Here is a 60,948-nt window from a genome sequence, read left to right as displayed (position 1 = left end):
CGCAGACCTTTGCATTTTCGTTTAACAGTGCGGTTTGCACAGCACCCCCATGGTGAGGGAGGGGCAAAGAAGGGCCACGTAGGGTGGCTCGCTGAGTGGGCAGGGCGACAAATGGTGTCCAACCGCCCCAGCGGAAGGATCTGAAGCTGGGAGCATCCATGACCAAACTTCACATGCAGCTCATTCAAGTAAGTGTTTCACCTCCTTATAGGTAACAGAGAAACTCCTTTCAGACATTTATTTTCAGTAGACAATAGATTCATATTCCGAAAATGTTCCGTTACCAAACCTCAACCCGGAGACACCCACAGAACCCTAAAATACCCCGAAGCAGGACTCTGGAGGCTGTAACCTTCGTCCTGGCTTGCTTCTTTGTGTAATGAATTTTGCTTCGACATTATAGTGTAAACTAGTGTTCAACTGGTCACAAAATACAGGCCTCCTCCCCCTTTTACAACCATTTCTGCAAAAACAATATTAACAAGCTGGTAAGTTTGGTGCTTTTCAGCTCAGAGCAAAAACAAGCTATGGACAGAGCCTTTATAACAATAACAGTATTAGTACAGCAGAGCAGCACGTTCGTATATAACACAAAAAGTGTAAAAATCCTAGTTTTGGCAGCAAGGAGCATTAAGCAAACAGCAGATCAGCGTGAGGTTCAGTGCCATCACGTTAGACTCCAGGGGTGTGTGGATTTCAAAACTCTAAAGGCTGTTTGCTTAAATGACATGTCTTCTGTGACTTTGATTGTCTTGAAGAGAAAAACACAGTCAGTCAGTCTTGAATCTCCACAGATTTTATGAGGAGATGATTCAACAGCTCAGACTGGCACATCAGGACATGCGATGGGCTTAAAATAGTTGGGTCCACACGAAAGCAGTGACCGTCCCCCGGCCGGGTCTCGTACTGTCCACACGAAAGCAGTGACCGTCCCCCGGCCCGGTCTCGTGCTGTCCACACGAAAGCAGTGACCGTCCCCCGGCCCGGTCTCGTGCTGTCCACACGAAAGCAGTGACCGTCCCCCGGCCAGGTCTCGTGCTGTCCACACGAAAGCAGTGACCGTCCCCCGGCCCGGTCTCGTGCTGTCCACACGAAAGCAGTGACCGTCCCCCGGCCCGGTCTCGTGCTGTCCACACGAAAGCAGGGACCGTCCCCTGGCCGGGTCTCGTACTGTCCCCACGAAAGCAGCGACCGTCCCCCGGCCGGGTCTCGTACTGTCCACACGAAAGCAGTGACCGTCCCCCGGCCGGGTCTCGTACTGTCCACACGAAAGCAGTGACCGTCCCCCGCCGGGTCTTTACCCAGCACACCACAGAACGCGTGTCAGTGAGAAGAAAAGATAGCCCAAAAAAGCACTACAACAATGAAACAAGTTTTTACAAATAATGACTTAGACCTTTTGACCATTTATGGGTTTAAAACGCATATCACAGATTTAGAGATGAAATTCTTACGTTTATATAATGGGATTATTTTATGAAACAAATATAAATGTGTTTAAATATCTTTCACCAATGCATTTATGCGGAAAAGCTAATGGCGCAGGAGCTGGACCTGACCCTTTGGGTGATGTACCGCTGGGCAGGATTCTGGCTCTGAACCCCAAACTGCTTCTGTTAAAGTCCGGGTCTGACGGTCATAAAGAGATCATAAGATTTATTAAGTAGCAGAAAGAACCTCATGGAAAGTTTCAGTCAATCGGGCCCCCAAAGCAAAACAACAGAACTTGATGAATTTCAGTGTCAGCTGCAGCACGGGTCCAAAAAACAACAAACAAAAAGATTTCTGTCAAAGAAAAGTTTAATGCATCAGCAGAAACTGCAGTGAAAATCACAACATTAAAAATTCACCCTTATTGTCAAAAAAAATAAAATAATCAAAATTGAAGGTAAATAGAAAAATATATTACGAAAATGCACTAAAAGTTGAGAAAATATTTTACACCCAAACTTCACTGTGAACGTGCCTAGCTTGCGCTAACACCTCTGGTCTGCATGGTTGTAAGTGTCTCCACCTACAGCAATGATGAGGGTGGGTCTCTCTCAGGAGCCAGGCACCTCTCCTCTCCACTCCACTCCACTCCACTCCTCTCCTCTCCTCTCCTCTCCTCTCCTCTCCTCTCCTCTCCTCTCCTCTCCTCTCCCGCTGGGGGCTCGGGGATGCTCATGTCCATTCGGTAACTTGACAGACAGACCGCATTGCAAAATACCAACCTGATCCGCATTTGTTGGGATATTTCAGGTAAGTGTAGCCACTCACTGGACTGAGAACAAGCAATCAAAATGAACACGATTAACAAACAAGTGTACAGGTGGAGTCTGTGATGAAAAGCTTGTGTGCTGCCTGAAAGATTACCAGTTCCAGTCCACTGCAATAATGCGAAAAAATCACAGGGAATGTTACTCTAGGTACACAGAGAAACCCCACCCCACAAAGTGCCCATGAATCTGTGAGCATTAAAAACTATTAATAAATTATTAATAAATCATTTTTATGGAAATTAACACAGACCGTTATAGCCGACAATTTACTTTGATCACAATCCCTCAATTCGTGCTCCAGGTTTTAACATGAAGGTGCAGCCCGAATGTTTATTTTCTTACGCGGGTGGAAGGGGTGGGCTAAAGAAAGCAGAGTGAATGGAAGCCCCCCCCCCTCCAAACTAAACATCACACCAGCCTGCTTTACATTAAGCAGCTCTGGGAAAAGATGGAAATGGGCTTTACTAACTGTTGGGGCGGATCCCTGACTGCGGCTTCTGCTAGCCTGCTTGGTTCTGCTACAGCACCCAGTTCCGCTAGCCCACTTGGTTCTGCTACATCAGTACCCAGTTCCGCTAGCCCACTTGGTTCTGCTACATCAGTACCCAGTTCCGCTAGCCCACTTGGTTCTGCTACATCAGCACCCAGTTCCGCTAGCCTGCTTGGTTCAGCTACAGTACCCGGTTCTGCAAGCTTGACTAGCTCTACTACAGCACCCGGTTCCACTAGTCCATTTGGTTCTGCTACAGCACCCAGTTCCGCTAGCCTACTTGGTTCTGTTACAGCATCTGGTTCCGCTAGCCTACTTGGGCTGTTTTAGTTGTGCTGCAGATACGTCGTTATCAATGCGGGCAGAAACCGGCAAGTGTATAAACAGCCAGCTCACCCTTCCACAGATGAGCACAGGGAAATGACTGGAAAGAAAACGTGATTCAAAGGGCTGTGGGACCCGTGCAGCTGGGGTTGGAGCCGGTGTGGAGAGGAATAACTGACCAGGACACGCAGTACCGGTCCATTTGCCATCCAGCAAGAACATGCATCAGCAGCCTGTCTGACACTCTCTCAGGTTTAGGGAACAAAAACAGTACTGGGAAAATATGCCAGACAGCAAAACATATTAAAAAGAGATTCCGGAAACATTCATTTAGCAATACATTGCAGAAATACACTGAGATCAGACTCCTTCTTGCAGGTTAAAATACTGCCCCCTGGTGTTCCTCTGTGAACAGGGTCCCACATAATGGTTCTGTGATATCATGCAATGACGTAACCGCCTAACAGAGTGTGATGTGTGCTCTCTCAAAACAAAATCAACACATTATAGACAAGCAGCTTGAAATGAGTTCACTGGATCACTGGAACGGATACAGGCTTGGTTCCGGACGGGTCCAGCTCCTGCGGCTGGAGCATTAAGGGAATGGTAAGGTTTTCCAATGAGCTGTGCACGTTCTGCCGTGCATGATGAAAACAAACCGAAATAAACAGACCAACAGGCTTGAATGACATTAACCAGACAGACATTTGATCTTACCCCAAAACCAGATTCAGGGTATTCCAGTGTCAGCCTGGCCGTCAGTGTGGGCATTGAGGCTTCACAAAGAAAGTTTGTACAGTGTAATGGCAGAACTGTATTCCAGATTTGTACAGAACCATGGTCATCTTGTTAATGAGGCAGAACATTCCTCTTGCACCAGGACAGCATGTCTTCTTGGTGGACACACTTTGTCTGATTCTGTAAACACTCTTTACACACTGCCGTCCTTCCATGTGAGTCCAGGCCATTGTGCTGCGTCTCTTATCATTTTAGCTTCAGTTCACGTGAGAGTGAGAGGAAAAGCACTTATTGCACAGGAGTTTAAACACAACCTGGATAACAAGACCCACTGCAAAATAGGTATGAAAGGGTCCTTCCAACAGCAGGGGGCGCCACAGTGTTACCTAATGGTTCTAGTGCTGGTGACATCCAGAGCAAGACTCTGCTCAGGTCATGTTGGTTCTCAGGTGGCTTCCGGTTCAAGCAGTAAGGTCATTATACAATAGATAGAGAAGGTCATGCGTTCTAAAACCCCAGTGAAATAGAGGCAGTACACTTCAAAAGAACAAAATTAAAATGTATCTTGTTTTAAAAACTGCTAAAAAACATATGGAGTGAACCACTGTGACCAGGACAGATAGGATCTCATCCTGAGCACGTTCTGGGGACCAAACCTCTGATAGTCCAGGTGATACATTCATGCTGCAGGTGACCGAAAGCGCTCAACATGACCGGCTGACCAGTCACCCCTAAACACACCTGGAATATGGGCGGGGGCTCACATCACCTGACCCAGGATGGCACCAGGCATCGTCACACCTCGGTGTGTGCCAGCTTGTTTCCTTGGCGATGGTTCCCATGGTTTCTGGAAGCTGAGACTCGCATGCCTGTAGAGCAGCCCAGACCAGGCGGAGTGCAGATGCTGGGCCGAGCTGCAGCAGTGCGTCACCCAGATGTGGCTTTTTAACGTGAGACGCAAGAGCCTACTGCACTGAGGAGGAGGACGTGCTACGAGTGCTCTGCACCTCCTTCAGGGGGTGAGCGCGTCTCACCCTACCATTCCTCCTCCGTAAACATAGTACGCTTCTGTGTCGGTGATGGTCGGGACACACGCACACACGCACGCACGCACGCACGCACGCACGCGCGCACACACACACACACACACACACACACACACACACACACACACACACACACACACACACACACACACACACACACACACACACACACACACACACACACACACACACACACACACACACACACACACACACACACACACACAGTGTCTGTTCTCCCTCCAGTGAGCAGCTCCCCAAGGGCCACTGGATCAGCACTCAGAGCTTGGCAGGCCTGCCAAGGTGACGTCTTCAGTGTGGAAACTGTACTCATACTGGAGAGGACAGAAAAAGACAAGGAAAAGGCAGAAGCGTGTTAAAGGGACGTGACCCGCCCTCAGGGCTCAGGACAGACAGGCTCTTAGAGGTACGGCAAGCCTCAGAGCCGAAGCGTGTGAGAGATTACACCGCACCATCAGGTCCACTCCCACAGTCGCCTCACCCTTAGAAGATGAAGCTTTTTATTTGCCGCTTATGAAATTACGAGAGCACCGGCGTGCACTGTTTGCATATGCCATCATGCTCTCCTTTTCTTTAAGACACACACACACACACACCTACCAGTGAGAGCGGACCATGGGGTTTGAGTGCTGGGTTAGCAGATCATCCCGTGACCCTGGAACATTTTTCGATGAGCTAAGGGCCTTTCTCTTACTCTGCCAAACAGGAGATTCGAACCAGCAACCTTCCGTTCACAGGCACAGACGTTAATTCCGCTCATTCACAACACTGAGGCGCACTGATGGTACATGATCATGCTCCTTGAGCACTAATTTAACACACCTGATACAGATAATCCTGCCCTGCCATAGCATCTCAGTATTAGAGCCAACTAAGCTTCAAAATAGCTGCTCCTTATCTGTACCTTATCGGTGTGTTAAATTAGGGCTGCACCTGAAATCTGCAGGGTGGTAGATCGCCAGAGGCAGGGCTGGTGACCACTGACATAGAGATTCCTCTGGATTTCTCAGTCTGGCGAATGATGCTTCCTCTATGGGAAGGGGAGGGATACAAGCAGCCAGCTAGTCCCCCTAGTGGACACATCTGAGTAAGCAGGAGAGGAAATGCGTGCCAGCGATAAACCGCGAGGATGGGGCCCGGTCCCCTGAAACGGCCTGCCTCTTAGCAAAAAGCATGAACTCCCCTCAACCTCCAACAACAGACCGATAAGCTGCGCATCTGCATGCGTTTCACGCCAACCTCCCTCTAGATCCCTCACGCAGCGCTGCCAAAAGAACATGCTTCGGCTGTTTACATGAGAAACTGCATTTGGCTACAGTAATGTATGAGCATTTCTTAAACACTGTGGTAACAACATTCATGCACATACAAAATGACAAAAGATTTCACAAAGCAGCGATTGCTTTGTAGTCTCGCAGGGCCCTGAATGGAAAGCCCTGCGTGTCAGTGGACAAGCAATCAAACTGTCACAGCATCCCTCAGACGGCCATATCGTGTAGGAGCCAATCTGTACCAAAAAAGCCCACAGCGGCAGCAGCCGCATGCCGAACTGCAGCTGTAAGCCAGGAACCAATCAAACACGCCCCAGACCCCAATGCAGAGCAGAGCTGCTCCTCCCACAGCAGCACGGAGGGCACGGGGGAGGGCGTGGGACCATGAGAAGAACCTGCAATACGATCCAGAGACACTAGGTGCTGCTGCGAGATCACGAACGGCTCCCCCCCCCCCCCACCCCCGAGGCAGCAGCCAGCCGAGGAGGACGGCGCAGGAAAAGTGTCCTGCTCGCACCACAGCCCGTCTTGTGTCTACCAGAAAGTAACGAGTGCTACAAACGGCAGACGTGCCACTCTGCGGTTAGTTATAATAAAAGTCTGCGAGGGCTTCCCATGGAAGGGGGGAAAAAACGAGGAAATAAACAAATAAGCAAGCGGGGGGAGTGGGTGGCGGGGGGATGATGGATGGGGGGTGGGCCGTTATCGGGGGGAATGTATCACTGTCTGCCACTTTTTACACGCCGGCTGACAGGACAGTGACACCTGAGGAGGCGAGCGGCAGCTTGGGCGACGCGCAGGACTTCATTTCCGCTCCCCGCTCAGCGGGAGCACGGCAAATAAATAAAGAACAGTGACATGTTGTCTTCATTAATGCAGGCTGTATCTGAATCACTCCATCCTGCTTCCTTACACACACACACACACACACACACACACTCCAAATACAGACTACACACAAACACACACACTTACACGCTACACACACATACATACAGACAACACACTCCATATACACAGACACACACATACACTTGCACTCACATTCACACTAACGCTAACACACACTATTGCTAAAATACACACAGACACACTCATACTACACACACACACACACACACACACACACACACACACAAGTCATTAAGCAGCCGACAACAACAGGATCCTTCAGCAGTGTGAACTACATAGAGACATCAGCTCAAATTGCTTACTAATTAACACTTAAAAAGACACAAATTAGATATGCGTGGCTAAAAGCAATTATAATCTCCACAAGTTTCTTGAGTCATTTGGGAAATTAAAAGAATGCCTAATTGCTGGATCCAGCATCTCTTAAGGAATGGAAGAAATCGTGTAAGTGATGTGCGATCCCCATGCCACACGTGCCCGCGGCGTGGTCGTCCTCAGGAGTGCACGGTGTGCTCAGGAGTGCACGGTGTGCTCAGGAGTGCACGGTGTGCTCAGGAGTGCACACACACCGACCCCAATGCACGCATTTCCCATACCGCCAAGTACCTGTCAGTCACCATGCGCATTGCCGCCTGATACGTCCCACTTGAGCTGCCCAGCAGCTCAACACTGACCTCTGCTGGACAACACAAACTTCCTACTTGTGCAGCCCTGAGATTAAGTTTCCTGAAGCAGAATTTTTGAATTTCTTTCGTATGAAATAATAATCAGTGACCTGCTAATCAAGGTGCACTGAGAGTACTGGCTTAAACAGAAATAGCATGGAATAATATTAGCCAAAATATTATTATAATATTATAAAAACAAACACCAAAGACCGTCACTTGATCAGACCATGCTATGATTATCCGATTGTTCTTTGAATTATATTTACTATACTTGTTCAATAATTTATATAAAAATTTTTAAGCAGTTGACATTTTGTAGATCACTAATCAATATTTCCAAATCCGCTTTTCCCAGCTTTTATATATTTATAAAGTATCTCCAAAGAGATTAAAAATTTTGTGAAAACTGCAGGTAGACAGATGTTCCCTTCACTAATTTTACCAGTAAAAAAACAGTTAATTACATTTCAAAACAAGATTCGCAGTTAAAATATCACAGATGTTTCTTCATACGCCACACAGAACCAAAATGGCAGGTAGACTCCCTCCCCATCTAAAAACAGGAGTATAAATGCAGTACTAGCCCGAGTGAGAGTGGGCAGTAAGAAAGCTGCCCCAGGTCTCCGCAGGCCCTGATCACCTGACAAGGCAGGACTTCACCTCCATCTGCTTGCTGCCAGCATCAACCTCGCGCTGTCATCCCGCACAACACACAATCCCGTATTCACTTCATTCACACCGGCATGGTAAATAACAAGTCCTGTACCCTGCTAATCACACCCCTCCCCCTGGGGGCAGTTTGGCTTCACTGGCCCAGTTGGGTCTCACCAAGTTTCCGAGTCTGAAAGTTAGAAGGAGCAAGTGTGAATGGCCATCTTCAGGGCCCCCTGAAGGACACCTTAGGTGTCCGGCAGACGCCCCACGTCCCGGTACACCCAACACGACAATGGAGTGGCCGCAAACTCTCCAAACAGCGATCAGCGGGCTCCCACATGCGAGACGAGGCAGCTGCCGAAGAGGGAGAGCAAGGTGTATAGATCAGCGCACTGGGGCCGAAAAAGGCCACGGACTTCACTTCTTAACAGAGGGCAGAACTGCCCACTTTTACTGATGGGGGGAATCAGGGATCAGTCCACACTTCAAGTTTATTTTATTCCCTCCTGGGACATGGCTTGAAACGGAGAGAATAATCAGGGCTAACAGTTGAGTGTTACTCAAAGCTTGCTGGAGGTGCAGCAGCCCCTGCTCTCACCTTGTACTCCTGCCTGGTGGCTCTCCTCTGGGGGCAGTGAATATCTTGGCAGCCGTTAGTGCCGGGGTTACGGTGCGATGCTAATGACCGCGGAACCGGTCACGCATTCAAACCCACTGCTGTACTCACGAGGCGGGGTGCTTAACCTCACACCGACCCCCGTGCAACAGAGCATGTGCGAAACGGAAACAGACTGGAAGCAGATCCCCGCCTGGATGAAGACACCCCTTCATTAGCCATTAAGCACCTAAACTGCGCACGGCCAAAGCCCTATAGGGTTCAAAGTCCTTACTCTAGTCCACCCTAGACGGTAGTGTCTAACAAGGCCATGCGAGTCTCACCCGACCTGCAGGAGGTGCTATCTCACCCCGGAATGTGTCCATCTGAGGAACCTCTTAAATCGGGACTGTCCAAGTTTGAAGGTCCAACGTATGGGGTACATCTGGAAAGTGAGCTGAATCGTAAGGGCACAGACCTACCTGGGGTGTTTCTGAGTGACCACGGGCAGCACAAAACGAGCTGCCTCCCTACAGCTCTGTGGAAAAGCTCTCCACTCACAGTAGGGATTATTTGATGTTTCACTGTGATTCATAGATGAGATTTTAAAAACCCATGAAAGCGATGGCAGTGGATTGCCCACATCCACAGGAGCTTTACCGGACGTGACACTTTAACAACAAGGGAGCCTCGCTTTCTAGGATTAAAAGCCACAGACTTTAAAGGGAAAATGTTCCAGATTGAAAACATAAAAGCAAAACTGGATTTCCCTCCTAAATGAATACATTAAAATTTAACGCCGCGCACCCGCATGGATTAATACTCCTTAAAATAGGATATTAAGCTCTTTTTGGCCGAGCTGCTGATTGAAAAGCTGTTCGCTCGTTAACATGGACAAAGGCAAAATTCTATCTGATGTCGGTCTTCCTGAGACGGATTAGACGCCATCACCCCCCAACGGGCTTCTCAGGAGGGCCTCTCTGGCCTCGGATCTCTGACCAGGGCCTTTTCAGGAGGGGGTCTCTGGATGGGGGTCATTGGCAGGGGCCTGTCTGGAAGGGGGTCTCTGGCTGGAGCTATGGGCTGGAGCCACTTCGAATATAAAGAACGGGGAGGGGCGAATGCGCGTCGCTGCCAGCCGAACGAGAGGCATCTCTGACACCTGAACGCGAAGGCGCCCTCATTCAGTCTGGGTTTAGCAGGGGTGCTGTCACAGCACAGACATTTAATTACACCCTCCCCCCAAAATCGTCCCCCCTGTGCTGCTATCGTTACTCACTTCTTGCTCGATCTCTGCCAGGGACTTGATCGCGGTTCCCAGGATATCAGCTGGCTGCAGCTGGAATACAGATGGGACAAGAACATGGTCGTCAGGCACATGCTGAAGCAAGCGCCCCCCCATACCGATCCAGATGGGGTGTCCCATGAGGACAGGGCAGGAACATGTCTGACAGACACACGCAGAAGCCAGCGCCCCCCCATACCGATCCAGATGGGGCGTCCCATGAGGACAGGGCAGGAACATATCTGACAGGCACACGCAGAAGCCAGCGCCCCCCCATACCGATCCAGATGGGGCGTCCCATGAGGACAGGGCAGGAACATGTCTGACAGGCACTTGCAGAAGCCAGCGCCCCCCCCCATACCGATCCAGATGGGGTGTCCCATGAGGACAGGACAGGAACATGTCTGACAGGCACTTGCTGAAGCAAGCGCCCCCCTATACCGATCCAGATGGGGCGTCCCATGAGGACAGGGCAGGAACATGTCTGACAGGCACTTGCAGAAGCCAGCGCCCCCCCCATACCGATCCAGATGGGGCGTCCCATGAGGACAGGGCAGGAACATGTCTGACAGGCACTTGCAGAAGCCAGCGCCCCCCCATACCGATCCAGATGGGGCGTCCCATGAGGACAGGACAGGAACATGTCTGACAGGCACATGCTGAAGCAAGCGCCCCCCCATACCGATCCAGATGGGGCGTCCCATGAGGACAGGGCAGGAACATGTCTGACAGGCACATGCTGAAGCAAGTGCCCCCCCCATACCGATCCAGATGGGGCGCCCCATAAGGACAGGACAGGAACATGTCTGACAGGCACATGCTGAAGCAAGCGCCCCCCCATACCGATCCAGATGGGGCGTCCCATGAGGACAGGGCAGGAACATGTCTGACAGGCACATGCTGAAGCAAGCGCCCCCCCCCCCCCATACCGATCCAGATGGGGTGTCCCATGAGGACAGCTAGAACATGTCTGACAGGCACATGCTGAAGCAAGCGCCCCCCCCCAATCCGAACCAGATGGGGTGTCCCATAAGGACAGGGCAGGAACATGTCTGACAGGCACATGCTGAAGCAAGCGCCCCCCTATACCGATCCAGATGGGGCGCCCCATAAGGACAGGACAGGAACATGTCTGACAGGCACTTGCTGAAGCAAGCGCCCCCCCATACCGATCCAGATGGGGTGTCCCATGAGGACAGGGCAGGAACATGTCTGACAGGCACATGCTGAAGCAAGCGCCCCCCCATACCGATCCAGATGGGGTGTCCCATGAGGACAGGACAGGAACATGTCTGACAGGCACATGCTGAAGCAAGTGCCCCCCCCCATACCGATCCAGATGGGGTGTCCCATGAGGACAGGACAGGAACATGTCTGACAGGCACATGCTGAAGCAAGCGCCCCCCCATACCGATCCAGATGGGGCGCCCCATGAGGACAGGGCAGGAACATGTCTGACAGGCACATGCTGAAGTCAGCACCCTCCTCCCCCAGATAGGTATGCTCATAAGCATGCACAAACACATGAGTATGTACCTGCATGCAAAACGCACGCACGCACGCACGCATAGGCTTACACATGCCAGAAACATACACACACATTTACACCTTCACACATACACACATGAGAAATACACAGGGAGGAGCCCCTGCTTGCACATGTGTGGCCCCTGACAGGCCTGGCTGTAGCAGTCACACTGAGCCAGCAGTGCATCTCATGAACGTCCACCACTGGAGTTTCCCAGCTTCAGGTTGTTTTAAAAAAAAAAAAAAACCTTGGTCTGGATTTATACTTTCTGGACGTGAACTTTCCATCTCTGAAGCTGGGAAATTCCAGTGGTGGAAATTCATCTGGACCTGAACTTTCCAGTTCTGGTCAGGGGTCAGATTCCGAGACTGAGGTTGCGAGTATGAATCCCTGCTGGATCCTCTGCAAACAGGTACTCAAACTGAAATGCCACACGGGGCCTGAGATGGTCACCATCACCTGTGGGCCTGACCCACCTGCTACAATGTGAAGGAGAGAGGAGACAATTCTGAGCGAGACAGACAGGATGCGACAAAACCGAGACAGTGGGGACCGGGAGACCACATGGGCTTCGGCTCGACGGGCAACACAGGCATCCTGGTGCATAAACGGCACATCGGCGAGACTCACAGTGCTGGCGGCGACGTGCATGTACTTGTCAGAGATCAGGAACGGCACCCCGTCCATCGCTGAAAGACAGGGGGGGGGCACAAAAATGTCAAAGTAGGACAATCTGAAGGCAGCCCCCTGCAGACGGAAACACCACGCCTGCATTCAATACACTCCAACCCTCCCAAAGTCCATCCATCGTCTTGTAGAAAGTACCCCCCCCCCACCCAGCCTGAAGTGTCCCAGTTTCCGCTACCACCCCTCCAACCCCCCACCCCCACACCTTATTTTTGAACTGATTGCTCCTGATTGCTTCCCGTTTTGTCTTGTCTGCTGTAGGACCCTGAAACAAAAGCACACTCCAAAAAAAATGGGTGGGGGGGGGGGGGGGGGGTGCAAGGATATAAAAAAAGAAAAAAAAAAAAACACACCAGATATCAATTTGCATGAAAATAAGCCATTTTGTTCGATGGCAAAAAAAAGAGGATTGAAATGAGAAGTTGCCAAGAGCACGGTGGTATAATTAGCATTCTCCCAAACAAACGAGCTTCAACAGAGCTATAATTAAGCAGGCCTGTAATTAAGTGCATGCCCTTTATCATGATGATCACGGTTAAAAATGGTTTGATGGGTCCCGGTTGGTTATTAATGGCGTAACCCCAGACTGAACGGGGCAGGCGCGGGACTCGACGGTGTCAGACCTGTCAGGCTCGAGTGCTGCCCTTTGTTTATAAAATACGTTAAAAACTAAATTAAGATGGGCTGACGGGAGGCACAATGGGGCCTCTACGGGGGGGAGGGTTAGCCGGCATGCCGCCTCGCACTCAAACACTAGGGTGCGGCTCCTGTGCCACGCTGAGAGCAGGCTGGGGTCTCCAGGATCAAAGGTGACAGGTCCAGCTGGTGACCTGGAGGTAAAGCCTGCCACCTGTAGACGTCCCCTAGGCATGCATGCTGTACACCTGCCTTATGTCATGGTGGCTGTGAGTTTGGACCGTGTAGGTGAGCTTGTCAGGGTGGTATGGACCGATCCAGTCACTGTTTAATTCTCCAGGTCCCCCCCCCCCCCCCCATCTTGAGATGGTACCCTCTGAGACTGCTCTCTTCCACTGTTCCTGCAGAGCACAGATGTAGCATGTGAAAGGAATCACCCATGCGTGCTAGTGGTAGAGGACACCCTGCAAACTGGCACGTTTTACCCCCCTCTCACCGAAAAAGCCCCATGTCCCTGCTCAGGCCCCCCCCCCCCAAAGCCCATCACTGTGTGTGAGGAGGAATGTGGCTTATTTAAGGCCACGAGGATGTCCCTACGAGTGTGAAAAACGCCAGAGGAGGGACGCCTCAGATAGACCCAGGCACAAGACAAACCCAGAGTCCATGGCTTAACCCCTAATGCTGAACTCATCACCCTATTTGGTCGTCAAGGTGTATGGATACCCTGCTCAGGTAACAAATCCAGTATCCTTACTCCCTAAAAAACACTGACAGGTTCACTAACTGCGGACTGAAAAAATGCGAAACATCAACCATGCAATGTTACACCCAGCAAAGCTGCCAGTTCGACCTCGCGATGCAGCACGGAAGGACAGACGATGACCTAGTGCGGGGGGGGTGCCGCGGGTGACAGCGCAGGCTGGGGCGCAGAAAGACGGCGGCAGATGCGGGGGGGATACAGCAGGCGCCTACGTGCGGATCATCGGCTTATTAATGACGGCACCGGGTAGGGGTGATGAAAAATGCGCCCGCTGTCACCGGCAGCCCCTGGGCACAGACGGATGGCTGGTCTGGGGGCCGGGAGCCGGGGGGGGGGGGGGGGGGGGGGGGGGGCTCTCCGCAGCACAAACTGCCCGCCGCAAATCCCTCATGCCGCTCTTGTCAAACGTGGCATTACCGGAAGCTTCCACAGCTCCAGGAGCACACTCCCGTGCGTGCCAGCCTACGTAGGGGCACCTCCCAAAGAAGGATCAACAGAGGACTTGGCTCAGGTGCTGGGGCACGCGAGCAGAACACCAACCCCCCCCCATCACCGGAAACCACTACTTGAAAACAAACGGAGAAACCCCACCGCTGCCTTTGGCTCACGGGGAACCGTATGTAGGCCGAGAGCCTAAAATATCAGCAGGCTGCTGGTACCATCTCCAGGGTTACCCCCCCCCCCCCCAAAGCAAAAAGGCAGGTGGAGCCAAGGTGTGGGCCCAGCCGGGAGCAGACAGTCTGCTGTTAACCAACCCCCTCCCTATACGACCTCATGAAGGCCGCGCTGACCGCAGCCCACTCCACCGGGGGCCACAAACGCGAGACGACCCCCCCACGCCTCTCCCAGCGAGCACTAGAGGTGGCTGGACTTTGAGGAGGGGGGGGTAGGAGGGTGCTTTGTGGCCCCTTTCTGGTCCTGACGTGAAAAATAGAGCCAGGGCCCGACGAAGCCGCGGAGACATATTGTGGTTTATTCTGTCGCCTGGACCCGCCATCTGTGCCAGTCAGGGAGAGCGGCGGCGGGCGGCGGGCAGGCGGGCAGGCGGCAGGGAGCAGCCGCTCCCCCAGTAGCCGTGCAGCCGCGGCCGGTCATTAGTCAAATTGCCTAATGAGAGAGAATAAAAAATGCCCCCCTCCCCCGCCGCCCCACACCCTGACAGGAGGAATTTCAGAGGTGTCACAGCTCCTGACCCGTACCATGAGAACAGATGATTGTGAGTTGCTATTTTCAGATTATTTTAATGACTCCGGCTCCATGGCTCCATTCCTTATCCTTTTGTTGCCCCCCACGTACACCCCCCCAACCCCATCATGCTGCTACCCAGTAGCGGTCTGCAGCTCCTCCGCAAGAAAACCGTTACAGATCGATATAATTCCCATGTTACATTTGCAGATTTAATTGCGGTGACGATGAAGGCGGGGAGATTGTCAGTGTGGATATGAGTCATGCTCGTTGGAGATTTGTCTTCAGAGTGGAAAAGGTAACCCAAACATGAGCGCCCGAAATTGCATACTTGTTTGCTATATAGTAGCCAAAATGTAGTATACAGCGTGAGCAGTTTGCCCGAGTCCTAAGCATGGATGAGACAATAGACCCAGGTGACATTCTACATTCTGCGAAATTTCGAAGTATGCATCTGATGAACACAATGCTATCCCACAAGGCCACCGTTGTCTGCTCAAAAATTTGTGTCAAGATGGCGGAAGAAGTGCCTTCACTGTATAAAACAATGCCCAGTTACATTAGTCGACTTAAATATGTATTTTTTTCTTTTTTAAATAATTTTTAACTACGTCAAGCTACGTCATGGGAAAAATATCTTGGCCTGGTAATAGGCAATAATGGCAACTGCTATGTGCCTGAATGCATGCATACTGTTTTCAAACAGACATAGTGCATTAACGGTCGAGTAGTAGGTTACTGACCAAATTCAGTACCTGCTGTACCAGTATGCAATGTTGGACACACCCACATGACGACACTGGTCATGGAAATAACATCAACCATCTGATCTCGCTATTGGTGCGGAATGATGAGGTCCGTGTTTCTGTGACATCTGAGGGGGTGATTAGCCACACGACCACCCACGTACCAACAGCGAGGCCTCCGGCAGTGTGCCCATCCGCGGGCCGTTCCATCAGTCTTCAGGAAAACTCTATAAAACCCTATAAAACCCAGGAAGGGAAGAGGAGGGGGGGCCCCAAAGCTGGCTGCATTAATGGTGTGTCCTGAGCACCTCAGGAAGCACGTCTTTAGTGTCAAACAGAAATGATAATAACGACGGAAATGCTGCCGCATGGACTCCGCAGGGCGACTTACTCCTGCCTGCTTAATAGCTCAATAGTTTTATTTACCAGAGGTTAATGAGTCATCTGCCACTATGACATGTTATCACACTGAAGAGCGGCACACCAACTGGAAGCTGAACGGGACTTTGGGTATGGCACCTTCAGGAACATCGGGGTCATTAAGCAGACGGGCGTTGGGTGTCTCTTCGTTCACCAGGACCTCATTCTCGAGCACAGCTGCGGCGGAGGGCGAGTGCCAAGCCACCACCATGTATAAAGAAGGCGGTGCTCTCCGGACGGGTGCGCTGGCAGCGCACTGACAGTGAATCGTGCATCAGCAGCGGATGGGGCACGCAGTAAGTGTAATTACACAAATCCCCTCTTAATTAGCGGTTCTGAGGGTATGCTAACCCGTAATGATTTAGAGGGGAGGGGAAGCGTCATGCTCTGGCCCGCGGACGTAACAGGGAAGCGGTCGAGCGCGCGGGGCCCCCATCTTGGCTGGCCGCCGTCATACGCAGGAAGGACGGGAGCCAGATCCAACACAGAGGCTGTAAAATCGGGGGTGTTTATCTGGCTGAGCGGAGTGCCCTCCTCCCCCATGGGTGTTGCCGAGTCTTCCCGCCCTCACGGCACCACGTGGTGCAGGATAAGCAGTGGCAGGGCCGCGGATGACAGCCAGAGACGGCCTCCCCGGCAGGCCCTAACCCGAACCCAAACTCATTCATCATGCCGATAAGCCAATCCGCCGACACCTGGCCACCATTCCTCATTAATTATGCTAATCAGTGTGCCATTATTTTCCCGGTGACACGGGCACAGACTATTAGCTGGTTAAGGTGATCAGATGCGTGCCCCAGCCGGCCGTGGGGGCGACGGGATTATTGGGCCGGGTCTTCGCTGTCGCTCACACCATGTGAACCACTTCAAACAAAAACCTCATGCTGACCTTTAAATTTCACATGGCCTTTGATACCTGCCTAATGTGGTATTTAAAATGAAACAGCAGCCATGTCACTATTGGTGTTCAGTGCGGTCCCTGTACTCTAGGGGGAGCCCTCTTCGTGTCAGCCTGGCTGGGAGCGCGCTGGGAACCCGCTGGAGACCAGAAGCATCCTGCTCTTTCCTCTTCGCTTTCAGCTCCATGCACGGCCCGGACAGGCGAGGGAAGCCCGTTTCTTCCTGCGGTTGTGGCAGCACCAGACGCCCTGCGCGCTGACGAGACCTTCATTTACAGAGCCTCCATCACTGTGCTCTTAATTCACACTATGGATTAGGCTCCCATTAATAACAGACTTAACAAGTGAGCAGGGCCATTAAAAGATCTTTAAGGCATATTTGACCATTAATCTCCTTAAACTATATTTAATGACTGGAGTTCTAGAAATATTTTTATCAAGTTCTAATTAGCAGTGTGATAACAAACCCTGCTGTACAGGACCAAAATGAGGACCCTTTGACAGGCCCATATATTGAGGGAGCAGTTTGCGGGCCCCGGGAATAATGGGGCCCTGCTTTTATTCTAGGAAGACTGCCTTCTGGGGGGGTGGGGGCCGGTCAGCACGGTGTGAATCAAACCCGAAGGCACCAACAGGGGAATCGCAGCCGCCATTTCTCTGGCAAATTCTGTGGCTGTGGCTCCTAGTATGGATGGGGGGGGTTGGCTTCCTTTCAGATAATTGAAATGGTTTTACTGCAGAGAAATTTCGTGGTTTAGACCCTGCATAATGTGAAACAATGCTGTAAATCAGACGGACGACTCGGTCTGTAAAAATAAATAAATAAATACATTTAATCTGAGTTTAGCTGAAAGTAAGCAGATCTGAGGTGAGAGTCTTAATAGACCCTCAGTTCCGGGTGCGGGGGGGCCGGCAAGAGCCCACTGACGCGTACAGCTACTACTCAGTGTGGGGCCTGGCCAGACCAGGCCGGGGGGGGGGTCCTGCGTTATCCTTCATCCGGCTGACGTCGCACAGAAGAGGAAGATAAGATGAAGGTTTTGTTTGAAGCCCCGATGAGGGGTTTCTTAATAAAAGCTCTGTGCAAAAATAATCTTTTTTCTCCATGTTAGTCAATCAAAAAATGGTGTGGTGGTTGGGGGGGAGGGGGGTGTAAGGAGAAAGAAAGTAATTTTGCATAATCAGTGAGCACCATCTGGAACAATTAACCAAATTCCACAGGATGAGAAGGATCAGTCATATTAGCTTATTAAAGATCCAGAATTATACAAGTAATAAATCCTTAAAAAAATGAAGCATACCCGCGCCTGTCATCACTATTTTAACTTCAAATAGCGAGGAAGACTCGATAAGGCTGAAGAGAGGAGATTAATATATGCAAATTACGCCGAGCATTTAAACCCCCAACAACTGTGTCAGGTTTGGCGCTCTTATTATGGGCTTCATGTTTTATTCATATGCCGGCTCACCTGTCACTTCGTAAGCTATAATATTATGGGGTATCATTTAACGGCGCAGAGCAAGGCTTTAATTGGAGGCTCCGCTGCGTTTCCCAATCATGCCCGGCAAATTAAAAGCAGATGCATGCTCTCTAATAAGGAACCCTGATATCAGTTCCGCAAAATCAGAAATCATTGTCACCGCATTTTGCAAACGGAACTTCATTTTCATTCTTTTTTTTTCCCCCTAACGGCCGAGCATCTCGCCCGTCAATTAATTGTGCTTCTCTTAATGGGCACAAGAATGACAGAAGCTCCACACAGCAGATTAAGGGGGCCGGATGAGGGACACGGACAGATTACCGCTCATGTGACTGCTCCCGGAGGATGGAGGGCGGACCAAATGAGAGTGACCGACATCACAGGACCCCCCCTTTACAGAAGTCTACGGCCAGTTGCTCAAGCAAGAGTGAAATCGAGACCCAAACGATACAGGGTGGGGCAGACTGGTGAAGATCCCTGTCTGGGATCAAAGAGGGACAGGTGAGACAAGGAGGCGCTGTCGCGAGAAGCCCCCCCCCCGGAGCGGAGCGGCGGCTGTCAGGGGCACGACGGCCGCCACATCGATGCGAGCCGGTTTTTAATATTCTGTTAATAAACGTCAGAGCGTCTGTAGCTGCCCCCCCCCTCCCCATCTGCCAATGATAGACTTCCAAGCCGCGAACCTCGACTTCTTCAAGGCTTCCCCATTTTGTTTTTTGCAGGTGGGCAATGGAGCCGAGGGGGATGTTTTGTTTCGAAGTGACGACCCCCACGAAGCTGTCAGGCCCCAAACACGTCCGCTCTGATGACTGCACTGAACACGGCGTGATGATCGACGCAGAGGAAGGTTTTTACTAAATTACAGAGAGCAAGACAGGAAGGGAGGGGCAGGTGTCCGGACCCCTGGAGCGGATCGATAGAACCCCCCCCCCTTGGAGACAGTGTCACCTCCACACATGCCTGCCTGTCACTTAAAGCTCTGCTCCTACAGAGACGCCTCGCAGAACGACACTGGCCACCGCGCCCCCTTTTGGCCATGCTGAAAAAATCCGTGTGTAAAATATGGTGGTCCCTGTGCCGGGCTGAATCTTATGCGACAGCGCCTGAACACTGGGCCGGGGGGGGGGATCCAGAGGGGTGGGGGCCCGGCTGGCCGTGGGCCGGCACTTCCAGCAGAGCGTGCTCCTGGCCACTTGGTGTCTCTCTCCCGCTGGATAAGAGCCGCTGCTGCAGTCGCCGACTCCTTTCCTAGCGTCACCGAGGGCCAGTTTTCACCACGCAGCCCACTGCCCCCCACCCAGAAAGAATGCAGGGAAGACGCAGCTGCCACGACTCCACGAGGAAAAGCAGGCGCTTACATAGGCCTGCTCCAGTGTAGTGACATGAGATCACCAGAAAATAAACACGGTGAAACTCAGGGCCATTTTACGGCACAAAGGACCCCAGCCGCACATTCAGGGGCGTGGGGATGACGGGCTTCTGTGGGAAGACGACGCCCCCGGGGAGCCTGCTTCCCAGGAGGCCTCGGGACCAGCGGACCACGCCCGGGTACGGCTACGACCACAAGCCTTCGTGACAGAATTAGAATTTAGAGATCAGTGGTCATCGCACCACAGCACACAAAAACGTTTCCTCTGCATTTAACCCATATGCGACACCGTGACATAGCAGGGGGCAGCTAATTCAGTGCCCGGGGAGCAGTGCTGGGGGGCGGTACCTTGCTCAGGGTACCTCAGTGGTGCCTTGCTGGTCGAGGATTCGAACCTGCAATCTTCCCATCACAAGGGCGCTTCCCTAACCATTAAACCACCCCTACCCACCACTGACACAACGGGATTATTACCATGCTAAGCTAACAAACAACGTACAGTTTAAGGAACAGGACCAGCACATGCCGTGACACCTGAATATGTAATAAATGTAAAGATCACTTCTTTAGTATTTGTTAATTGTAACATTATCTGTATTTAAGAACTCTGAGGAAATTAGCATGGACTAAATGAGATTGTGATTATGGACCAAGGGCTCACCTGAGGTGGCATACAGGCTGATGCAGTGCTTCTGGGTGGGGGGTGAGGCCTCTGTCTTCCCACCAAAGCAGGCGGGGGGCGTTGTGAGGGAGTGCCTGGAAGACAGAAGCCAGCTGCGAGCTGTCAGGAACATACGAACTTATGGGGGATCCGACAGGAGAAGGAACAGACGCATGGAGGGCGTGGCCCAAGGAGGAGGAGGAGCTTAGTGGTCCATGACCTGCCTCCTCTTACACAGTGATCAAAGAATCTGCAGTGGGTAGTGCTGGAGAAAGGTAGTGCCCGCACACATACCGCAGCCAGCAGACTTTTAGGTAGCATGTCCACTTATACACACAAACTCCACCAAAAAGGCTGTACTCCACACGCCTAATCTCTGCTGCCAAGGGGTGAACGTCAGCCTAAGGCAGGGGTCTCCCACTTGCGTGCTGGAGGAAGCCAGGCTCATCAGAAGCCAGGTGGAATAGAAACCCTACTGCACAGTAGCCCTCCAGCACCCGAATTGGAGACGCCTGCCCTAAGGTCACCTCCATCATAGACACGGTCCCCGACGTAATCGCGCAACAAAACGTGGATCTCGACGTGAATGCCACACCGCTAGCTGTGACACCACTGTGTGTGTGGGAATAGCAGCTTTAACATTAAACATCTACCATAAAAAAGGATAACAAAGTTAGTACACTGGGGGCATTAGTTATGCAGTGATGCACTGCAGTCGTACACGCGAAATATTAGCATGTTGCGAACAAAATCGTTTTTAACAAAATTGTTTGTAGCAAATCTGTGAAAAAAAAGTACACATTTAAGGGTAAACTGGCTGTTTTATAAACACCGTTTTGCACGAAGCTGCTCTGAAAGCGATCTGTGGGCTGTCTGCATAGTCTCCCAGGCCATACAGAGAAAAATCAATGAAATTACCGCAACATCACTAAATAACCTGCGACTCTGCAGAGGGCTGCAGCCAATTCCGTGTAGCTGTTTTTCCCAGTGGGCCAGAAAGGGGAGGGCGGACATACTTACCAGGATCGAGATCGCAATGGGTCTCCTGAGTAAACAATCACGTCTGCTTGAAGCTTTTTTTTTTTTAAAAAAAAAAAGCGACTCGAAACGTATTAATGCTGTGAAGCCAGACTGAAGAATAAGCTGCGATATGTGTGGAGATACGAAATGGAAGGTAGGGCAGAGAGAGAAGGACGAGGAAAGTGCGAGGACAATTATCGATTTCTTTGCCTATATTTGTTTCTGTGTTTTTTTTCTACCTTTGTTCTCTCGGTTGCTCGGTTTTGACTTATGTTTTTTAATCGCGATTGCGAAGGTGAAAGTTTCAGAAATAAAATTAATAATAATAGCAACGATGATGAGGTTAATCATCGTTTGATATGTCTGATAAGAGCCCCCAGGCAGCACTTTAAAAACGTGCTTTGACTTGTGCTAACGTATTTCAGTGCTTGGGCCTCAATTGTCATGAGGTGTTTTAGCTAGTAAAATGGCAAGCAGCGCATTTTCCCCACTCGGCAGGGGCACTGCAGGTCAGCTGGGGGGGCTGTGGACAACTCCTATGAGCCTCTGAAACAGCTCCTTCTTCTTCCAGAAAGAACAAACTCCAACTGGGGTTAATTAATTCTAAATTTATCACCAAAAGCTAGCGAGACCTTATGAGTGATACAGCCCCCCTATAGGTTTAAATTTAACCTCGCTGAACATCTCCTCAGTAGCAGAATGAGGAGGTACTCCAAACAAATGGGGGGGCCCCCGCTGTCCATCACGGCATGATTTAAATATCTTTGTCAGCCATGCTAAACTGCTGCCCCCCTCCAATGACATTAGGTGGGATGGTCTGGCATTTCCACCCCACCCCCTTCCCCCCCAGTGCCTGGCAACAGGCAGTCATCCTTCCACCCCCCCACCCCAGGGAAGGTGGGAGGCTGTGAAATGGAGACATGTGCTGTGTGGCCAGTTACACACCTCTCCCTCTTCTGGGGTCTGCTAGGTGGTGCAGGATCTTGGCAGCCCAGCGTTATAGATGATTTAAACTGCGAGGAACACAGTCTGGCATCCTGTTCTATTAATAATAATAAAAAAAACACAGTACACTATGTCATAGTGACGTAGCTAATTTGTTCCCAGAACAAAGTGACAAAAATAATCTAGCTGGTCAGTCGATATGCAATATTAAATTATAAATGACTAAAACTCATCAGTGTAACAGAGAGTGTGATAGCGCACAGCGTGGTCACATTTTCGTTGTGAGCGTGACAGCCGGCCCCGGATCGATGGGTGTGCGAAAGAGAAAACTCTGCAGCGTCACACCGAGACGTCGTGCTGTCGTGAGGCCGCCGTGACAGCAAGGAAGGATACTATATCGCCCCCTGGAGGCCAGGAAGCTCTTACCCCGAGTGATTCAGAAAACGGAGAGCTGCAAAGGGAAAATATAGTTAAAAAAGGAGGGCGAATGCAGGGATGCGTTTGATGTTCTCTTTCGTGTGTTAAAATTTTCCTGTCATTTTTAATCAAATAAATAAACGGGATAATTTCTATCAACAGCAATAAAACAGGCTGCCTGGTAGGTCGTGATATTTATGAGCTAAAGTCTCAAAGTCTGATTTATTTGCCTTGATAGGGTCGACCCACCCCCCCCCCCCCCTATTTACATCAGCATTTGGCTGTGTTAAATCTAAGCCAGTGGTGAATTTTTAAAAGGTTGGCATCAATCTTGCAGGACCGATTGGCACGTTTAATGAAGACCTGCCTCGCCCTACCAAAGGGAGAATGCGGATCGACATGACTTTCCATACGGAGAGACATTTCACAAACGCAGATAAACCGCAAGAGATTGTTTGGATGCTCTTTCCACGCGTCTAAATCTGTCTAGATGGTTTAGCTACCAGAATTGCGGAAAGAAAATGAACAACCATTTATGGAAAACTATTCAGGATAAGCTTAGCCTGTGAATATGAATCATTCAAGATAAGGTTTTTGATAAGGTTACTCATGAAACTACTGCGTTCTATGACCGTTTCAATAATTCTGTGAAACTGCAATTTCATCTCGTTTCACAAAGGGTTAAAGGAATTTTTACATTTTTGAAATTTATTGAAAGGTTAATAACAGCCCATGCGGAAGGCAGCAGACTGGAAACTGACCAGAGGGATGGACTATGGTGGGTCCTTGGTGACATGTCAACCTTATAAAACATTCAGCTTCTCTGCAACCTTTTCCACACACAAGCTGTGCACACTTAAAACCAACTAACACTCTTCATCTAGAAGGGGAGAGTCACAAAATGAACCCGTGAAGAAATGCAGCAGTCAGAATATTTAAGAAAGTATATTAACATATTAGTAAGAAACTTTCCTGTTTGGAGCACAAGGAACACGAGCGTGATGTACATGGCAGGATTTGCGAGCACCTTTTAAGTACACTGGCTGCTGGAGCATATGGCAAATCAATTACCAGCCTAATTCTTAAAACAAAAACATGGCAAGTGTATTGCTACATAATCAGCAGCAGCGGCTTGGTTCAGATTATGTCGGCCACTGGAGTTTTGAACACAATTAATCATCATTCTAGGCAACGAGAAGCCATATTGACACTTATTCCTAATTTGAATATTTAATTACAGTGTAGTTCCTCATTAAATTACTGTGAAAGTGGGAGTGCAGTCTGGACGATTTAAACAATTACAGCTTTTAACTCATTAGCCACTGGGCCAATGAAGGAAAATACCAAAAACTCAGAGAGACACGCAGGCAGAAACACGCACACACTTGCGAACACAGCATCCCCCTGGAAATCATCTGTGTGTGTTAATACTTCCGCATTTAATATCTGATTTGCTTATTTGGTTCGTTTAATTTATTCCTTCCCACAGAAAATCAAAAGGGTTAATTCCCCCTCATACTCCGCTACAGAAATTATCAGCCATACGATGAAAACCAAAAAATCCAGCAGTAAACTAATTGTTATGCAGAACAGAACCAGAACAAAGAGCCAAGCGCGCAAGCTAATGTGTGGGATTTGTATGAGCATGACGCTTTGAGGAGGAGGCTTAGCGGCAATCCCAGCTAAGCCCACAGACGGCGCCAGCATCCCGCTTCACCACCAGAGCAATGCAGAACCGACCCAAACAAGGTGGCGACTTCTCAGACATGGCCTCGGGGGGGCGACTAGCATTCCCGCGACCAGAGAGGGGACCCCGTCGGATGCTGGTGCGTTCCCGTTGCCATGGCAATACTGGGGGTCCCCAAGAAGAGGCTTTCTGATTACCAAGTTAACCCAGAAGGACATGAACTTTGGATCTTTAGGACAGCCCACCAACATCTTCAGTGCCCTTTAACAACAGACACACTGCTTACTTTGTAACACAACTTTTTCAACCCCTGCACACACAGAGCTAAAGCAAATAAAATCTGTAAAAACACAAAATGTTTCTATCCAATTAAAACTTTCCAGTAATATTAAGATGAATATTTACTGTCATCACTAATAGTAATGCCCGAGTGTTTTTTTCCTATTTCTACTCCGTTTCTGTTCACAGGTATGCCCCGCTTCACGAGTGATCGCTTTAGGCCACTTACGCTTTTACGAAAGGCCAACATTAGCACCTGTTTTTGGTAACCGACAGAAATCTGAAGCGGATTTTGGCTTTTTTATGGAAAAAAGAAGAGACACGCGAAAATAGCATTTAGCATTTGTTCATCAGCGAGCCAATCATATATAGTTATGAGCCACATGACGTTTTGGTCAGCAAAAGACCGCATGTGTGACAGTGCTCCCATGACATTATAATGGAGCCGAAAAATTACTATCGTCTAGAGACGTCATAGCCATCGTAGCGTCATAGTGCAACACAGTACACCAGTATCACCACAAACACGTGAGTAACCAAACCTACTGCACTGCCAGTCACACAAAAGTGCAGCACGAACAATCACGTACAGTACATATTACTTGATAATAACTATGTTACGGCGTTCGGTATGATTTGGTAGGTCATTTCCTGTCTCGGAATGTTCCGGCTTTTTTTGCCATAACAGTAATTGCTTCTTTGCTTTACCCATTTCAGCTTACAAAAGGTTTCACAGGAACGTTCTGCTTCTGGAACGCGGGGGATACCTGTATATGTTTTATTGTTTCATATAGAAAACATTCTGCATGACTAGTGTTGTTGAACTGTGCACTGAAAGAGGTAAGACTTGACCTGCCACCAACAGCAATAACTTAACAGACCTTAAAATAGCTGCCTGAACTGTCCTTAAGCTAAGCCACTGCAAGCACATTAGCATGTTAGTGGAAAGGCTGGGGTCTGTACAGAGTCTGTACAGAGGCCGTGGGGGGTCAGGGAGGACAGCCGAGAGGGTCTTTAATCTCGCACATGATGTCACAGAGTACCACGACGTGGCAGCAGAATGTGCTGTCAGCCTAGAAACTTAAAAGCCTCTGCAATAATTCCCCATTCAATAAAAGTATCTAGATCACGAACGTGGTATCCTGACAGATATCTTGTAGGTCATCAGATGGGGTGGCCAATGACCCCCCCCCGCCCCCCAACTAGTGCTATAATCTCCACCACCATGTGGGGTGAGGAAGGCTTAGATATTTGCCATCTCCATGACAACACCTCAGCACAACCAGCCAATCCCACGGGGACGCCACAGGCACCGCCGGCTTTGCCAGCCATGGTTCAAGTTTTTACTTTTTAAAAATAAACGCAAGTGTTTAGTTGTTACTTGATCACCAAATCGCGTGACTGTGGCTTGTGACTGGCTCAGCAGGGCCACTGTAGGCTCTGGCCCATGGATACGCACCTGTTTGCAGGGGGGGGGGGGGCTCTCTCACAGGCTGGTCTGCCAAGGGGCCCAAAGTCTTACTACTTCTGAAACTGCGAACTGCTAGCGCCGCTGTTATTTTTAGTCATTTATATTCACCGACCTTCTTCGGAGACACGCTCTAAATCATCACCACTCGCTGCAGTTTGAAATAGCAGTAAAAAAAAAAAAAAATCTGTGTGGGTTAACGACACACAAAAAAACACATTTGGCCTCAATATTTCTATGGTTGTGCCTCAATTTAAAAATATGTTTAGTGATATTCAGAGCTATCAGTTTGTGACAAACGCCAAGAGCCATCATCCACTGAAGGCAGATTTACTCCTGCAGTCCGTTTGGAGGGCTGCCCTCCCGTGATCACTGGCTTTGGCGAGAGAAGCAGGGCTTGATGACGCCCCTCTACTAGACAGTGAATGCAGCTCCAGTGGAACAGACAACAGGTAACGAGCTTACTGCAATTCGCTGAGGGTCACTGGGCATCACTGAGAGTCACTTTAGGTCACTGGGAGTCATTGCGGGTCACTAGCAATCATTCTGGGTAAATGAGATAACTGTGGGTCAGTGCATATCACTGGGAGTCACTGCAGATCACTACACATAATTACAGATAACTGGGAGTCACTCATTGAGAGTCACTGCCAGCACTGTGGGTCACTGTAAGTTGCTGCGAAACCCATGTCCCAGCAGAAAGAGACAGGATGGCTTCCTGCAGGAGACCTTTCCAGAGGACAATGAGCCGCACAGCACTTATGAAGCCAGACTTCACCTGGTAATTACCAGGCAAGCAGTTTTCTTAAGCCTGCATGAAAGAGTCTGCTTGTAAAAACCGGTCAAGGGAAGAGTTTAGCTCATTGAATTGTATATTTCAACTGAATAGAGTCTGTTAATAACTTGAATCCAGAAAAAAATAAGACAAGCCCTCCTGGGAGAAATGCAATGTTCAGATTTTGATTATACCATATTAAAATAAGTGAGATTTAACTGAATGTTGTCATGTTCAGTAATCATTACTGAATGTAAAACCCAATCAGCCTAAACCACACAGCCAACTCTGCTCCCCCCCACCCCCCACATAAAAACACCAGTGATTAGATCATGTGGACGTTACCAAAATAAAGATCTTGTGTAAGTGAGATACAGGGACCAGAAACAGAATCTTTCCTCTGTGTTTGTTCCACAGCAGATCATATGACTGCTGCACCCTGATGTAGGGGCTCACTGGTCAGAGAAAAGTCAAATAATAATACAACAAGACACCTCATCTGGGGGCATCTTGGCAATTATTCAGCCTGGGGCTCTCAGGAGCTGCAGGCCAGACTTCTACCTCTATCTCTATCTCTCTCTCACACACACAGAGACCTGTACTCATATCTTTGTGTGGGGACTGTCCATTAGTTTCTATGAGCATAACGCTAATCCCAGCAATGACAACCTTAACCCTACCCAGTCCTAACCTTAACAATAAATAACCAAACAAAATAAATGTCTTTTGGCATTTTTAGTTTTTTGATTGCAGTTACAGATGTTTTGTAAAACCGAGTTTCCCCACCATCAAAATAGCAGGTTATCATCACATTCTGGTGGTGATACTTGGTCCCCACAATGTAATGTATACCTTGATCTCTCTCTCTCTCTCTCTCACACACACACACACACACACACTCACACACAAAGATAGACAGAGACACAAAAAAACACACACAGACAGAGACACTCTGAAGACCCAGTCCTGTGATCCCAGGAGGCCCCAGTGACACAGCGAGGCCTGAATCTCAGTATTACTCTGGCGACCCAGTCCTGTGATCCCAGGATGCCCCAGTGACACAGCGAGGCCTGAATCTCAGTATTACTCTGGCGACCCAGTCCTGTGATCCCAGGAGGCCCCAGTGACACAGCGAGGCCTGAATCTCTGTGGGAATTTGGTGACCCAGCCCTGTGATCCCAGGAGGCCCTAGCAGGAGAGCCGATCCAAGGTACAATTTATTTTTCACCATTTGCTGCTTTGGAGGAGGAAGGATTTCCGGGAAGGGCCCCGGATTTAAGGTGGGGTGCACCCCACGCAAGTACACAACCTGAAGACGGGTACTCAGTATCTGGGACTAAAGAGCCTGAGAGTGACACCTGTTTTACACATAAACAAACAGCACTAGCTGACCGAGAGCCCCGTTACCTGCAGGTATGAACCACAGCTAGACGGCTCTGTTAAAACAGATTTTTTTTTCAGCAGACATCCATGTGCTTCTGACCTGACCCCCTGACTCTCTCTGAAGGACAGCAGAGAATTGCTCCCATGTCCTACTCCCCAAACCTCAGAGGGGAACCAGCTTGTTTACTTACGATGTGCTACAGGCTTCTGGAGATGGACTCAGTAAAAAAAAAAAAAAAACACACACACACACTCTCTCTTGGCCGAGGATAGGGGGCTGGAGGACTCACAATGGACACCCCTTCTTCTATAGCTGTCTTCTTCCACTCCACCCCTGTCGGAAAATGTAAAGGAGGCCCAGCGCCTCCTTGCGCACCCCCCACCCCCTGGTGGATTTCACGCTTTGTTTGTTGTTACCAGACCCCACAGAAGCCACTGTCTGCTCCGCGTGGGAGGAGCTCTGCCTTCCGGATGCTAAGAATTACAATATCCCATTACAGGCTTTTCAGCTGGGAATGATGGGAGCCAGCTTACGCGCGCGGACCTCCTCTGCCTCCCAGGAAAAGTTTCCGCATGGCTCCTCGAAGCTGTCAGCTCGGTGCTGGGGAAGCCATGCAAACGAGCGTACCGCCGTACCGCCGGTCGACACTTGTCATGTAACCCCCCTCCGAGGGGGACACTTTCCCGCTTCCAAGTCCCAGCAAGACCCTCAGGCGTCACCATTCTGCAGCTGAAGTGAGACTCAGAAGAAGGTTCCGGAGGGAGGGGTTCCGGATGGCGACATACCTGGACGGGCCGGGGGCCTGCATTTCTCTCCACGCGCCACCAGGATGATCGTGCTTGGTCTCATGTGTCTTCGGGACCTTTCCCAGTCCGTACCAAATTCGTATGCTGTTCAGCTCTCTGCGGGAAAGACCGGAACAGTCCCTCAGGTGATGCTCTTGTGCACGGTGCAGTGCCGCTAGCCGGAATGCGAGTGATATCAGCCTCCTGCTAACGTGAACGATCAGCGTGCTGGTAAATATCAGCTGGGGGCAGTCATTTCTACAAGGGGTGTAAAAGCACAGAGTATCCAAACTGGCAGGTTCGCTGGGGGGAAGCAGGCCTCCTGGCACCATATCTCTTCAAAGAGCTTCCAGAGGGATCGAGGCATTTAGAAATGCCGGTTGGGAATGGGAAAGGGAATCTTGTCTGTGACTCAGAGTCAAAGATGGAGTCTGGAACAGCTGGAAGTGGTGTCTTTAGAAAGTACAGTCTGTTCAGTGGCTCTAAACTAACCAATAACAGAAAAATAATGGAACAGGGAGGAAAACACAGTTTTGGTTCACAGTTTCTTTGTGGAAATCATGTGGGTGTAGTCATGTGATAACATAGCACGACGATCTTCTCACCCAACGAACGTATACTGGGGGGGGGGCACCCTGGACTTCCCGAGGACTTGGACATCACAGATGGCCATCTCGGTGGAGTCACGGGGGATGAACTTAACGCAGAGCCTCCTCTTCCGGAAGGTTCTCTCCTCTGTGGGGGAAATGAGAGCAGCCTGGGTGTGGAGATGGTCTGACTGCCCCCTGATCCTGTCGCAGCTCGGGGGTGATACAACAGACCAATGTGATTACAGCCATACTCACATAAACGTATTTACGGCAAAAGAATTGGCAGCAGTACAGAATGAAGCCCCCCAGTAACTTAAGTTAAAGGCTGAGCGCTAAGTTCAGCCACTCGCTTCATGGTAATTCGGTTTATACCTTTTTGTCATGGTGGGTGATTCTTGTGATTTTGCTACCAGAATTTAAATTTATAGATTTCCTCGATAAAAATTTCCAGCCAAAATAATATTCCAAAAACTCCAAACAGAAAAAGAAAATGGTACAATAAATATTCATTACAATACATTTTATTGAATATTTATATCAAATTGTTCTTTCCTGCTTTTTCTAAATTTGGGAAATATTGCTTTTACCACTTAAAATAATGAAACTAGGTTTCCGATTTATGCTCTTTTCAAGTGTATATTACTTTGTCTAAGATCTGTTTTCTAAAATCACCTTTATTGTTAATAGGCATTTTAGAATTCAATACATTTCCCTCAGACTTACTTAAATCAATTTCGATACAGTACTGTGCAATAGCCCAGTGCGGGTCAGGCTGTAAAGTAAGCATATGGTAATAACCAACTCTGAATGTATGACCTTTAAAGTAATAATCTCTCTTTCCTACTTCTTTATTCCACCTAAAAACATGTGCATATAACACTCCTGTGTTTATAATACTGCAGTGGTGGGGCAACGCGGCATCAATTCCACAATAATGAAAATAATAAACTTGCCATTCTCACCTCTCATACAAAGCACATTATTATGTTTTCCAGGCACAGATAGCGGTAAGAAAATACAGAGCAGTCAGAAACCATTAAACCAGTGGGGAATGCGTTTCATTAATATTAGATAACCAGCATCCACTCATACTCTTCACAAATAAATACATAAACAAACATGCCCCCCCTTAAAGGCAGAGCACCACCACAGATAAACAATGAGTCATGATTCCTTTACCCTCCTCCCTACAGGGCAAAATGTTTATTTTATTCCCACCGTCTCTCATAAATTTAGCCAACGTGTGCCCATAAAATATTCACACTCTCCAGCAAAAGTGTCTCGGGGGATGCAGCAAGACGCTGGCCAGCGATGGTGGGAGCAAATCGGGGGGGGGGGGGGCAGCAGGGGGCCGAAAAGGTGCGGTCTAGGGGGGGCTGTTTACTCACGAGTGTCTGCGGTTTCCTGGATGGCGATGAAGCCCACCGGCAACGTGTCCTTCGCATCGATCAGCCTCATGTCGACCAGAACATTCCCTAAATGGCTCTTCAAGGGGCCGTGGAAATAAAGAGAAAAACGTCTGCCCCAGGATCACCTGGACACACTTCATTTTTCAGCAGAGAAAAATTCTGAGTATGGGACCCACCACCCACCACCCAGCTCCCACTCCCCACCCAGGGGGGGGGTGTCATATTTAATTACAGGGCTCAAAAATTAAGAGACAAAGTGAAAAGATAATCTGCGAAAATCAAAGGGCCACTGATGTCAATCAATTGTTAAAAATTTTTGCTATTATTATTTAGCAAGTGCTTTCTCTGAGAAAAATAAATGCATCTTCTTCTGCAGAATAGTAATTGGAAAAATGTTGGCTAAATAAAAATTAAAACCAAACAACAAACAGAATAATAAAGATGAAGATGGCGATGACGACGACACTTCGGACACATACAGGGCCACACCTGGCCCCACCCACCCCTGGCAAAGCTGCCATGTCCCACAGCGGTTTAAAACCGATCAGGGGCCTATTTAGCTGCCATTTCCAAGCATAACTTGCCCCAGCCTCTCTTCTCCTGCTCATTACGGACTCATTTCCACCCATAATAAATTGCAATAAAGCTGAAGAGGCAGAGAGGAGCAGGGTGATGTGGACGCAGCACACCCTGCCGCCGAGCCTGTGTCCCGCCGCCGCCCAGCACTCATTACCACCAGATGCGTTTTTTATTCATAGTTTTTATTCTGACTTAAGGTGGGATATGGATGAATGTTATTGCTATGCATGAAAACTCCCCCTCTCCCCCCTGTTTTGTTCCTTAAATGCACAGAGAAATATTTTTTCCATCAGGACCTGACAAAGGGGGCATCTACCTCCAACCTCGAGTGTGATAAATCACAAACTGCTTCCTTCCCGCCGCATAATTCAGCGGCTAATTTTGCAGAATCTGTTTTTGTCATAGATAATTACAGCCAGGCCTCTATTGACTGGCAGACAAAATAGCTTTTGTTGATGGTGCTGTCATGTTTTATTTGTGTCATATTGCGTAAAGCGGTATGGGCACTTGTTTCAGAGTGACACACAGGGCGCTGTTTCCGCCACTCACACTAAAAGGCAGCCCAGATTAAGTTTTATCAACAGACTCAGAGAGCATGGAGCAGGGAGTAGGGAGTGAGGAGGGAGTGTGAGGCAAGGAGCGTGGAGTGAGGAGGGAGCATCGGCCATCGGGGGAGCACAGAAAAGGAAGTAGCGAGTGAAGAGGGAGTGGCGGCTTTGTACATACGGAGCAGGTAGAGGATGGGAGCACAGAGGAGGGAGCACGGAAAAGGGAGTGGGGAGGGAGCACAAGTCAGGGAGCATGGAGCAAGATGGGAGCACAGAACAGGGATTGGGGAGGGAGAATGGAGCACGAAGCAGGAAGGGAGCATGAAGCAGAGAGCAGGGAGTAGGGAGTGAGTGTGGAGCAGGGAAGGAGCACAGAGCAGGGAGTAGGGAGCGAGTGTGGAGCAGGGAAGGAGCACAGAGCAGAGGGGGAGCACGAAACAGAGAGCAGGGAGCAGGGAGCAGGGAGGGAGCACAGAGCAGGGAGCAGGGAGGGAGCACAGAGCAGGGAGCAGGGAGGGAGCACAGAGCAGGGAGCAGGGAGGGAGCACAGAGCAGAGGGGGAGCAGGGAGCAGGGAAGGAGCACAGAGCAGAGGGGGAGCACGAAACAGAGAGCAGGGAGCAGGGAGGGAGCACAGAGCAGGGAGCAGGGAGGGAGCACAGTGCAGAGGGGGAGCACGAAACAGAGAGCAGGGAGCAGGGAAGGAGCACAGAGCAGGGAGTAGGGAGCGAGTGTGGAGCAGGGAAGGAGCACAGAGCAGAGGGGGAGCACGAAACAGAGAGCAGGGAGCAGGGAGCAGGGAGGGAGCACAGAGCAGGGAGCAGGGAGGGAGCACAGAGCAGGGAGCAGGGAGCAGGGAGGGAGCACAGAGCAGGGAGCAGGGAGGGAGCACAGAGCAGAGGGGGAGCAGGGAGCAGGGAAGGAGCACAGAGCAGAGGGGGAGCACGAAACAGAGAGCAGGGAGCAGGGAGGGAGCACAGAGCAGGGAGCAGGGAGGGAGCACAGAGCAGAGGGGGAGCACGAAACAGAGAGCAGGGAGCAGGGAGGGAGCACAGAGCAGGGAGCAGGGAGGGAGCACAGAGCAGGGAGCAGGGAGGGAGCGATCCCTGCCAGCAGTAAGATACTCACTATCGGTATCAGGCCGATACCAGCCAAAACTGCAGTATTGGGGGGTAGGGGGTAAGAAAATGGTCTGATTTTACACAGATATGTCAAGCTTGAAAAATCACGAAAATTCTTGTCGCCTTTGCGCGACAAAGAGAAGTGAGGATGGTGTGATGGTTAGCTGTTCAGCAATGCATACGCAGCAGAGCTGTCATGTCGGCTGCGTGGATTCGCGCATTTGACATTCGCGGTATCGGTTATTTGCAAATTGGGCGTGAACAATTAAGTGGGAATATTTTTGGATCTCATTGAAAGATTGCAGAAACTCAAAGACAACGTGTAAAAATACACAAATACAATAAAATCACACATAATATAGATATTAGTAATACACAACATTTGTTAGTGTAATTGCAGACCATATATTTAATATTAAAGTCTTGGCTTGGGTAAGCAGGATATCATTCTCGGTGACCAGTCTCACTCACGTGTTTCACCGTCTCAGTGACCTTTGGCGTTTTAAACATTTCAGTGCTGTTAATTTTACATTTTTAATAAAAGTTCCGGCGTGCACTGTACTAACTTTGTACGTAAAGGGGCATAATTCAAAGGGTTTGTATATTGTATAAAAAGATCTTGACAGAAAAAAAAATGAAAATGAAAGTATACATACAGTACTGCTTGTTTAGCAATTGGCTAGCAGGCTATTACAGTTAAGGTAAGGGGTGGCCAAATATTATTCGCAAATGTGAAGGGGCTGTACTTTACCGTAAAGGAAGGAAAAAAAAACACAAAACAAAGTGTCCAAAAATAATGCTGTGCCATCTGTACTATTAATGCTATTCAAACATGGGATTGAGTCTTGCCTCAGGTTCAGAGACCTATAGGAAGGCACGGTACATTCTTAGCCCCTGTGGTGGGGAGAGGGGTGCTCTCACACGTATGATCGCTGCCCAGATGGCACTGTGCAGAATCGAATGAGATGCCTATTCCATACCGGGAGGTGACGGGGGAAACAGAGAAAGAGAAGGAGAAAAGAAAAAGGAGAAAAGAAAAGAAAGATCCTCTCTGAATGGATCCTCTCTTAAGAGTCACACTGCCAGCAGTGCCCGAGTCCGAACCCGGCTCTCCGGGGTGAGAGCCCAGCAGACCCAGTCGTAGCCCCTAAAGGTCCAGTCGCCCCCACATGTTGTGGGCCCACCCCACCGCTGTAAAACAGCCAGCCCACGATGCCGATTAACATCGATTAGGGGGGGCTCCACGGCCTCATCATCCCGGCGACGTCCCTCCCACGGCACGTGACGGAGCCGATGACAGAGGAGCCAGGGTGTGAATGCTGATGCGTTCGCGAGAAGCGGAGATGTGAGCGATGGAGTTTAACGCCACCGACGTGCAGAGCCATCAGCGCACCCAAGTTATTTTCACCCAGCGCTCAACTCTTCGCTGACTCGTCATCAATCTGAGGCTTTCGCTGCATTCCCGCACTTGGGACGGACCGCAATGGATCCGTGATCCGGCAGCGCGGTGCCTTTATCAATCTGACAGTCAGGAGAGCGGCCTTTTTAACAAAGAGCTCTTAATCAAAAGCTAGACGCTGACTGTAAATGGAATTGATATACATCTGCTGTGAAATGGCAGAAATACACTTAAACAGTTCATACACAGAGACCTGAAGTGTAAAATATTTTTTACTTCCATTTGTTAAAGGCACAGCCAATTTTCCACCAGGACTCAAATGATCAATACACTACTTCCCTGATCTTTTTTTTTTTTTTTTTAAATACAATCACTCCAAAAGAGCTGAGAATTTAAAATAAAGTCCCCAAAAGGTGGATTGTTATTCCATAAATTATGAAAGTGAGTCTGACCTCGCCTATACACTTGATATACATTAACAACCTTTTTTATTCAGAAGGATCTTTTCAAATTAGGGGGAAAAAAAACCAACTGAAAATGGAACAAGGCAGAGAACAGCAGCAAATAGCTGAGTTCCGGGGCCAATCAACAGAGGCGTGTGAATAATTAAACCGATGAACCAGTGACAGAAACAAGGCAACAGAAGGGGGGGCCACGTAAATGGCGGGATGCCTGTATGTCTTCACCTACGTTTTCTTTGGAGAAGGCTCTGGTGTAACAGAGGTAACGTGTGACCTTGGATTTGAATACGCAGTCCTTCCACAGGTCTGCGTGGACGCCATCTGTTGTTTGTGAAACCTGTGTTAGAAAAACAAGGCAGAGAACACAGGCGTGAGATGGGCTAAAGTTAATGTATGTATGGCGTCCACGTTGCCACTCCGCTCCCCCTGCGTCCTCCGCACGTTCGCCTTAATTAGCGCTCGCCTTGCCTCTCGCTACATCTCATTAGTGCCCCATGCGAGAGAGGAGGAGCCTCCGTCCGAAAATATGGCTAAAAATAGCATCCCGTGGGATCAACTTGATTAAAGACAGCCTCAGAAAGATGGGGCCTTACAAGCAAAACAAACTTTAGCACAGCTCTAGGTTTCCGAGGCGCTTTATAAAGTCAATGCAGAAGACCAGGCTCTGGACCACTACCTGGGTCTGGGACTCACACCGATTGCTGGATGTTTTCCCTGTTACGGAGCTTGGATACCAGAAGTACAGCAGTTATTGGATGGATGGATACTTTATTAATTCTGAAGGAAGTTGCAGGTTTGCAGTAGCACAACACACATTTAGACATTTATACAATAGACATTAATCCTAACGATAAACAGTAACAATAAACGGTAACATGGCAAAGAATGTCAGGGAATGTATTGCACATCTCATAAATAAATAGTATCATACAGTGAATGAATGAATGTTCTGTGAATGTGTCTAAGTGGCCCTGGTCCATTCAGACAATTGGTCCCCCTCCATGCCATAGGTCGACTAGTTGAAGAGTCTAATGGCTGACGGCAGGAACGACCTTATATAGCACTCCTTGGAGCAGCTCAGCTGTCTGAGCGCGTTGCTGAAAGTGCTCCTCCTACTCAGAAACACGACATGATGGAAGTCTTGGCTAAAAGCGGGCGGCTATGTGGGGGCGTCTGCCCACCCGTCAGCCCCTTTAAAAAGGCAAACCAACTCGGCAAATCCATTTCCCAGGCTTGTTTTGTACTTCGACCCTTCAAAAGCATTTACACTTTCCTGGCACCTTCCCGGCAAGGCTCCCCTCCCCCATCCTAACCTCAAAAGTCATGTCAAAACCTTTTGCGCCATGGAGTTCTGCCCAGAAGTGCAGACACGTCCTCAGCGAGCTTGGTGAAAAGGTGCATACGTCTTACTTAAGAGGAAATGCCCAACTAACACGTCAAACAAAAACTCCTAAAAAGAATGCAAGTGGGAAAAATCGTAAGCATAATTAAGAGCCATAATTAAGATGATTAACTCAGCCATGGTGTGCATGCCTTCTTCGAGAGCAATTTAAAAAGGCAACACACGATTTATGAAATCGTGAATTTCTTTAACTCACATGCTCTATGACAATTTAACCCTTGACAGATGCAGGTTCGCTCTCTATTACCTGCCAGTAATGTAGAGATATGCATACGAGATAAGGGACCCCCCTGTAGTAGCGAGCCGCAGCAGAGCTGTTGGAGAAAGCAGCTCAGTTGCCCTTCCATAATGGTGCCCGACAGCTGGTCCCAGGGTACTGGAATACAGGGGTGTACTAGATCACTGCACGCTTACTCAAGCTCTACGACACGGCCCAGCTGGGGTGCCGAGTGAAGCCCCCCTCCCCCCAAAACCCAGCTCACCTATGGGACAATATGCAAAGAGCTATGATCTCCCATTGTGAAGGTGAAGATGATACTGTTGGTGGGCACCCCCACCCCAAAATAAGGGACCAGGGCCCCCACTCTGATCCCCCCCCCGCTTCGGTGAGGGATCTGACAATAATGATGAATGACCTCAGAGGAGGGTAGGGTGATTGCAGGAGAAAAACAAAGCATGGCAACGACTCGTGCAGAACCCTCGGCGAGAAGATGGGGAGCAAGAGAGAGCGAGGAGGAGGAAGCATCCAAGGTCTGAGATGGGTCCCAGGAGGAGGCAGTACATCTCGACCCCTCCCGCCAACCCCCTCCACTCTCAATCCGTACAAGACAACCCGTTTTGGACGTCTTTTCCGGGTCAGTACACACCATCCTGTCAGAGGAGACAAAGGGGACAGTCGCACGAAACCCAATGTCAAGGGAGGGTGGGGGTGCACCTGAGTGTCACACTGCTGCAGCAGGGCCCTTAGGGACATCATGTCTGGAGGGAGGGGGGCCTCAATGGGGGGGGGGGGGGGGGGGAGATGCTTTCTGGGTTCTCGTCCCACCGCTACCAAAACCCAACGCATTTTGGAAGAACCTCAGAGACTCTTCTGCCATTATTCCTGCTATTTACATGCGAGTGAAAACTGGTAAAATGAGCTGTTTGCAGAAAATCCCCTGCTGGCCATTTTTTTCAAACAACGAACACCTTGCCAAAGAGTTAGACATGGATAAATAGTTAGTGGGACTTTCTCCCCAGGGGCGATACTGCCCACTAAAGTGGTCGTGCATTTTGCTGGACCCGGAGGACACGAGAGCGCTTCCTGGCCCTTCGCGGTCACTACGCAGCAGTGATAATTAACAGCGAACTGATGCACAATACAGAGGATTTATAATTACCGTGGAACAGCAGCACAGTGGCATCCTGTGTAGTAATCAGAGATGCCACACAGGAGAGGATTTAAACGCACCTAGAGCTGATCTCATTATAAACAGCACTTTATTTCTGTGGAAGAGACGAGGCCGACATGTTATTAATAATGCAAAGAGAAAATAAAAGAAAACTTTGAACAAAAGCAGCATCCGCAGTAACGAGGTCTCCTGGGATGAAGATTAGGATGCGGAGAAGAGGAGGAATGCAACAAGCAACCGGAGTCGGAAATGCTTGGTGGGCTTTCCGTTGGGAGAAGGAGGGGCGCGCCACACGACAGGACGTTACGCCCCCCTGCTTTTTGGGGAAAGTATGTTGGGTTTGCTGTCAGCATGGAGGCCAATGAAGACTGTCGCAGCTCACAGGTCAGTGGGGTTGAAAGGTAAACTACTGGTAATCTGCTCCCCAGACTGGCACCAAGTTGGGAGAGCCCCAAATCCCACATGCTCTGCAATCACTCAAACCAACTTATGATAATGCATTTGGATAGTGACATGCAACACACTCCAGTACATTCAAAATCACACCATTTCCCATGGTGGAGCGGTCTGTCGGTGTGTTAGATGTCCCTCAACTGGGCTGATTCCTGGTCCCCGTGGGGCCCACTCTGCACCACGGAAGGGAACGCCATGTCACAATGGAGGCACAATGAAAGGAGCGGTCCCAGCGTCATTTTATCAGTGGGTAAAACGCCATGGCGAGCAACCATCTCTGATTAATCTGAGCAGTCATTTCTGCCACATGCAGATTCAAAGCACAAAGTTATATGTCCTTTAATCAGCATTTGAGGGCAAACAGTTAGAGTCTCAAACCCATTTCTGTATGTGAGCTTTCTTACTAAACATCTGTAAACCCAATGAGCTTTTTCTGTGCCTTAAAGTTCCTTATATAGGCATATAGACATATACACACAGACAAACACACAGATTTATAATTAATTCACTTAATTCTGAATCTTAAAATAAAAGCTGTAAAGATATTTGAAACACAAATATCTACACACTGGACGCAAAACCCAAAAAAGGTTTCACAATAATTCAACAAAATCTGCATCTGGGGCCTTCATGTGTGGATTCCAAAAAATCTGAGGTATCGCCCTAAAAAATGAAGTGGTGCACGGCTGTGCCTGCATACGCAGGCCCTGACAGCAAGGGGCCTCAGCAGAAAGGCAGCGTGGAAAGAGGGATGGGCAGGGATCCGGAGAGGATGCCTCTCTGCCTAAGTGTGCCATGTGCCGTTTAGCGGATTCCCGGTACCAGCCTGCGGTACTTCATCAACATGCCACGCCATCTCCCGCCGGGAACCGAAACAGAAGGGTGGGAGGGAGCTGCCGCTGAAGGGAGTGTGAGAGAGAGAGCACAGAGTGAAAAGCGACGCAGGAGTGTGACATCAGAGACGGAAAGAAGCAGGAGCTGCCCTGAAGCCCCCTGCTGGCTCTGTGTTTCCATGTTTGCTCTGTGTTTAGCTAAATCCATAGGCTGAGTCCCTCCCCCCCACCATCATAGCTCTCACACTGGGACTGCTAAAACTGCGGCGCTGCTTCTTGCCTCATGGCACTGGGGGTCGTCTAAGCACTCAGAAGTGGTGAACAAAGCAACCCCCGCCCCCCCAGAGGACAAGGACTCGAGGCAGACAGGAAGAGACCCGTAACCGGAGATCTCTCAGGATGGTCTCAGAGGAGGTTCAGTGCTCCACAAAGCAAACCCCCCCCCCCCTGCAATAAAAAGACATATACTCTGTATTTAGTCTTTGGTAATTAAAATTTCTGGGTTACAGTGTAATTCTTCTAACCCACACTCAACGGCACTCAGTTTCTCTCCGGAGCACAAAACCAAACAAAGAGTTCCCTCTTACTTTACAAAAAAATGCCATGGCAAACTGAGAGGGTGGTTAAATGAAAGCAGGACGATGGCACAGAAACGCCAGACTCCCGTTCTGGCTAACCCACTCTGCGAATCCCCGCGACACTGTGTTAATTGGACGGTTTTCAGCTACGTGCCATTTGATTCAAACGGGACGAGATGATAATTCTCCTGATTAATGCCGTGTCGTTTCATTAAACCGCGGCGAAGCAGCCAAGTGATCACAAAGAGACGATGGTACTCACCACGCAGTAGCCAAATGGAGCGCGCTTGCGGGAGGCCACCACTCCGACTCCAGTTATGGGGTTCACGGACACTTCCGGAAGAGCCCCTGCCAGATCCCACACCTCTGGCATCGCGGCAGGGCTCTGAAACGTAGGGGCGAGTCGGTCAGCACTCTAACCAAACCGAAAACCCCTATGCTGGGTGTCAAACATGGGAAATGTTGGGAACAGTATCATAAGGGAATATCTAAATAGGAAGTATCTAAACGGCAGCCATATGCTGCTAGTGAGGATCGAGATCTTAAGGAAACAGATAAAAGCCAGCAGTTTGCATTCTTACATTCACAAGTCCATCTATTTCCATTAGAGCAACTAACAAAAAACAGAACCTGTCTACATAAAAAAAAAAGGTGACATTTCAGAGTATGCTCATTCACACCCTCGTAACTCGTGAATCTTCACTATTAAATTAATGACAAAAATAACTCAAACTTTGAAAAGAACCTCTGAGCCAAAAATATACAGGACAAGACAAAGAATGAAGTTAAAAGTGAGAAAATGAACCTACAGCAGGGGAACTATTAAGTTGTCTTAAGTTGTTATTAAGTTGTGCAACTCCTTCATTATACAGTCCATTTCAGGTAATATAATTTTTATTTTTACTCTTGCCAGAGTGCCAGTAATTTATTCAGCGAAATTTAAGGCGACAGTCAGCCTGTTTGATGCTCCGTGGCCCTACTACATATGCAGGAAGCTCCCTAAAAGTAAGCCGTGTCCCCAATGTTCAAGGACAAGACAAAAAAACCCATGATTATTCCACAACTAGAGTCGGGGAGCACCGAAGACCCACCCCGAGAGGATTCAGTGCTTATTAAACAAAAGCCATTTTCCTGCCACAAGCTTCATGCGTTATGGGTTTCTCTCCTGCTAAAACCAGAACCAGCGCATGGAGGACAGAGGCAGCGGGTGGCCGTTGGTAGCTAAAAACAATAGGGGGTAGGTCTGCTTTCTACAATGGCTGAGTCAACCAACCTAGTTCCCCCCCCCAAAAAAAAATAAAAACACCCAACATATTCCCTGGGGTCAGAATTGGGCTTGAAACACTTCTCAACAAACACGGGAGGAAGACTTATGGTGGGGTTAGTCAATGCACAGCTGGCAACTCAAGGTCACTCCCAGAAAGCTGAAGAACAAGCTCCTCCGAGTCAGAAGCAAGGTCCAGCTGCCGCATAATCAAAGACACCTGAGCAATATCTGTGGTTCAAACAAACGTGTTTCAAACATGCAATTCAAAATCAAGCCCCAATGCTTTCATTTGTATCATATATACCACACACTACATGGTGAATGTTAATCTTTGCAAAAACGCTAAACATGGTGACACTGCCCCCTTACTAAGGACGGAACAGTAATTGGTGAAGCCATATGGATCTTACGAACATTGCTTGCTCTAGCACAAGGTAATAAGTAGCCCCCTTCTCTGGAACTGGATGGTGTTGGAATTAAACCTGAATGCTACATGTGGGTGTGTCTCAAACCGCGCTGGAACAGTAAAGGCATTATGGTCAATAGAATTCCAGATTGTATAGATGAGTGATGGTAGTGTGCATTGTTTAGCATGGAACAGTGGGTATTTTCGATGTTTTTTTAAATGTATATCAGCACTTCTCTATCATGGGATAAACTGAGCTGGAAGGATGACAAGCTTGTGGGCAGCAGAGTTCAAAAAAGCATCTAGCTATCCATCTATCGCCTTTCCACAATAACACACTACGGGCAATTCATCTAACTGTATATTTTGCACCGAGGGAGACACCTCGAGTACCCAGAGAAATCCTGTGCAAGCTTCACACATACAGAACCAGAGGCAGGAACTGAACCAGCAGCCTCGGAGGTGTGAGGCTGCACACTTGGCCGCTTTATAAAAGTAATAATTAAATTCTGAAGTTGGACTTCACAATGCCAGCCAGCTGCTTCACAGGGAGAAGTATTCTGTCAGTTTTCTTGGTTTACAGCCATACTTATCCACACAATTAAACATCCTTAAAGCATAAAACATGCGGGGTAACGAAGTTTGCACATTAAGTAGTTTTTTAAGCAATATTTTTCATATTACAATCATATTCCCTAACACGTTGGATCGGAAAGGCTTTCCCAGCGCCGCACTCTCACTGCGCTCCTCATCGCCTCTCTGGCTGGATGTGCATCCATTAAAAAGAAATTAAAAAGATTTTATTACTTGGTTGCGAGCGGGCGGCGGTCTTTAAAGCCTCTGGAAGTCAGAACTGGCGTTTCTTCTTACTCCCTCCACTTTCACCTTCAGCTCACGTTACATGAGATTGCACCCTAATACTGACTCGTTGTGTTTTATTATAGCTCCAGTTGGGGGGGGGGGAGGACTATCACTTAAAATAAAACCGAACTAATACCAGATCATGACCATCACTGCGATCTGCCAGTGGACTCCTGCACGGTTTTATCGCCCTGCAGTTTCAGGCCAAGTTCCCGTTAACACGCAGCGGGTTTACGGTTGGCTGCTGTACCGCGGCCGCAGGGTCACGAACTCCCCTCCTATCCGCGTCCAATTCGGCTGAGCCCAGACTTAACGCAATGAAACCCGACGCCTTTTAATACCCCAGACACCACCGTGCTCGTCCTCAATAATTATGCGCTGCTTTCGCTTACCTCCGAAGAAAAGCCCAACATTCTACGAAATGCGCCTCGAACTGAAGCTGGCGCACCTTTACATTTTGTTCAAGCTTACAGATCATAAGCCTACAACTGTACAGAAGTCTCACATGCATCACAAGCACGCCGTTTAAGTGCTTAACTGGTGTAATGAATCTCTATTATTACTCGGGTATTTCCCGTTATCAGTCTCCTCAAACCTCACGAATGACACGGCTTCCGTCAAAATATCATCTCAGGACAAAGGTAAATAACCACACGAAGGAAACAGACACCCTCCGCCAAACTTAAATCCTGTAGTAGCAGATAATAATATTAATATTTTTAAGTTGACAGGTGACCATAACCAGCGGAACATATTGTATAAATCATTATTATATCCGCAAGGAAATAAACATTACCCTAAACTTTATAGCAGAAGTCTGCATTTGGGGAGGAATGCCTTAAAATGAAACAACAGATTTACACCAAACCTGCATCTATGAGAGTATTAATCAAAAACAAGCTGGTTATTTAATGCGATAAAAGCGTAACATCAATTTCCATACAGCGTCACCGAATATATTAAAGTCAGAGCGGAGTCGGTTCCTCGCAGCCTACTCATAAAGTAAAGGGAAAATGTTCTGCCTAAACCGGCAGCTTTGAAAGACCCGGCCCCGGCTTCCCAAACAACCAGGCAGCCCAGCTGCTACGGGCGATTAGAAACTAACGTGCGGGGGCTGAATAACAAGCTGGGGCGGCACATATTTCCAAGGAGGTCTCCTAAATGCAGATCTATGACCGCCTGCTCCTGTCCAAAGACGCTTTGGCTTAATGCGCATTCAGTAACGGTGGAGAAGATTAGTGATCTCGCAGACGTTCCCTTGCCATATTATTAAATTATCTTTAAAGCATTTTAAAGATAATTTAAATGGCACGGTTTACTGCGCTCAATCTAGACGTTTACTGAATTTATTGTAATTAGGGTTTATTAAATCGGGGTTGACTTGGAGTGGCAGAGGTCTTTCCGTTTGCCAAAAGTTTGTTGGGGTGCCTTATTTGGGGAAAGCAAATTAACTTAGAGACGGAGAACCATCACTTTCTCGCGTTAATTTGCACACTAATCAATCGGGATTTTCCGAAACAGTGACAAGCCATTTCGTTACAAGCTGACTTTTATTGGAAAATTGAAGTCTGTCAGTGTTGGCTAAAGTAAACTCGCAGTGTGCTAATAATGGAGACTTATCTTGAAAACCTGTCAAGCAGTTTAACCCCGTGTGCACAAAAAAGCTGAAGTGAAACAACCTCCACGGAGAGAACGGTTTTTGGAGCTCTCGGGAGACGGAAAGAAAACCGTGCAAAAGTAGACTGTTTAGGCATGCGAATAAGGCAGCCGGCGGCAGTCTACCAAAGGGCACGGGATAACCTTGCTGGTCACGGTGTTGTCCATTCAGGACATCAGCCCTCCGGGGAACCCAGTTAATATCTGCCAGATGTCAACAAGTGAAAGGATCTTTGGAGAGCGCCTGCTAAAGGCCGGCGGACAACGACGCACACGCCGGAGATCGCGAAGGCTGCTCCGATTAAGGCTGGTGTCGCGCTCCGGGCTGTTTAGTGAAGTAGAACTAAAATTCCCCAGCATCACACAGGAGCAGCTCCGAATAGCAGATCCGAACCCCCATTTAAAATCAGGCTTAAAATTCTGTTCGTGGGTCAGGCAAAAAAATTAAGTGCTTGCAACTGCAGGAAAAAAAACCGCAGGTAAATGTGATACTTCTTGCCAAGGCACCAGCAAAATGAGGCCAAACCGATAAGGAGGCGATGAAGATGCCGATTAAAGGTGCATTTTAAACCGGCACTGCATCTGCTAAAAACAGGGAAAAATATACAGCCGCTCCTTATGTCTTTGGGGGAAAATATTTTCGGCATGTTTTATTTAAAGGTATGACACCTAAAAACGCAATACGCTACTAACAAAGCTTGTCAATTAAAAGTGACTTCCACGTGCATCTTGGATGCCAGGCAGCCGCCAGAGAGACATTTCAACTATTTAATAAGAAAATCATTTTAAACGCCGTGCGACTAACTAACAACACGTGAGGGTAATTGCAGGAGATATTAATCCGCTCATGCGGCGCTAAGCTAAGCTAAACCACCGGGCTGCGCAGTTGTGCTACTGTTGCTACAGTAACGAGCTCCGCGCGCCGCTAGCAATAGCTTGCTGGCTAACGCGACATAAATAAACCAGTTACGAGGGACTGTAAGCATTTATAATGCTAAGTTTTAAAAAAAGGATTCGTGTACACGTGGTTTTACAAGTAGTTGTATAAGCTGGTGTCGGCGCAGAGTCAAAGTAAAGCGGCGGCAGTTTTAAGCACTTTCTCACAACCTCCTGTGTCTCTCCTGAGGCCAGCGCCGTCAGCCTCACAGTACGGCCGGACGGACTTAACTGCTAGCCGCGGTGCTTCGTCCCACCTCCTCCTCACGCAAAGGCAGCTGCTCATGGCTGGGAGGGCAGCGGGCCCGCTTCGTAGAGGCGCAGCCGCCAAAGCCGCCACTGGAGCCGCGAAACCGCCGACTGCCGCCTCGAGGTCGGCGTCCCGCGCGGGGGATCGAGCCCAAACTTTCGCGGGACCGAGTCTGCACGTGATCCACCTGCCTGCGGTCCCCGCTCTGCTCCGCGCGCACCTGTTTACCTCATTAATGTATTTATTTGTTTATTTATTATTTAGAAGTCATTCATTATAGAGAGCTTTAAGAAACGAGGGCATTATTTGGAAGCACCGTGAGGGGCTTCATCCTATGCGTCGTAAAGAAAAAGGCAGAGATCTAACACTGCATGTAATAACACAGGGGGCACAGCATTGTTTATTAATGATAATAATATCGTCATATTACTGCTATTAATTATTATTAAATGGAACATAGCTGTTATCATATAATCCAGGTTTATTTTTGAAAATGGAGTTTAGAGAAATTCACATTTCAATAAGTTTTATATTTAACGAAGAAAAAACGCAAATAAAACTTCATAAGTTGGCCTATATCCGTAGCACTCAATCACATTCACGTAAAAACAGGTATATCCCTTAGAAAAATGTTTATTGTTTTAACTATAGCTAGAATTTGTGTCACAAACTGTTTGAACTCCTGTCCCGTAATTATAGCAGCAAGCATATATTTATATACTATACTATACTCTTATACATTCTTTACACGCATGTTTGGATCGCACTTATATAAATGATCTGCGTTTAACTACAATATACATTCACTGGCCATTTTATTAGGTACACTTGTTAATCTGCTCATGGAAGCAAATATCTGATCACGTCAGCAGCAGAGTGTAATAGATCATTCAGATACAGGTCAGGAGCTTCAGTTAATGTTCACGTCACACATCAGAATGAGGAAGGAAGGTGAATTACGTAACTTTGAATGTGGCATGGTGTCTACTGGGATTTTGCTGCACAACCATCACTAAGGTTTACAGAGAATGGGCTGGAAAAGAATAAATCATCCAGTGAGCAGCGGGTCTCTGGGTGAAAATGCCTTCGTCATAGCAGAGGTCAGAAATGAATGGCCAGACTGGTTCAAGATGATAGAAAGGCAACAGTAACTCAAATAACCACTCATTACATGCAAAGTATGCAGCAGAGAATCTCTGAATGCACAACATGTTGAACCTTGAAGCAGATGGGCTACAGCAGCAGCAGATCTAACTAGTGGCCACTCCTGTCAGCTACGACCTGGAATCTGAGGCTACAGTGGGCATGGGGTCACCGAAATTGGACAACGGAAGATTTGAAAAACTGCATGTTCAAATGAGACTTGATTTCTGCTGCGACATTCAGATATAAGGGTCGGATTTTAGCGACTACATGAAAGCACTGATCCATCCTGCCTTGTATCAACAAGTCAGGCTGGGGGCTGTGCTGTAATGGGGGGGGGGGTTATTTTCTTGTCACCCTTTGGGCCCTTTAGTGCCAGCCTACCTGAGTACTGCTGCTGACCATGTCCATCCCTTCATGACCACAGTGCACCCAGCTACTAAAGGCTACTTCCAGCAGGATAAGACACCATGTCACACAGCTCATACCACCTCGGACTGGTTTCTTGAACACGACCATGAGATCACTGCACTCAGATGGCCTCCACAGTCACCAGATCCAGTCCCTCAGTCCAATAGAGCACCTGTGGGATGTGGTGGAACGGGAGAGTCGCATCATGAAGGTGCGGCTGACAGATCTGCAGCAGCTCTGTGATGCCATCATGTCAACATGGACCAAAGTCTCTGAGGAATGTTTCAAGCACCTTGGTGAATATACGCCATGAAGAACTGAGGCAGTTCTGAAGGTAAAAGGTGCTCCAACCCCATACTAACTAGTGTACCTAATAAAGTGGCCAGTGACTGTATATCTTTAAGTAATGTCGGTTTCTTAAACCCTGTAATACCAGCCTCACCTTGACAAATGCGTAGCTGGTTCCGTAGCTTGGGAAACTAAATACCAACATTCTTTGTTTGAGTTACGTCGACCACAGTCATTCCTCCATGCGACGCACACCCATGTGCTAAATATGCCAGACACTGAATTAAAACCACAGACGTGTATGCATGTCAGAAAGTGATACTGTTTCTTTAGGTCATTGGAAGTCCTCTGGGAGTGTGTGTGTGTGTGTATAGATATGTATATATATATGTGTATAGATATATGTGTCTGTGTGTATATATATACGCACACATATATATGTACCCATACACACATGGGATATGAAGACCGACAGGGAAGTGTAAAATAACATTAACGGCAAAAGAACAGTGAGCTGGAGAAAATGCTGGCGTTCCGGCCACAGAACAAGACTGACATGCTTGCATAAATCATGTTGTGATGATCTTCCAAAGCCTCGGTTGGTTGGTAATATAATAAACAGCCTGACACCAAGAATTGGGATCATGCTTCGCTCCGCCGTTTGCAGCTAATCCCCTCCAGCAGCCATGGTCTAACCACTGCTTTACTCATTTATTGGTCGTCCCTCCTCGCCAGACGTCAAATACCCCCTCCTGGGGCCTGGGGGTGAGCTGCTGCACACTGCATACCCCCCCCTCGTTATGCTCTTATTCCCATGAATGGCTCCCACTTCTGGGACTCTGCCTTGCTGGTCACATTTGTGCAGCCGCTTTCGGGGGCAGGGGCTGAAGAGCGAGAGGATAGAGCAGCGTGGCCAGCTGTCCATGTTCTTGCCTCTAAGCTAATGACGGGCTGTTGAATCACATGATCATCAATTTGGGTATTTTGATACATGGGCCATTTTGAAGAACTGCGTCATAAAAGGACACATCTGAAAAAAACAGCTTTAATCAGGCATTCGCTCAGGACACCTATGGGTAATCAGCTGATTAGAGAGGCTTTTAAGTATGTGTGTGTTAGTGTGTTAATCTCTGCTTTATGTATCCAATGCAAGTTTCTAGGAGGTCTCTGGGTAACTTTGCCTTCATGTGATTATTTCTAAGTTGTTCCATTTGTGACCATTTTGACATAAACCACAAATGGACTGCGAAGCATGCAAAAAGGGAACGTGATGGGGGGGGGGGGGGGGTGCAGGCTGCAGTGGAGCTGCAGGAAATGTACAGTGAGTTGTGTCGTGAGTTTTCCTTGCGGGTTTAACTTGTCTGGCATCCTAGCTTGTACCCTGGCCTTGTGTTCTGTGTGGCCTTGGATGGACTCCAGTCTGGGGCACTTTCCTGTGAGGCAGTTAGATGGATGGAAGGGTCCTTTTAGCTTTAAATAAGTTTGGAACAGTGTGTGTGGAGTCATCTGCGAGGAAGCAGAATCATTGGCAGAGCCTCAGATACCGATCAAACATCCTGCTGGAGTTATTAATGCAGGGTAAGATCAAATGTACAGGAACTAAACGAGACTCAATTAGCATAATAAGGTAAGGGGGTCTCTAGGAGCCGTCATCGCTCATGGCCGGCGGACCGAGGATCGATACTCTGGGAATCAAGTCGCTGTGTGGACATGTGGGGGGTGGACAGCTGTGTGGCCATGTGGGGGGGTGTGTGGGGGGGTGGACGGTTGTGTGGCCATAGGGGTTTTGCAGCCAAGGGCTCATATTCCCCGTGAGGAAGGGGAATGTTGTCCAGCACAGCGAGGCCCATTTGAGGTGAAAGCAGAAGCATATGACCCTGTGTACGAATAACAGGATCAGCATAATCCTGTGTGCCGCTAATGTGCCCCCCCATGGAGGGGGGGTGCGTAGCTGCCTAGCACACAGCAGTGAGCCGGGTCTCGGTTTTTTCTGATGGTACACCTTTCGTGTTACACCTGTCTCCAATGGGGAGGGGGGGGGATTGTCAGTCGCAATATGACCATTGCTCATCTTGTTCGCTATACTTACCGCAGTATAAATTTTGAACATTTATTTATTTATTTACTTACTTACTTACTTACTTAGTGTTGGAATGGGCATCATTGTTGGCCACCATTGTGGTTCCTCGCGTCTCCCTCTGACACTGTTGCGGTGTTTTCTTTCCAAAACACCAAAGGCTTATGACGCAGAGGACTCAGAACAGGACAGTGTTAAGATGTGGTGATTTTAGTGTAAATATGGCCTTCCAGGAATATATGGTATACATTTACCAAACGGCTTTCTGGTAGACACTTAGAAAAAAAATGTGGCAGATGTTCAACATTTAATATTTGGATGATCTGTAAAAGTGTGTGAATTTTACCCTCTGTACCCTGCTGGTGATGTCAGTGGGTGAAATTTATCAGAAGATAAAAGGGCCACTTTCCTGGTCATGGTGGTTTTAATACAATTTCCTTTGAATATTCATCATCTGACAAGTAAGGAATCGTGTGGTGAATGGAATTATCTTTCAATATAATATATATATTTTTTCTGGAATTTTCTTATAAAATGATGTTACAATTTGAAACCTCACATGTCCTTCCAGCTCTTTTTCTTCATTCATTATTCTTTATTTGTTGTTTAAAAAAACACGCTATTTCCAGGGTCCAAGATGTACTTTAAGTAAATGTATTTTATTTATAAGCCATTAATGGCTTGTTTTTTCTCTCCTGCTTAAATGGACACCAAGGCAAAAGGCAAAAAAGTCCGTTTGTTTTTGCCGTTTGTTTGCTTAGTTTCTCTTTTTAGTGTCTGCCCAGGATCTGTGACTGCCTTCACAGTTTTGACAGAACAGAAGTGACGTCTGGAATCTCACGGTTTAACTCGAATTCGCAGTTAAGCTGAGCGTGATCCGAGTTGATAAAATAAAATCTCAGCTGCCAAAATACATGTTAAAAAAAACAACAAAGACTGGGAGGCAGTGAAGCGATTTGAGAAGAGGCCCACTTGTTAGAATAATGGTCTAATTATGGAAAAGGTGCAGAAGAGCTTGGCACTTAAAGGTGGTGATATCAGCACTCCGGCTGTGAGAGGCGCTGGCACGTCAGGGCGTCGATCCACGGGGGGGCGTCTCGGTGCTGGCCGGATCCTGCTAACGCCGAGTGTCGCCACGCCGCTGTTCAACACCGAACTGTGGTCGTCTGTCTGCCATTGGCACTTCCCCGCCTGCCAGATACGCTGGTGCCCCTAATTTGTAACGACGTTTATTTGCGACGTGTGTCTTCACCTGGTGTCTCTGCACCTATTTACTTTGTTAATTAATGTTTCTTGTTAAATATGGAAAAGGGGTACAGGTGTATGCAGTCTAAGAAGAATCTGACAGTAGCATTTTTTTTTATATTGTCATCACCTGATTAGTAATAGCTGTTGCAGTAATTATGAATATGTGTCTGTTTTCTGAGAGCTGTTTTTCGGCATCGTGGAGCTAAGCTGTAGGAGAAACGTCAGCGGACTGCATGCTGATGCTCTCTCAGCCCGTGATGTTTGTCACACACAAATGCTGGGGTGGGTTCCTGGCCGTTGATGGAAGATGAAGGGTCTGTTCCCACTGCCGTTCCAGGAGAAGGTCATCCACAGTGTTTTCTAATTTACTGACACCAGTCTGGGGACTTCTGAGATGGAGATTTCGACCGTAGCAGGGTAATAATATCCTTATCACAGCCTGGGAAATCTAACATGCCCCTGTGCCCTCATCACTACAGAGAAGCCATTACTAGCTGCTAGAGTGGAAATCCGCAGGTCTCATTTCAAATATGATTCCTTTTTTTCTTCCTCGTCTAGCAGCACATAAAGAGGTCCCATGTCTTCTAAATAGCTTATAATAACGTGCTTTAAGATACTCACCCTTAGCACCCCCCAAGGATCGGGCAGAGACCCGCAATATAATATCCATGCTTTTCTGTGTGTAATTAAAGGTCAGTTTGGGTTAGGCCAGCGCCGCCCAAGCTGACAAATCCCGCAAGCTTTGTGCTCCTGCATCCTGATAGCTGTGCCAAACGCGATTAAATCTTTTTCTTTGCCATCTGTTTCCTTGGCTCCGCAGACCCATAACCTAACAGCGTACCTGTGTTCCAGTGTTTCACCATGGAGGAATCTCACCCAGCTTCCATGTGTGTTCATTCCTAGTGCCGTTTCTCATGCGCATTGATGTTCCCCTGAATTCTGGGTGAATCCAGATCATGGCATTTAGGGAAAATGGGCCGGGATTTTAGGAATATTTTCACCCTCTTGTACAAAGTGTGCTGGTTGAAATGGAGTTCAGCCGCCTTGGGAAAGAATGCAGAAAGAGGGTGGTTGAGAGCATTGCAGAACCATCCTCAGATCAATATGTTGGACTGCACTTGCTAAGCTGGTCACCGTGAACATGGCTCGCTGTGAGGTTGGCTTATTTTCACATAAATGACATTCAGATCCTTTTCTGAGAGGGTGACCTGTTAAAGGTTCCAAGTCCAGCCAAGTTCACCTTTAATGTTGTATGTAAACTGACTGGCACGAGTGTTGGTCTTATTTCACTAAGTCACCAAGTAGAAGTGATTATGACTTGGTGTTAGGGTTGCGGCAGGAGATCTGGAGAACGTTCCACAAAGCGGGATTTCACAGCTGGGTTAACTTAAGGTGGGAGTACTCCTTTCTTAAACTCTCGTTGGACAGTCATGACTTCTAGCTTTGGTTAACCCAGCTAACTGTCCTAAATCCTGTGCCCCCCCCCCCCCCCCCCGGTGTGCTACCTCTCTGTCACTCAGGTGGCTGTTTAATGACGCACGACAGACATCAGGGCCTGCAAATGAATATGAGACTCATACTCCAGGAATATGGTGCAATGGTGAAAGAAAATAAAGTAAATAAAGAAACACGTGCAAATAATAATAATAATTATTATTATCGTCATCATCAACATCAATAATAATAATGACAACAACAATATGTAATATAAACTGCGCCAGCCATGTACCATTGCAGCAGTGAAATGTAATTGTCTGACTCTTTTGGTTTGATAGAAGGATGATGCTTCATGTGAAACTGCTGAGCTGGTTCCCCGCTTTCCAGGCGAGGGCTCGGTGCTTCCACACGGGGGTCGTCCTCTGTCAGCCCCCCCCAGCCCCGTCTGGCCTGCTCTGACTGACTGCGCCTCACTGCCCTTGTGCAGCCGTGTGGCGGCTGTGCCCCCCCCCCCCCCCTCGCTCCCCCCCGCCCCCCCGTCGCCGTGAATGCCACCATCTGCTGTGCCACGTGGACATCATAATCTCTCCTTAATTACATTAGCAGCGCAATCAGTTACTGCGTTACAAGGCCGGGCGAAGAGCTTTTAAATCTTGGAGGAAATCATAAATAATTGCACTAAGTACCCGGCGCCAGATGTGCGAGCCAACTTACTGCCGTGAGATAAATAGTAACCCAACAACAGAGTTCGATATTCTCTTCATAAACGTTTTTTTGGACGGTGTCATTCCATCCGGCCTGCGGTCGCTTTGTCTCTCTCTCTTTCTCTCTGTCTCTCTCTTGCTGCCTGGCACGCGCTCATTCCGCATCCCCCCAGGCGATGGCGCCATTCACTGCCCGGGCACTTTCTGCTACAGCTACCTGTTGCAAGCTATCACGAGCGCCCCCCCCCCCCCCCCCCCCATAAAGTCACTCAAGCCTGTGTTCATCATATTTGTTGGTGCCGTTGCTGATGTCACGTCTGGATTACAGTGATCGGCGCGCCGTAAAAAGCTGCCGGAGTTGTGCACGACGGGGGCGTGTCCTCCAACGGCACTCCAAGACCCCGAATATGTCGTCCACGGTGGACAAACCGCCCAACTGCCGGATGCATCCTAGTATACAACATGCATCCTGCGCATAACTCCCATCTGTAAGTTATGGGGAGAAAAACAAAATTGCTGTCTGTTTTGATTGTGGTCATTTGTCACTGGGGGGCGCTGTTGGAGCAGGGCGGGGCTGGGCAATACTGACGCAGATGCGCATTGGAATGGGCCCTGCAGATGGAACGTGATCCCGGCAGGGCGAAGCCGCATTTGTCCCGGGTCGTGTGTGATTATGAATGGCTGGATTTATTAGCCGGACCGGCCGGATCGTCCGGAGGAGGCGCCGCGTCATTAGATAACGGCGAGTCGGGACCAGGGGTTTCACCCGTTTCCTGTCAGTCCTCTCCCCCGAGTCCTGGATCCACTTCCCCCCGGCACTGACCGTGCGCATCTGAGAGAGATAGACCCCCCCACTGATGGCTCTAGTGCTGTCAGAGACATGGTCAACTGCTTCGATGTGAAGGGGGGGGCTATAGCGACTAAACAGCAGCTCTGTGGGTAAAAGGTATGAAAAGATATTTTTTGGCTGGCCTCTAGGTGGCATGTCTGTTAAGGAGCTAACCTAATTAGTAAATGTTACCGGATTTTAATTCAGTTTTTGTTTTTGTTTTCGATGTAAAAATGGCATTAAAAGGTCATCCCTGACTTCAGCAAAAGGTTACTTACAGAGCAAATGCACATTTTCATTGAGTCAATATGATATTATTTTCTTATGCGAGCCGTTTATGCAGAGAGAGCGGAGGACGGGGTCTCCACAGGGCCGCCGTGCTCGCCACAGGTCTGACTGCAGTATCTGTCTTATTCACAAAAACGACCCGTACAATAAGTGACGGCATCTCCTTTAAGACCAGCCGCCAGAGCAACCTGACAGCACCATCGAATAAGCTCCAAGATTTATAACCACGCCCTTAGTGATTTGTCTGTTAAAGGAGGCGGGAGGTGTGTTATTGACCTATCAGGTGCCTGTTTTCATTTAGACGGCAGCATGGGCCTCGGTTATGAGTCCTATTTAAATGAAGCGTTACTTGATAGCTCCCCTTTTGTTGGAGGTGGGGTGGGGTGGGTAGCAGGATGTTCGAAATTGAAGGGCGGGGCCCCTTTATTGGCACTCGTTTGGAGCGGATCTCGTTAAAAGAGAAAGTGAAGGCTGAAAACGGAAGCTGGGTATCGACTGAATACATCTTATCATTTATCATAATTTCCCCTTCCGCTTTGTTGCAGCTCCAGCATTTAAGGGAGATGGATGATGCAAGATGTCCTCCTCCTTTCCCACTCTTTCTGGTCTAGTAAGTGTGTCCGATGCAGAATTATTCTGGCACTTTATTATTTTCTAGTAAGCGTTTGTCACAGCGCTGGGGAACATGTCACTGGTGCTCCCCTGCACAGGCATCTGCGCGCCCGTGCACCCGTCTATGTGCTTCACTTCCTTCTGCTCCGCTTCGCTCCCAGCTCCCCGAGATCCGCAGAGCGGTTTTGGTCACATATAAATTGAGTCACCAGACTCCGTGACTCTATTGACGACAGAGAGAGACTGGAGCTGACCCACTGCTCCGCAGTCTGGCCGCCTCGATGATATAAGCAAACACAACCTGCCATCGTACCCGGCAGTTCAAAGGTCGCCTGTTCGGCGAAACATTCTGAGTGATTTAGTGGTTGATGACAGACTTCAGTAGCGATCGCCTTGGTGACACCGGTGTGGGGAATGTTTCGGCCTCCAGCCTACAAACATCAGGACCGCCTGATGTCCACACTGGTTTTTAAGCAGTCCTGTTACTTTCCGAAAGTTTGTTTTTGCTACCTGCTTCTTACTTTCATCCATCCCCCCACCAAACACACACTGGGTGCAGAAGCTCTGGATGTCAGTCTGGTCCACACTAACCGGCCTTGGATTGACCCCCCGCCATGTGGAACATGTGACCTCACCCGGGGAGGGATTCCAAAGCCCAAGCCTGGAGGTGTGAGCCAGTGTGCCACCCCTGAGCAATAAAACGTGGTTAATTCTCATAAGAAAAAGGATGTTCTAAGGGGCACGTTTCCCAGAGAGAGATTGTGGGGGGGGAGACAACCGACAGGTGGAGTAAAACTAGCCAGTCGGCTGTAAGGGAAGCTAAATCAGAGCCTGTAGTACGCGAGTAATGTGTCGATGCCCTGCCCCTTTACCTTTTGGAGGACAGACTGCCGACTGATCTGGGCATGGTGATAAAGCCCCAACCTCCATAGGGTCCCCGCAAAAGGGGATGGCCGGGGGGGGGGGGGGAGCAGGGACAGGCCAGCGCTCAGTCAGCCAACTCAACATCAACACGGTTTTGTAACAACAGACTTAAAATGGAAAAATGGGCAGATGCTGGCAGTGAATACAGCGGTCAGGGGCGTTCATTGGGGGGGGGGGCACTGCAGAGGATTGTGGGCCGTGAAGTGGTTGCTGGCGCTTGTTCTGTTGGGGGGGGGGGGGGTTACGCTAAACCCTGTGACGGCCCGCCATTAATATTACAGCGTGGGCATTCCCTGGGGGTGTGGGGGCAGGTCTCCCTCCCCGGCGTCTCACAGGCACCTCTGGAAACAGCGTCCAGGAGGAAAAAACTGCTGACTCCCGGAATAAGCCGGGACACAGCCCACCATCTGCTCCATCCCACCCCCCCGCTCCGTCCTGCTTACCTGCTCGGACCCCCTCTGCTTTTAAAACCAATCGAGTCAGCATTAAAGTCCTGTGTGCACTTTCTGGATGGCGTGCTCTTTACATGCCTCTGTGTGCTGGCCGGAATCTCCCGCGTGATGAAGCGACAAGGAGAGCCCTGCAGCAGTGGTCTGCTCAAGCCATTTTCAATTGTGTCCTGCAGGTATTTCATAAAGTGCTCATGCAGTGATCCTACAGTCTGTATGTAGTGATCATGCAGTGCTCATATACCGTGATGTTCATGCAGTGTTCCTGCAGTATTCATGCAGTATTTATGCAGTGTTCATGCAATGTCCATGCAGTGTTCCTGTAGTTTTTGATTTACATGTCACCTGTGAGCTTCTGGATCTTTCTGCAAGCTCCAGTATGTCCGTGTAACTGTTCATGGCCGACTCGCAAATGATCAAAACCACAAATGTCAAATTGGTGAATCTGAAGAGGCAGCTATACAGCAATGTGTTATATGTGTATATTGGTTTTGAAGTACAGTTATTACTTATTATTCAGTTATTACAGTTATTCAGCTTATTATAAAGACGTGTGTCGCTGTTATTTAGACTAGCTGCTCCAACTCACTGCTGCTCTTTTCATTGCTGCTCCAACATTCTTATTGTTTATATAATATTTTATGACATTTTTCCGTAAATATGCAACATATTCACTGTTTCTTGCTTCATTTCTTTCTTTATTTATCTATTATTACTATTATCATTATTATTTATTTTTTCTATTTTCTTTTCCTTTCGTAAACTTGTTTATATTGTATATATGTATTTTTCTTAAAATGTTTTATTTTACATTTTTTTTTTTTTTTTTTTTAAAGGCTTTGCCCTTTCCAGGCCACAGTTGTAAATAAGAAACATGTTCTTAATCTGTCTTGCCTGGTTAAATAAAGGTGAATAAAAAAAAATAAAAAAAAGTTACCTCTCTGACATCATGCATTGTAACTGGGATATGGTCACTAGGGTTGCTTATTAAAGACTGGCATGGTTTGATGGAAGGTTGACTAAAATGGGTCTGTAGCTTAAGAAATTGACATATTATATCAATGCAATATTTTCCAGACTGTCAGTAGAACAAGGAGGAGGAACCAATGAAATTTCTATGGCAGCTGCTCCTTTTGGTAACACTTTACTTAAGGCCATGTTTTTAGTAATTTATAAACACATTTGTGCATCTATAATGCTCTATAGATACCTTTATAATGCAGTTATAAAGCGTCCTTAATGCTTATTCCAACCATTATAATGCACTGCAAAGGTATCTGTAGTGCATCATAGATGGGAGCTTCATAAAAAATTCATAATGCATAATGCACATGGCTATACTATACTCTGCCTTCTGATAAATATTTCTAGGTATGTTTATAATGCGTTATGAATGGTTTATTATTTGTTTATGAATGTGTTTATAAATGACTAAAAACATGACCGTAAGTAAAGTGTTGCACTTCTGGGTGATGTTTTTAACTGACTCCACTCATACAGCTCCCAGTAGCACCACTGGGTTCCTGGGATATAAACCAGCATCTTACTGGTAAGTTGGTGTTGCCGTGTGACCAGGCCACACCCTCATTTATGTGGAACACCTGCCTGCTTGTAACTGTGGCAGCCGCATCTCTTTAGCAACGTTCTTTTTGGGGGTGGAGCAAACTTGTAATTTTTCCCCCCCCCCAATCATTTATTTTACGTGAGGGTTTGGGCATGCCTGTAGCCCTCCTGATCCTGACCCCCACCTATGCTCTTCTTGGGGTGGGGGCAATCAGAAGATTAGACAAATTGGGGAATACGTACTTTTGAATACGGTGCTTATTCATGCGAAACACCAGAGGGCGCTGTGGAGTTGGGATTTGGCGGGCAGGGGGGGTGTGATTCTCTGAATTATTGGTTCAATAAGAAAGAAGAATAATATGAATACGGCCATGTGGAGACCTGGGGATCCAGAGTCAGGCATTGATTTACGGATATGGCCGAGACTAACAGGCCGGTAGGGGAGCTGGGATGTGCGGATACGGCCGAGACTAACAGGCCGGTAGGGGAGCTGGGATGTGCGGATACGGCCGAGACTATCAGGCCGGTAGGGGAGCTGGGATGTGCGGATACGGCCGAGACTAACAGGCCGGTAGGGGAGCTGGGATGTGCGGATACGGCCGAGACTAACAGGCCGGTAGGGGAGCTGGGATGTGCGGATACGGCCGAGACTAACACGCCGGTAGGGGAGCTGGGATGTGCGGATACGGCCGAGACTAACAGGCCGGTAGGGGAGCTGGGATGTGCGGATACGGCCGAGACTAACAGGCCGGTAGGGGAGCTGGGATGTGCGGATACGGCCGAGACTAACAGGCCGGTAGGGGAGCTCGGATGTGCGGATACGGCCGAGACTAACAGGCCGGTAGGGGAGCTCGGATGTGCGGATACGGCCGAGACTAACAGGCCGGTAGGGGAGCTGGGATGTGCGGATACGGCCGAGACTAACACGCCGGTAGGGGAGCTGGGATGTGCGGATACGGCCGAGACTAACACGCCGGTAGGGGAGCTGGGATGTGCGGATACGGCCGAGACTAACAGGCCGGTAGGGGAGCTGGGATGTGCGGATACGGCCGAGACTAACAGGGCAGTAGGGGAGCTCGGATGTGCGGATACGGCCGAGACTAACAGGCCGGTAGGGGAGCTGGGATGTGCGGATACGGCCGAGACTAACAGGCCGGTAGGGGAGCTCGGATGTGCGGATACGGCCGAGACTAACAGGCCGGTAGGGGAGCTGGGATGTGCGGATACGGCCGAGACTAACAGGCCGGTAGGGGAGCTGGGATGTGCGGATACGGCCGAGACTAACAGGCCGGTAGGGGAGCTGGGATGTGCGGATACGGCCGAGACTAACAGGCCGGTAGGGGAGCTGGGATGTGCGGATACGGCCGAGACTAACAGGCCGGTAGGGGAGCTGGGATGTGCGGATACGGCCGTGACTAACAGGCCGGTAGGGGAGCTCGGATGTGCGGATACGGCCGAGACTAACACGCCGGTAGGGGAGCTCGGATGTGCGGATACGGCCGAGACTAACAGGCCGGTAGGGGAGCTCGGATGTGCGGATACGGCCGAGACTAACAGGCCGGTAGGGGAGCTGGGATGTGCGGATACGGCCGAGACTAACACGCCGGTAGGGGAGCTGGGATGTGCGGATACGGCCGAGACTAACACGCCGGTAGGGGAGCTGGGATGTGCGGATACGGCCGAGACTAACAGGCCGGTAGGGGAGCTCGGATGTGCGGATACGGCCGAGACTAACAGGCCGGTAGGGGAGCTGGGATGTGCGGATACGGCCGAGACTAACAGGCCGGTAGGGGAGCTCGGATGTGCGGATACGGCCGAGACTAACAGGCCGGTAGGGGAGCTGGGATGTGCGGATACGGCCGAGACTAACAGGCCGGTAGGGGAGCTGGGATGTGCGGATACGGCCGAGACTAACAGGCCGGTAGGGGAGCTGGGATGTGCGGATACGGCCGAGACTAACAGGCCGGTAGGGGAGCTGGGATGTGCGGATACGGCCGAGACTAACAGGCCGGTAGGGGAGCTCGGATGTGCGGATACGGCCGAGACTAACAGGCCGGTAGGGGAGCTGGGATGTGCGGATACGGCCGAGACTAACAGGCCGGTAGGGGAGCTGGGATGTGCGGATACGGCCGAGACTAACAGGCCGGTAGGGGAGCTGGGATGTGCGGATACGGCCGAGACTAACAGGCCGGTAGGGGAGCTGGGATGTGCGGATACGGCCGAGACTAACAGGCCGGTAGGGGAGCTGGGATGTGCGGATACGGCCGAGACTAACAGGCCGGTAGGGGAGCTGGGATGTGCGGATACGGCCGAGACTAACAGGCCGGTAGGGGAGCTGGGATGTGCGGATACGGCCGAGACTAACACGCCGGTAGGGGAGCTGGGATGTGCGGATACGGCCGAGACTAACAGGCCGGTAGGGGAGCTGGGATGTGCGGATACGGCCGAGACTAACAGGCCGGTAGGGGAGCTCGGATGTGCGGATGCGGCCGAGACTAACAGGCCGGTAGGGGAGCTGGGATGTGCGGATGCGGCCGAGACTAACAGGCCGGTAGGGGAGCTCGGATGTGCGGACCGGGCCTCCGTACCGAGCCCCGCGCATGCCCCCCCCCAGCCCAATGATTTAGCGAAGCGAGCGTGACGGCCTCCCCCCCCAGCCATAAACAAGGGGGGAGGATGTGGCGTTGTTAAGGCAAGGTGAGGTGTGGTTTCTTAAGTCCAACTGTAAGGCTAACTGGGAGGGTGAGGGGATGAGCCAGAGTGATGGGGGGGTGTAATATCTCTCTCTTAACATTTTTATCGCTCTTCTTTTTGTGTGCATTTTTTATACACTCAGACTTGTCCTGTTAATGGCCTGCTGCTGGAAAGGGGGGGGGGTATCATGTCATATCAATGTCGATACCAAATGCAAAATGTGCCAAAAATATCCCCTTTTTATTAGGCTATTGTGTTGTGGCTTGATCATGTCAGTTACTGTATGTTCTCTATGACTGCAAAGGCCCTACCTAATTCACACATAAACACTGTATTATGCAGTGATTTGTATTAGTTGAAAGGTGGCTTAAACTGCAGGTAGACTGGTGCTGACTTCTGGTTTTCTGGCTGCTACTTTATCATTTTTAAACCCTGTTTATTCAACAGAAGCTTAAGCTATATGCAGAAACTCTGTTTTTATGCTGATATTTTTCAGCTTGTGAAAGAAGTCACCTTCAGCGGTGTTATTGTTGTGTCGGCCACCAGCTTGTTTAAAAATCAGTGCATTTGGAGTGCACAGAGGATGCTTACACGATGAGAACAAAAGAAGGCAGCCCTTAGTTATTTCTGTTGAATTTCAGGGAAATATTCTGCATAAATAGTATTTTTTCTTTTTTATATGAAGGTTCTGTTTGTGAAAATCTCAAGAGATACATTTGAACTCGAAATGCAGGAAATGAATCTC

General features: G+C 49.0%; 1 protein-coding gene across 5 annotated transcripts; it reads right to left on the bottom strand.

Moving 5' to 3' along the window:
* Nucleotides 1-1,782: 1,782 nt before the first annotated feature.
* Nucleotides 1,783-45,850, bottom strand: LOC125714484 (multivesicular body subunit 12B-like). Of its 5 annotated transcripts, none has more exons than XM_048985143.1 (10): nucleotides 45,519-45,834; nucleotides 40,423-40,545; nucleotides 35,733-35,840; nucleotides 31,376-31,472; nucleotides 30,003-30,132; nucleotides 29,398-29,514; nucleotides 20,638-20,732; nucleotides 12,424-12,482; nucleotides 10,260-10,319; nucleotides 1,783-5,194 (listed from the first exon to the last, which is right to left on the bottom strand). In XM_048985143.1, exons 1-10 carry the CDS (start codon nucleotides 45,570-45,572, stop codon nucleotides 5,132-5,134), a joined length of 906 nt encoding a protein of 301 aa, XP_048841100.1. In that variant the 5' UTR covers nucleotides 45,573-45,834; the 3' UTR covers nucleotides 1,783-5,131. The 5 variants fall into 5 exon arrangements, with proteins under 5 accessions (XP_048841100.1, XP_048841119.1, XP_048841109.1 ...); XM_048985162.1 differs by lacking the exon at nucleotides 45,519-45,834 and adding an exon at nucleotides 45,458-45,481; XM_048985152.1 differs by lacking the exon at nucleotides 45,519-45,834 and adding an exon at nucleotides 42,641-45,416.
* Nucleotides 45,851-60,948: the final 15,098 nt, after the last annotated feature.

Source organism: Brienomyrus brachyistius, chromosome 2, assembly GCF_023856365.1.
Source record: "Brienomyrus brachyistius isolate T26 chromosome 2, BBRACH_0.4, whole genome shotgun sequence".
Lineage (NCBI taxonomy): Eukaryota > Metazoa > Chordata > Actinopteri > Osteoglossiformes > Mormyridae > Brienomyrus > Brienomyrus brachyistius.
The sequence above is the reverse complement of the archived record's forward strand: the minus strand, read 5'-3'. Positions and strand labels throughout refer to the sequence as shown.

Excerpts from the sequence above, each read along its gene's own strand:
- LOC125714484 (XM_048985143.1), bottom strand. The coding sequence starts at position 45,572 with ATGAGCAGCTGCCTTTGCGTGAGGAGGAGGTGGGACGAAGCACCGCGG. Across the intron at positions 30,133-31,375 it reads CCAGGAAACCGCAGACACTC|AGGAGAGAACCTTCCGGAAG; the intron begins GTGAGTAAACAG and ends TTTCCCCCACAG. Across the intron at positions 29,515-30,002 it reads CCCCAGTATACGTTCGTTGG|AGAGCTGAACAGCATACGAA; the intron begins GTGAGAAGATCG and ends TCTTTCCCGCAG.